Below are 72,089 nucleotides of genomic sequence, written 5' to 3'. Positions count from 1 at the left end.
GGATCCTGCTGGGAGTAGGATACCGGTATGAAGATTCAATCCCCAAGCGCCAGAGTGCATCCCCAAATACCCAAACATCTATCATTGAGCTTCAAGAGGTTCCTCAAAGAACAAGAGGTCACAGAGGGCTGATATTTGGACTGTGCACATTAAAAGCAAAAGTTGTGGTTTTATATCTTTTCTACAAAGTGCATCTTGCAGTGTGCAGTGCCAGGCAAGAGACATACTGTCTTTTTTGTGTAGTCTGCACTTCATATATTTTTGTTACTCACGGCTTGGACCATAGATAATTGTTGCAGCTGTTCTGGCACTTACTGTACCATGGCCTCGTGCTTTGCTTCTTATTCTTCTACTTTTTGGGAGGGGTAAAGGTAAGCTGTGGAAGTATGGAACACAAAAGTCTGAAATTATTTATACAGATGTCGAATATAAAATGTCCACTTTGTCCATATCCAATTCTTCTTCTTCTTCTTCTTCTTCTTCTTCTTCTTCTTCTTCTTCTTCTTCTTCTTCTTCTTCTTCTTCTTCTTCTTCTTCATTTGTTTGCCTTTACCTGTGACAAACATTTGAGGTCTCAACACATATTCTACCACCTGTCAACAACAATTTTATTGTCTCTGCCAGGCGATATAATGGCAAAGACTATGTTTTTGCCCCTGTCCGTCCATCAGTCCATGTGTCCGTCCTTCCATCGTGCTTATATCCAGCACCATTGGCCCGGTCGCTAGAAAACTGTGCACACACACTCCCTGCATGCCCCACATTATCCAGAACGGCCTGTTATAGCGCCACCATGAGGCAGATTTTTCCAAAACACAATTCTTTACATTACTCCTACAGATTCTATCCATACATCACGCAAAGCTCTATAGTCATGTGATCTCAATGGATCTGTCCGATTTTCTATATTCCATCCCATTTGGCTAAGATTGGCTAATGGCTTCCAAAGTTTGCAGGATAGAGGGTATGCGCGTGCCACGTGACATCATCATACCCAGAAGACTTTCTGGCCTTGACAGCTCATACATCCAGACAGAAAAGTGATTGCATCGATCTGATTGCATGAACAAACACTTTATGCACACCACTTTAACGTAGCGTGCAATTTATGTGAAGTTTGGCACACATTCCCACTAGGGCGAGGAATATAAATCCCACCCTTTTCACATTGGTCTGTTCTTAATTACAGATAAAAATTAGCCATATTGGATTTGGCCGCCAATGTCGGCATGGTAACCTCAGATGTCACCGGCTCGGGCGCAATCGATGAATCATTAGAGAATGTCCTGGGCTACATCTGAGCAGAATTTGGTGCTTTTAAAATGATGTTTACAAAAATATCCCTAAGGCCCTTCACTAGACAGCATTCCATCATACTGTCTGTATGTTTTTACAGAACACAATCCCTCACCGTTGGCCAAAGCTCTCTGTATCTCAATGTCCCATCCCTCCACCCTGCAGTTCCCAGCAGTCGTTTTGGACAGCATGTGTTATTGTTTGTGTGAAATCTTTGATGTAGTGATCGTACGTACAGTACTGAACATTACATTACACACGCGCGCACACACACACACACACACACACGCACACACACACGCGTGCACACAAACACGCACGCGCACACGCACGCACGCACGCACGCACGCACGCACACACACACACACACACACACACAAATAGATAAAACACCATAGAAGCACATATAAAATTAGCATTACAGAAAATGAACATGAAAACCGTACGAAAGTAAGGAGACAAATTAAAATGCTTACACAATTAATTAATTTATTAGTCACTATCCTTCACTTTCCCAAAATGACTAGCACCCACATAACTGTGCCTCAATCCCCACTTCCTCAAACAGAATTTGAACCCAAGTCAATTCTTCACAAGTTGTTTTCATGATGCGGAGAGGATCCAGGGGACCTTGTACTATGGCAGAACTTTGGGCATTTATTCCAAGGAAATTATTTTGTTATGGTATTTATGTTGGAAGTTGGAACTGAAAGAGCACTTTCAATTCTCAGAGATCTCCACAAGACAGATTTTTATATCCAATTGCATTTCCAGACCTACTTTACTTTTGTGTGCATGGGCACTAATGGAAAGATATATTTTCACACCAAGACCCAAATGTAAGTCATGTTGGAGACTGATGGACATTGGAGAAGTGTCCTAAGAGTATGTTCTATGTAAATGGTAAATGGTGCATTTATATATGCATGCATTTATCTCACACACATACGCACTGATGGCAGAAGAAACCATGCAAGGCACCAACCTGCACATTGCGAGCAATTAAGTGTTCAGAGTCTTAAGTGTCCTAAATGTATTTCCATTTGGCCAACATAGATGTAGATAGACATCACACTATGAATATGCCCACAAGCAGCCAGTTTGTCAATACGGGTACGATGCCATCTGGGTTTTTCCTGCATAGTGTGGCTTCACCAGTGAACAAACAACTCATTGTGATTTGTGACGTGGCCTCATTTACTGCACATCCGTCGTAACTTACTATCAACAGTTGAAGATAAGACAGGCAGGCCACAGCTTTATTACACTCTGACTTAAAAAAAGAATAAAAATGGCTCTGATTTACCCATACTAATGCAGTCAGCACCAAGTCAGCTATAGCAGAAGTTGTGATTGTGAAATATAGTGGCCATTATGAAAGTTACAGAGCTGTTGAGTAAACAAGAACAGTGTAGTCAGGCAGGCAGCTTGCCAGCCCAGTATTGACTCACAGTGAGCCAATAATTAAACAGGCATGAAAGATGAGGGTAGTTAATTTCAAGAGATCCAATAGGGAAACATAATGGTACAGTATCAGCAGTATACACAATGCTCATTATAATGTTATGGCAGACAGTAACTACAACCTTAAATCTAGTAGTGGTGAGATAGAGTATACCAGTAGGGAGGGCAATCTATAAAAAGCAACTAGAATGATGCAATTCTGGAAAAATTGCAATGTGTGGTTGCCTCAATCGCTAATATAGGCCCCTCTCACACATTTTGCTAGCCAATTACAATGTCACGTGACGTCACCCCTGTGATCATGTGTAAATAATTCGGAGGGGATCTATCCCCATTTTTCTGCCCATTTGCGATGCCCCATATGGATGAAAATGTAATTGCTTTTGGCACCGTGTTGATTAAACCACCCACGACATATGATTCAAATTTGGGATGGACATTCCGTTCGTGATTTGTTTTTAATTAATTTTTATCCCACGATTTTGCAACCCAATTTTTTCACCCAGTGTCAATTATCTAATGTAATCCTGGTCGCTACACTGACCTCATGCTTCCTTCTATGCATGAGGAGCGTCATGATGAAACTTTGGGGTTACTCTAGAAAGTAAGAAAAAGAAAGTGTGACAATTACTATAGTCTACACCAGGGGTGCCCACACTTTTTGACTTGAGAGCTACTTTCAAAATGACCAGCTCGGCAAGATCTACCCACCAAATCAATTATTATACCATTGCTGAAAATAGTTTAAATATGTACCTGAGGGGGCTTCGGAATAGTAGAGTTCGTGTTACATTCTGTACAGTATAAGACAAATGCATCGACAAATCTTTTTTGTTTCTTCAATATATTTAAATGAAATACTCTTTAGGGGCATGTCATGTGATCTACCTGCACAGGCTTTGTGATCTACTGATCTACCTTTTGGGCACCCCTGGTCTACACTAATTAAGCCATGTGTTCTCTCACAGGAAAGAATATACATTAAGTAGACACTGACGCAAGCTGGTCATTGAAACAACGACTGAAAGAGTCAATTTTAATGAAAGCCAGTGACATGACATGAAGCTAGCTCTGGTCCAAAACTATGGAATGCACTTCCCGTTGCATTCAGAGCTGATATTTTGAATGAGTTCACGTTACCTAATTGAATCACATCCTATTTCTGATGATTGACTATTCAATGTCACATTATTTTCTGTTATTGTCTCCGCCAGCCGAAGGCATGGGGAGAGAGTATGTTTTGCACTCCGTCCGTGTGTCCGTCCGTCCGTCCTTCCGTCCGTCCGTTACCAGCTAATCTCCAGCACCGTTAACCCGGTCGATGCCAAACTTTGCACACACACTCCCTGGATGCCAACGATGAACCTCTGCCCCACATTTTCCAGAACGGCCTGTTATAGAGCCACCATGAGGCAGCTGTTCACATTTTGTACCTAAAACTGCACCGATCTGCGTGAAACGTTGCATGCACACTCCCTAGAGGCCAAGGACAAACCTTTGACCGGCATTTTCCGCATCTGCCTTTTATAGCGCCACCAATAGGCCGACTTTTGTAAAACACATTTTTTTATATTACTCCTCCAGATTCTGTCCAGAAATCTCACAAATCGTTACACAGTATCTCTATGGTCATGTGCTCAAGTCGGATCTGTCCCATATTTCATATTCCATCCTAATTGGCTATAATTGGCTTTCACAGTTTGCAAGATTGCCCCATTTTGAACAAAAGCCTCAAATCATGAACACAGCGTGCAATTTCACACATTTTCTTACTAGGCTGAGGAATATATCCCACCCTTTTCACATTGGCCTGTTATAGCGCCACCAACAGGTTGATTTTTGCAAAACACATTTTTGGAACAAAATGCCTCAAATCATCCAATTGCCATCAAAGGCATTCTGCCAAACATCACACACACTCCTATCCTCCTGGTGGAGACCTGTGCCCAGAAGGGCACTTTTTCTAGTTCATATTGTACAGCCTACAATTTATTTTAAATATTAGCTATTAGATTATATCATATTGTGAGAGTTTAAAAAAAAAAGTCTGTCAGATGCACACATGCATGTACACACAGCAGTTGATGCTTCAGTGCATTTGTAATGTTGTATGTCACCACCACAGGTCCTTACTAAAGAATCTGAGACCCAATACTGCCTCCTGCCTCTTTATTATGACAACACCAGAACACAACACCAGAATCACCAACGAGACGTAACATGGTTTCATAGGCCACTTTGTTAAGAGCCTAAAAATCTTGCGTGATAATTGGGCCCTTTGATGAGGTGTAGCTCTGGGTTCTTAATCTGGCCCTGTGCGCACACAAACACACACACACACACACAACACACACGCGCGCACGCACGCACGCACGCACGCACGCTACTCCTCTTTCATTGTGCTGTTCTCTGAAGGAATCTTCTAATCTAATGCGTCCATCTGTTTTCTCCATCCATAAAGCTCCCGTAATGACAAGCGCAGACTGTCTGACTCTTCTCCCATTCCAAGCAAGCTAAACATACACTCTCTCTGTTCTCCCCTCTATCCACCATCCTACTGGCTGTCCACCCTAAGATACCTGCTTTTTTTTAAGTGTTGCCAAATACCCAGAATACCAGTGTCTGCAGAGTGCAGACTGAGTCGCACTGACTCTAGCATGGCCAATCTATTCCCAATACTTTTGGGACTTCTTTTTGGGACGTTTTCGCTTTTTTTTCCTCATTTGCTGTATTCTTTTGTTTTAACGATTTTAGCTATTTTTAACAAGGGGGGCAGGGGAATTCGAACAAGTGGCTAAATATCTTCTTATCTTCTTATCGTCTTTTGTTGAGTGGTGCAAACCACTCCAACAACTGGCTTTGTTAATACCCGCGTGTGTGTGTACCTGTCCCTCAAAAGAATGAGCATGGTTACTATGGTCACTGACATTACGTCAGACCACAGCTGATCAGGATAAGACCTTGCACCATTTTTTTAACAAACTTTTACGGTGATTTCTTTATTATTATTTACTGTAGTCCTATTAGACCCCAGGAAATTACATCTGGCCACAAAAGATCATGGGATCTACTGAATGTTAAGGGGGAGTTGACAAACTGACCTATTGAGCCTACGACACACAGGCATCTTCCTAGTTGTTCGTTCAGACACACGGAAAACAACTACTGTGGCCAGATGTAATTTCCTGGGGACTACAGTAAATAATAATATAGAAATCGCCGTAAAATTTTGTAAAAAAAAAAATACATATTTAGCCACTTGTTCGAATGCCCCTGTCCCCTGTCAAAAATAACTAAAATCATTAAAACTAAAGAAAGGAGCAAATGAAACAAAATTTACGTTCATCTTTTACTTTCTCTAATAACAACCTAAAACATGAATATTGGTTGAAAAAGTTGTCCGTTAAGAACTAGTGAAAATAGCCGATTTACAAGCTCACAACGTGGCGTGAAGCAATGCGTTTTGAGCTTGTAGATCTGCTATTTTCACTAGTTTTGGTCCTGGGGAGACATCAAATTTCTCTTTTGGGTTGCGGACTAAAAGGTTTGGGAACCACTACTCTAAATATAATGAAGCCTTCGTTCTGCCTACTGCATGTCTAAGTGTAAAAGCGGGGTTTGACTTCTGTTCCTCTTAACTTAAACGTGTGTTCAGACAGAGTGACAACTTGATAAAGGATAGTGACATTCACCCGTTGGTCTCAGAGATCCACAGTTACACTCATATCTTATGATCTGTTTAGACCTCACTCTGACCGTAAATAGGATGACTCAAATCTAATCACCCGATCTCTGCTGTGCAATAGACTGTTGAACAGGTCACATAAACTCTGTAAAATCTCACAAATGTACATAATGTAGACAGTGGAGTACTTGCTATCTGGCATATTTGGAGAAATCCCATGGTCTGCGACTCTGCGCTCTACCGCATCAGTGGGCCCATGGACTGTCCATCAAATAATCCATAAATGTTATAGGTCCAGCCCTGTTCGTCTCTTAGTAGCCCTGTAGGGCCTGTCATTCGCGATGTGCATGAGAGCCTGCGTATTTTTGGACTGGACTGGTCACACTACAGGAGTTTGGGACGATCGTTTAAACTTGTGCTTGCAGCATATGCTCTGCCGTAGCTTACTCCATCTCTGTATTGTTACTGTATTAATGATGTGTTGTGGTTATAAAACACTGTATACAACTATACATTGTTTTGAGCGGCACAACCCCCTCAAAATGACAGTGATGATTACAATCATTTCAGTCCAATAAGAGTTCAAAAGTATTTTCATTTTAAAACACACCAGCAGAACTATGTATATCCCTCCCTGAGAATTTGAGGAATAAACAAGCCATTAAGTCCAATGACCCCCCCCCCCCCCCCCCCCCTCCCCTTAGGTGTGAGTAGTGTTCCAGGCAGCAGGTTGTTTCCCTGGGGGCAAAAGGTTTGACCCAGGCTAAACTGTACCAAATCCAGAATTCGGTCACTACATCCTGGTGTAACCCGCCACAGAAGAATGTCAGAATGCCAGGACAGAATGTCAGCCATCCTGTTTGCTACAGTACAGCCAGGAAGTCTTGTGGACTGCCCTCAGAGAGGTCACAGGTCAGTCAGTTCATCTCTCAAGACAGATTACATTTTCGATCTGTGTTCAAATCTATTAGCATGCTCCAAGAACAACGCTCCTTTGAGGCAGGCCCTTGAGTTGGAAGCATACTGCGCTTTACCTAATCAAAATGGAGTGGCCGTGGCGAAGACATAAATGTCCAATGTGTGTGTGTGCGTGCGTGCGTGCGTGCGTACGTCTGTGCGTGCGTGCGTGCGTGCGTGCGTGCGTGCGTGCGTGCGTGCGCAAAGAAGGCCCAAAAACATAGACAAAGGATGGTCAATGTCAAAATATGATCTATTGCTCGGTTCCAATAAGCCCATTGAGCCAAATGACTCAGCATCTACTGTAATACCATGGATGAAAGGTATGGTCTGATACCCACTAATAAAAGATTCATATTCAGTGTCGGGAAGAGTGGGTAGCTGTCTGCCAAAACCCACATACAAGCGTCACAATCACATTTCCAACAGGAAAACACATCTGCTAACGTTAGGTCAACATCAACAACAGTTCGTGTTCATGTAAATTGCTTCGAAATTGTTCCAGTCTGTTTGTGCCAACACAGACATGTGGGTTTTTAATCTGTGCTGGAGGGAACCCCACTGCAGCAATGACTGCCTTTACAAAATTGTTTAGTTACAGTACTGGCTAATGTCAACTTCTGCTGAAGCTCCCTCTCTAAAGCCCTAACCACACCAAAGGGTCACCATGCAACTCCTTGGGTCCAAACGGTTGCAAGGAGTTAACGCTAAACCCTTTGGTGTGGTTAGGGCTTAATATTGACTGCTGTGGGCTTTTGGCAGGCAGTAATCTCTTGCAAAAAATCTCCCAAATAAAATGGCAGACTAAATAAATTGTGATGTTTTATTGTGTTGAGTATTCCTACAAAACAGACAGCATGTCAAACAAGATATGAGGTTGTTCTGTAACTCTGTCTTAATAATGTTGTGCATGTGCACATACTTTCTCAACACAGTGCTTGGATTTAATGCTCCTTTTGTTACGATACCATACTCCATATGGATGTATTAGTTGTTGTGTTGGAAAAGACTGACACGCACACACGTTTCAACGTCAAAACATACTCTGCCTTTACTCAAGTCTCACACAGTACAGATCATACTTCCTTGTTCTAGAGCGCACTCCGCGCGTAAACTCAACATCCCATAATAACCACACCTCTTAAGGGGACCTAACCTCTATATAGGAACATACAGCAAACCCCCTGTATACAGTGTGTTATTAGAACATAACATTTCTCCCCCCCTCAAAAGAACCAACAGCATACCCCCCCCCCAAACTGAAAGTATAATCAAAATGGCAGAACAACATGACAGCATGAATAAATGTACTAGGCAAGAGTCTGTGACGAAAACCGCTAAACTAAGCATGGTAACTTGTGACATAGTCCTGCAAGGTAACAGGCCGAGCCCTGGCCCGCACCGGCCTTGGGTCCGGCACCACAGCCTCCTGGTGTGGCGCTGCAGGGGGTGGGGCAGGGGCGGGGGGTGGAACCGGGGCTGGGGGTGGCCCCGGATCAGTGGCCATGGTGTAGGGGAATGGTAACGGGGCTTGTGTCTTGGCCGTGTGCTCAGAGAAGGGTGCTGGGACTTTCCTCAGCCTACTAGCGTGCCACCGCGAGCCGTCGTCGAGCAGGAATGTGGCGGGGCCGAGAAGGCGTCTGACCTGTCTGGGCTCGGACCAGAACGAGGCCATCTTGTTGTGTCGGTGTGGCCGTCGAGCCCTGACCCAGTCGGAGACCTGAAGGGATGGTGGCCTCGCCCTGCGCTTCTTGTCAACCTTGTCCTTTGTCTCCCGCTGCCGCGCGGTGTTATAGAAATTATGAGTTCCCACCATTGGCACTCAGCAGAGGGAGGTGAAGGCACGACACAGCACAAGGAGTATGGCATATATCAGCATCGTTCTTTATTCGTTCCAATCATCTCAGTACAGCAGAATCGTAGCATGGTTGCTCATCGTTGTACAGTCAAGAGTGAAGCATCACCCCGTTCCTCCCCAAGTTGTCCCTTTCCCTCCCCTTTATTTCCCAACCACACACCCCCAAATTGACAGTCAGTGACAGGTGTTTTATTCAAATACAACAGGACATGGACAGATAATAACAGGTGGTCATACAACATCTCCGTTTATGGTCGGAGTTAAGCGAGCAGGAAACATCCTATTCCAAGTGATCTAAGATGAGAGCACTATTAGTAAGTGGGCATGGGACCTCCAGCTGTCATTAGTGACAGCTCCTGCCAGGAAGCCATCGTTGCTATTCTGATTGGTGACCAATACCCACGAATAGGTAATAGTAACAGCTGTCAGATTGACAGCTGTTGGTTGGTTGTTTGGGAGAGGAGGTTAAGGTGTAATGGGCAGGAAACAAACTTATTCTAATCTGTTCTATTGCGAGGACAACACACTATGACACCTTAACTGACAGACAGGAAACTACTCTAAATGGGATATTTACACAAATACATGTATGACTCCAGCTTGTCGATAGTAACTTGGAGATGACAGCTGTCAGATTGACAGCTGCATTGGTAGTCTCCTTTTTGCTCTGACAGGACTAGTTACCCCAATGTGTATTTGCTGACATGGTGTTTTACAGTAGGATGGAAAAATGGGATGTATATATCTATTTGGCAATAGTAACACCTTGGCTGCCTGGCTTGGAAACTGATTCAGCTGTCAGGTGACAGCTGTCGGTCAGTCCGAATGCGTATTTGTGATAGTCCATCCTATTTGACTGAATGGAAGACAAGGTACTACTTATATATTTAATAGTTATAATTGACATTCTAAAACTGCCATTACAATCCACCGCTTTATATATGAAAATTGATACCTTATTAATTTACATGGCCCAGGAGATTTTTAGAATGACAAATATTGATGATTAAAACTGTATGGCTAGATTCATGTTTGATGACAGTGGTCAGATAAAGAAGGTTTCGCTATTAAGACATTTTAAAAATTACTGGACACATCTAGACTCAGAAAACACATCTATAGTTAAATTAGGAGATAGTGAACACATCTAGTTAAATTTAGGAAGATAGGCACATCTAGAATCAAGAAAAAACACACATCTAGAAGATCTTGTAGATCTGCTAATTTTCGAAAAGGTAGTTATTCTTTGCTCCGTTTCCAATACTATTTGTTGGTAAAGTGTAATTCCACACTACACGTACCTATAATAGTTTAGTAAGAACAAAATTAACTGAAATGATTAAACTTACAATTAGGGTAGGATTTACATTCAAATGGAAAGAATTAAAATGGATTCTATTAGGATAGAATGTAAACACTTCAACAATAAAATAATTGAATATGGCCACGTTTAGTTCACCTCTCAGGCTGTTTTCACACCCGAAAATAAATAAATAAATAAACTGACCGTGACCAAATCCTGCAGTTTAGGCTCTCTGCTACTTTTAACTCAGTTACCCACAAACACACAAATACCTTTCCTCCCCCCCCCCCATTCTGCTAGCTGGACAGAGAAAGAGAGAGAAAGGAAGCTGTAAATCAGACATTTGTTTTTTCCAATATCGAATTAATTCAAATTAAACTGCTAATGTGAACAAGGTGAGGTTTTCTCTGTCTAAATATTATCTCCATTCGTTCAACATTTTCTGTATTATATTACTTAAGTTAGCGTTCAACTAAAGAATATTTCATATTTATACCAGTGACTTTCTGATAAGGGACGTTCAACCCGAAACTGCTTTATATCATGTATTACTATACTGATAAAGGACGTTCAACCTTGAAGAGAAAGGAACTATTTAACTTTCGTAAGCTCACTAGATTCGATTTTTTGCAGATCTCACCCCGAAAATAAATCCTTTCTCTCTGTTTTCTATACTAAAGGCCTAGTGCTACCTAGTAAATACCAGAATGACAGGAGATAAAATAATATTAGACGTTTAACCTTGTTAAACCATCATAAATGATTGATTTCACACTATTGATTTAACACCTTGAAACACTCACTTTTGAATAATTACTTAGATCCATATTAATTTATTTGCAAAACTATAAATGTATCCCTTTTAACTAACCCACACATAGGCTGTACCAATGACCCCTCCCCCTCTTGCCATTTTGGGCACGGGGTGTTAAATGAGGAGTCCTTTTAGTACAGTATATGTGCGTGGAAATGAATTCCAATATCTTATCATCCTATTTTAGGATTTTCTAACATTGTTGTTCTTGCCTACACTTTTACAAATTTTAGATTGGAGTCTAGTTAGATTAAAATTTAGATTAGATTTTTAGTAGTTTATCAAAACTTTTGTAGTTCACTACTTGCACATGTAAGACTAAATAGATTAAATCACATAGGGTAAATTACAAACTAAAGATCTTAGTTATTCTCAATTGTATTTACCAATTACAAACTAAAGATCTAGTTATTTTCAATTGTATTTACCCTGTCGTAGTTTGTTTTCTTTAGCCAAAATTGATTTGCTGGCCCGTCGTTGCTGTGCGCCGTAATACAGCAGCATGGTTCAGTGGACACCAACGTTTCATATGACCTGTCTGGCCGCAGTAATAGCACAAGTCGTTGACAGGAATGGTGTTGGCTGCGCTGGCTTCATCCTCTCCCATGTGGCGTGCGTGGTCTAGTTGCCGTCTTCTTCTGTCCTTCCTTTCCTGGAGTACAGCATCAACCCTGGCTCGGGTTTGTACTTGTCCTCTCACTGGTCGGCTGTGGTATGGTCCTGGGTTGCCAGGCTGGTTACGCCAGGCTTCCCACGGCGGTGGGTGTTGTCTTGGTCTTGGGGTAAGCTTGCTGATGTGGTCTAGCTGGAAGCCGCTCAGTTGATTGGTCATTTCTTTTCCTCTGTGTTTGGTCATTTGAAAGTCTGGTTCTGGCTGGTCTCTGTTGTGGTTGCAGTCGGCATAATAGTTGTTGTTTGGTAGGGACACATGGAGTTGTGTGTCCCTTCCTTGGTCGTTGTAGTAGCTATCATCTTCATCGTTGACAGGAATGGTTGTTTCGGCGTAGTTGGCTTGGTCCGGGTGGTTGGTTGTGTTGGCGTGTAGTAGTAACGCCGCAGTTTGAAGTTCTTGTTCCAAGAGTGTCACTCGTGACTCTGCCTGGTCGATTAGCTTTTTCTGGTCCTCCAGTTGGAGTCGAAGTATCGCCTCCCTTTGCTGTGCGTCGCTCATTTCTTGTCGAAGTTTCTTTCGGCTCTGCCTTGCCCCCATCTTTAAAATCGTCGGGTTTTTTTTTCCAAGTACTCATCTATGGTGAAGACGAAATATCGGCCCTGCGTCACTGCGTCATTTGTTAATGACCCGTCTGGCCAACGCTGATGCCATTTGTCTGAAATACCCTGCTCACATAGCGTCATTTGTTATAGAAATTATGAGTTCCCACCATTGGCACTCAGCAGAGGGAGGTGAAGGCACGACACAGCACAAGGAGTATGGCATATATCAGCATCGTTCTTTATTCGTTCCAATCATCTCAGTACAGCAGAATCGTAGCATGGTTGCTCATCGTTGTACAGTCAAGAGTGAAGCATCACCCCGTTCCTCCCCAAGTTGTCCCTTTCCCTCCCCTTTATTTCCCAACCACACACCCCCAAATTGACAGTCAGTGACAGGTGTTTTATTCAAATACAACAGGACATGGACAGATAATAACAGGTGGTCATACAACATCTCCGTTTATGGTCGGAGTTAAGCGAGCAGGAAACATCCTATTCCAAGTGATCTAAGATGAGAGCACTATTAGTAAGTGGGCATGGGACCTCCAGCTGTCATTAGTGACAGCTCCTGCCAGGAAGCCATCGTTGCTATTCTGATTGGTGACCAATACCCACGAATAGGTAATAGTAACAGCTGTCAGATTGACAGCTGTTGGTTGGTTGTTTGGGAGAGGAGGTTAAGGTGTAATGGGCAGGAAACAAACTTATTCTAATCTGTTCTATTGCGAGGACAACACACTATGACACCTTAACTGACAGACAGGAAACTACTCTAAATGGGATATTTACACAAATACATGTATGACTCCAGCTTGTCGATAGTAACTTGGAGATGACAGCTGTCAGATTGACAGCTGCATTGGTAGTCTCCTTTTTGCTCTGACAGGACTAGTTACCCCAATGTGTATTTGCTGACATGGTGTTTTACAGTAGGATGGAAAAATGGGATGTATATATCTATTTGGCAATAGTAACACCTTGGCTGCCTGGCTTGGAAACTGATTCAGCTGTCAGGTGACAGCTGTCGGTCAGTCCGAATGCGTATTTGTGATAGTCCATCCTATTTGACTGAATGGAAGACAAGGTACTACTTATATATTTAATAGTTATAATTGACATTCTAAAACTGCCATTACAGCGGCAACAGTATCTCGGATTTGGGTCAGGGAGGGTCTGGGAAAGTTTCCATTTGGTGCTCGGAGCCTGTGCAATGGCAGTTCCAATTCTCGGCCGAGCATCAGAAACGCTGGTGACACCAGAGTGGTGGAGTGTTGGCTCGCTCTGTAGTGCAGCAAGGTCTGGTTGAGTGCCTCTTCGAATGCACAGCCTTGAGCCAGGTGTGCACGGATTCCGTTCTTCAGCGTTGCGTTGAAACGCTCCACTCCACCATTGGCCTGTGGGTGGTAGAAAGCAGTTCGGATGTGTTTGACACCCCTGCTGGCAAGAAAGTCAGAGAACTCTGCAGACGTCATCTGAGGTCCATTATCTGTCGTCACGGCCCGAGGCACCCCCCAGCGTGAAAAGAGGCCATCCAGTATCCGGATTAAGACGTGCGACGTCACTGTCGCCACCGGCACCACCTCCGGCCACTTGGAGTGGAGATCATACACGACCACCAGGAAGCGCTGGTGGTGGGGAACACCACGGCCATGGATCTCCCCACAGATGTCCAGTTGTACATGTTCCCAGGGGCGGGAAGGCCAGGGGAGCGGCTGTAGGGGAGGGGTTGACGGGGGTCCGGTTTTCCCACTGAGGAGGCATGGTGAGCAGTCCTGGACCAGATGCTCTATATCGCGGTCGATGGCTGGCCACCACACCAGCTCACGGCACCGCTGCTTGAGTTTCACGATTCCCAAGTGGCCTTCATGCGCCATTGATAGAACACGTGCACGCAGAGTGTTTGGGATAACGGTGCAGAGCCCCCTCGAGACACAAGTGTCTGCCCAGCAGGAGAGCTCGTCTTTTATCCTAGCAAACGGCTTCAACTCCTCAGGGATGCAGGACGGCCAGCCGTTTCTGATGTACGTGCACAGCTTGGATAGCATTGGGTCTCTTTCCGATTCAGTTTTCAGTTCCTCCAGTGTGACTACTGGCTGTAACGGTGTATAGAGCGCTTGGATGAGAGCCGGTTCCTCATCGTATGACGGGACAGAAGGGGTTGGGGCTGTGATGGAGCGAGAAAGGAGGTCTGCCACCACATTTTCCCTGCCTGGCGTGAAGATGAGGTCATAATGGTACTGGCGGAGCCGTTCCGCCCAACGATGGAGTCGGAGTGGCTTGTGACCCGAGCCCGACGTCGAGAGCACTGTTGTGAGGGCCTGGTGGTCTGTCCTGATGGCGAAATGACGGCCATAGACATACATGTGCCATCGTTCACATGCCCACACACAGGCCAATGCCTCACGTTCACCCACGGAGTACCTCTGCTCTGTGGGTGTCAGGGCCCGAGATGCGAAGGCGATCGGTCTCTCCGTGCCGTCATGAAGCTGCGACAGGACAGCTCCAACTGCAGCAGCGGAGGCGTCGCAGGTGATGAAGGTTGGGCTGGAGAGGCTGAAATGGGCGAGGACAGGAGGTGAGGTTAATTGTGTCTTCAGCATGGAAAAGGACTCAGCGCACTGTGGTGACCAGTCCCAGGGCTCCTCCTTCTTCAGGAGCTGGCGGAGGGGTGCTGTCGTGTGAGAGTAGTTGGGCAGGAAACGCAAATAATAAGCGGTCATTCCCAGGAATGAGGCGACCTGTGTGGCGGAGGTCGGTTCTGGGATGCGCTGTATTGCCTCGACGTTGGAAGAGAGAGGTGCAATGCCATCTGCTGAGAGGCGGAAGCCGATGAAGTCCACAGTCTGCACTGAGAAGAGACATTTCTCGCTGTTCAGGGTCAGGTGATGTTTGGTGAGAGCCTCAAACACTCTGTGTAACCGGGCATCGTGGGTGGCTTGGTCTGGCCCATGCACCACGATGTCATCCAGGTAAACTGCTGTCCCTGGGACCCCAGCCATAATCGTGGACATGACCTTTTGGAAGCAGCTGGGGGCAGAGCTAAGACCAAACGGCATGCGTGTGTACCTGAAGACCCCAGCGTGTGTCACAAATGCTGTCAGGTCCCGGCTGGCTGGGTGAAGGGGAACTTGCAGGTAGCCCTGGCGCAAATCCAATTTTGAGAAGACTGTTGAGCCATGGAAGAGAGTGGTGAGCTCCTCAGCTGTAGGTAGAGGGTATTTGTCTGGGATGACAGCTTTGTTGACCTGTCGCAGATCCACGCAGACTCTGAGACCCCCTGACTTTTTCTGTGCGACCACCAGGTTTGAGATCCAAGGTGCTGCATTTATTGGCTCGATGATGCCCTCTTCTAGCAGGGAGGTGAGCTCAGCCGTGACGCCCTCCCGGAAGGCGAGTGGGAGGCGCCTGAGGGGCTGCATAACCGGTCTCACGGCAGGGTCAACCAGGGGTCGATGAGTGAATGCTGTCAAGCAGCCCAGGCCGTCGAACAGCGCTGGCCACTGCTGTTGTATATTCGGGGAAACCTGCATTATAGCCCTTCCACTATTGTCCATTAGAGAGAAGCCCAGCTCGATGAAGAGATCCAGGCCAAGGAGGTTGGTTCCCCGCTGTGCCACATGAAAAGGGAATGAGGGAAGGTGCGTCGTACCGTAGCGGACAGGCAGGTCAAGGGTGCCCACTATCTCAATGGCAGAATTTGCATACCCCCGCAAGCTTGTGGATGGGGGTCCTAGTGGCTTGTGGGAAAAGAATTTCCTGTATGTGGTCAGATTGAGGAGCGACGCTGCAGCCGCAGTATCTAGGATGAGTGGCACACTAACCTCCCCCAGCTGCACTGTGCAGGTTTTGAATGATACTTGTGTAGAACGTATATTACTAATTTCTGTGTATCCAGAACCAGACTGGGGAAACCTGTGCTGCTGTGCCACATTGGTTGGAGCTGAACGACAGACTTTAGCAAAATGATTTAGTTTAGAACACTTTCTGCAAGCCTGTCCACGAGCAGGGCACTGTGATGCCCTTGTGTCATGGGAATTAGATCCACAGTTGCTGCAATTGCGTCTGGGGCCCACAGTGGGGCGCTGTCTACTCATTTGCTGCACAGCCAGGCTGTCGTCAGTGGGCGGGGCAAATTGTGATGACGCGTCCGTGTGCTGCAGCTGTTGTGCCAGTGTTAGCGTTGTGTGTTGTCGTGCTGCAGGGCTGGCTAGCAGAGCAGAGCATTCTAGGGCAGATTCCACTTGTAAAGCTACTTTGATTGCATCGGTCAATGTCAAATCGTCAGGTTCCATTAATAGTTTTTCTCGTGTCTTGTCACATGACGTGCCTTCTATCAGTTGGTCTCTGATCATTTGGTCATGCAACGCTCCATATTCGCAGGCTCGTGTTAGCTCACGTAGATCAGCCACAAAACTCTGTATTGACTCACCGGGTCGTTGGTGACGCCTCCTGAGTCTGTATCGCCGTATGAGGACTCGTTGTTTTCCAGAGAAATGATCCGTCAGCAGCTTGACTGTATCAGCGAAAGTTGTAGCTGTCCCGAGCGCTCCAAGGACTCGCTGGCCCTCGGTACCGAGACAGTGGACGAGGAGAGCCGTCTTCCTTTTGTCTGGAAGCTGCTCGTCGGAGAATCCCAACGCATCAATATAGGCATTAAAACCTGTAAGCCAACGTGTCCATGGCACTGTGGGTTCCCCGGGCACCGCGAGAAACACTTCGGGTGGGGGAAGACTAAATCCAGCCATCCTTGTCGCCAAATGTTGTGTTGGAAAAGACTGACACGCACACACGTTTCAACGTCAAAACATACTCTGCCTTTTACTCAAGTCTCACACAGTACAGATCATACTTCCTTGTTCTAGAGCGCACTCCGCGCGTAAACTCAACATCCCATAATAACCACACCTCTTAAGGGGACCTAACCTCTATATAGGAACATACAGCAAACCCCCTGTATACAGTGTGTTATTAGAACATAACATTAGTATTCCTTTTTTTTTTTTTACTTTGATGGAAAATAATGCGTAAGACGTTATATCGTCTTTTTTAATATGCACATTCTAAGAGACATCCTACATTTATGTGCCAAATGTTCAGAAAATGTTATTCTTTGGCTCTTATCTAATTAAAATTTGCAATTCATGATGCAATGATGTTGATGTTGCTGAAATATTCCTAATTTCTACTCCATGTCATGTTCTGCCGTAGTCTGAATTAAAACCCACCTCTTCAGACTCCATCATGGCCCGTAGCACTTACCCTAGCCCCTTAGATAGAACTTTATGTAGACTTAGATAGCATTTTATACAGATTTATACAGACTTGCATTTTATGTAGTCATAGCACTTTATAGTATATATGTATAGTATAGTATGTATATAGTTTATATGTATAGTTTTCATTATATAGATATTCCACTGTTACGCTTAGTAACGCATATTTCATGATAACTACTTTTTATGTATGTGATGGATTGCCATGCTTTTAGTTTTCGCTTACTGTAAATCGCTCTGGATTAAGAGCGTCTGCTAAATGCCTAAATTGTAAATTGTAATGTTCAAGGATGCTGCATGAAGGTGGAGACAGGAGAACAATATGACGCAAAGCAATAGTAATACCAAGAACTTTCTACTTCCGTCATCTACACACATATTCCATCACACTACAGAAAAGGAAAGGTGGTTGTCAAAGGGAGTAAGAAACCTGGGATTAAAAAAAAGTGTTTTGAAGCAGATAATGAGCTGGGAGCCCGAGCGTTCTGGTTATTCAGGTATTGAAAAGAGTTTGACATTGAATCTGTTATTCCCAAGAGGTTACATTTATTTTATTTTATTTCATTGAGTGTGTGGCACTTTGATCATAAACCAAGACACAGAGACAGCGCTACGGGGTATTTGTATAGCCTTCCTTTTATTTAGAAGTGAGTTGACAAATGAAAAGGTGAACTAAGGCAGGTATTCACACACAAGCACTCGGCCAACACAATGTCTATCCTCTTCCTCTCCTCCTAGGTTCCCGTGGTTCCTGGAAGGCCTGAGGTGGGTATTTAATGTAACGGTTGCTTTCCCTCCTTTTCTCTCCCGGGAGATCCAGGATTCCAGGCTCGTGACGTCACGTAGCCATGGCAACCATGTCAACACAGGGTATTCGCCTCCTGTTAACGGTACTATCACTACTCCCTGGCTATTATGAGGGGGCTGGGGTTCCTCGTATCCTCCCGACCCCTTCCGTGGGTTTTATTCTGAGGTTTCCGATGACTCGTCAGAGCCGTAGTTTGCCTGCGGATAAGAGACATGAGGTTATTACAGTGTTCGCATTATGCGGCATATTTAGTGAGGGAACGAGGTGCGCGTGTCTTACCGCCAGGCGCTCGATAGCGTGTGCACACCAGAGAGACCAGACCTTGACTGAGAGGGAGGCTGTGATATTTGTAGGCTGTAGGTGAGAGACGCAGGTGGGAAGCAATCGCTCTGATAGAGGATGACAGCCGGTACATACCGCCCCTCGATGATGCGTCCGAGAGGTTGACGCGGCGTCCCGCCTCCCTCTGCCTGTCTCTCTCCGGCGTGTGGGCGCCTACCTGGTCGGCGGTCCCTTAGCGAGACACCACACATCCCCCCACTAAGTTCAATGCCAAGGCGGGGAACTTCACTCTTATCCCCCTCCTCCCCTTCGTGCAGGCGGGAGAGGGCGTCCGCATGCGGGATCTGTTTCCCAGGTCGATGCTCGACCGTGAAGTTGTAGTCCTGTAGGTTCAAGAACCAGCGGGTGACCCTAGCGTTCCGGTCCTTATTCGTCGCCATCCACTTCAGTGGCGCGTGATCCGTTATTAACGTGAACCTCCGCCCCAACAGATAGTAACGGAGGTGGTGGATCGCCCACTTGATCGCTAGACATTCTTTCTCCACGGTGGCATAATTTCTCTCATGCTTCTGTAGCTTCCTGCTAATATAGGTGATCGGGTGCTCCTCTCCATCGATCACCTGGGCGAGGACGGCTCCGACTCCCGTGGAGGAGGCGTCGGTATGTAGCAGGAAGGGTTTTTTGAAGTCCTCCCGTCTATTTCTGCCAGCTTCCGCATCATTTTTTTTTAGAGTCTGGTTAAACCTCTCAACGAGTCCGTCCGTTTGGGGGTGATAAGCAGAGGTACGAATGCGTTTAATTTTGAGCCACTCGTAGAGCTGGGCCAGGAGTCGGGACATAAAGTTTGTGGCCTGATCAGTCAGTATTTCCTTGGCTATGCCGACTCGGGTAAACATCATGAACAGTTCGTGGGCCACGGCTTTAGCCGAGGCCACCCGAAGTGGAATGGCCTCGGGGTATCGGGTTGCGTAATCAACGATCACTATAGTATGTAGCGGTGGCCGCGGGCCGACTTGGGCAGCGGTCCGACTATATCCATGGCCAGGCGGCTAAAGGGGACATCTATGAGGGGAAGCGGTATCAGAGGGTTACGCTGTATGGGTCGGGGGGCGTTTATTTGGCACTCGGGGCAAGCGCGGCAGAAGTCCGCAATGGCGCGCTTTATGCCGGGCCAATAGAATCTCGCCACAATTCTGTCGTATGTTTTTTTCTCTCCCAGGTGCGCTCCCAGTTGGTGGGTATGGGCCAGATATAACACCCGTGACACATATGACTTTGGTACGAGCAATTGTTCAATCTTTTCCCCCGTCCTGTCTATGACCCCTCTATATAACAAGCCCTTGTTCACTATGAAGTATGGAGTAGCCAGTGCACTCACCCCGTCACAGAGCTGGCCGTCCACCGCTGACAGCTGTCCCCTAGCCGCGGCCAGGTTGGGATCGTCCCATTGAAGGGTGGCGAATTCGCCAAGGCGTGGTTCGCGGGCCTCCTCGGGTCGGGGAAACTCGGCGAAGGGGTCGGAGCCGTTCTCCGGCTCGGGGGGGTCTCCCGTGCCTTCGTCGCTGCGGCCTTCCTCCTCTTCCTCCTCCTCGTCTCTAGGATCCTCTCGAGGGTTCTCTCCCGACGAGCGCTCGTCGCTGGGCCCTCTCAAGGCGGGGAAAGCGTGGCGTGGTTTGGTGCTGTCACTCTTGGCTTTCCGAGTCCTTCTCCGGCGAGAGGGTGGTCTGTTTCCTCCCGCACCCCAGTAACGGTTAAACAGAACGCAGTCGGAACCTAGTAGGAGCGGGACAGGCAAGTTGGGCACCACGCCGGCGGCGACCACGGCGGTTCCGCGGGGGGTCTGAATTCGAATTTTGCTGACGGGGTAAGTCTTTACATCCCCGTGAACGCAGGTCACGGGTATGGTGTCTCTCGTGAGGGCGGCGGCCAAATCCTCTCTCACCAGCGTTACTGCGCTGCCCGAGTCGAGAAGCGCCTCCGTGTCGACTTCCCCGACCCTAACGGGGAGGCGGGAGGTGTGGCTGCCGCCGCTGGCGTAGAGGCAGGGGCGGGTGCCGTCGGACGTGGCGGCGGTTGCCATGGAGACGTCCCTGTTCTTCTCGGGGCACGTCCAGGAGATATGGTCTGACTTGCCGCATAGATAGCACCGCCTGTCGCCAGCGTTACGGTCCCCCTTCTCTGCGTTAGCGTTGCGGTTGCGCCCCGGGGAGCGGCGGCCTCGTCCCCGGTCTCGTCCGGACCGTTCCTCGGTCCGGGGTCGGCCTGCGTCGGTTCGGGTGGTCTTCATCATGTCTCTGTGCACCTGCCAGTTTTCGAGGAGGGCTGTCAGTGCGTCCATTGAGTTGGGGCTCACCTGGGAAGCGTATTCTCGGGCGTCTGGCGGCAAAGCTCGAATACATTTATCAATAGCAATTCTCTCTGTGAGGGGCGTGTCCCCGGGTGCCAGCAGCCAGCCGTTGATGAGGCGGGTGAGGGCGGCAAGCTGGGGACGGGGGGGGTGGTTTGGCTGGAAACTCCAGCCGTGGAAGCGTTGCGCTCTGGCGGGGAGGCTGTGGCCTTGGCTTGCTAGTATTGCCTCTTTTAGTCTCCTAAAGTCTGCTAACGGTAGGTCGCTGCACACCTGTTGTGCTTCGCCCGATAGAAAGGGTGCCAAAATCGAGCCCCATTCGACCACCGGCCATCGCTCTCGGGCTGCAGTGCGCTCGAAGAGCTCGAGATATGATTCTATGCTATCATTGGGTGTCAGCTTCGTGAGCACGTCGCCTGGGGCCCGCGTAGCATTTCTGTCTCTTACGACTGCTTGGGCCAAGTCTTGTACTACAGCTTGGAGGTCGGTGTGGCTTCTAACTAGAGCGGCAAGTGCCTGGGTGAGCTCCATGTCTAATTTTGGTAGGGTATTGGTTTAGGATCAGTGCAGTGCCCGCATTCTCCACCATGTGTGGCACTTTGATCATAAACCAAGACACAGAGACAGCGCTACGGGGTATTTGTATAGCCTTCCTTTTATTTAGAAGTGAGTTGACAAATGAAAAGGTGAACTAAGGCAGGTATTCACACACAAGCACTCGGCCAACACAATGTCTATCCTCTTCCTCTCCTCCTAGGTTCCCGTGGTTCCTGGAAGGCCTGAGGTGGGTATTTAATGTAACGGTTGCTTTCCCTCCTTTTCTCTCCCGGGAGATCCAGGATTCCAGGCTCGTGACGTCACGTAGCCATGGCAACCATGTCAACACAGGGTATTCGCCTCCTGTTAACGGTACTATCACTACTCCCTGGCTATTATGAGGGGGCTGGGGTTCCTCGTATCCTCCCGACCCCTTCCGTGGGTTTTATTCTGAGGTTTCCGATGACTCGTCAGAGCCGTAGTTTGCCTGCGGATAAGAGACATGAGGTTATTACAGTGTTCGCATTATGCGGCATATTTAGTGAGGGAACGAGGTGCGCGTGTCTTACCGCCAGGCGCTCGATAGCGTGTGCACACCAGAGAGACCAGACCTTGACTGAGAGGGAGGCTGTGATATTTGTAGGCTGTAGGTGAGAGACGCAGGTGGGAAGCAATCGCTCTGATAGAGGATGACAGCCGGTACATACCGCCCCTCGATGATGCGTCCGAGAGGTTGACGCGGCGTCCCGCCTCCCTCTGCCTGTCTCTCTCCGGCGTGTGGGCGCCTACCTGGTCGGCGGTCCCTTAGCGAGACACCACAAGTGGTACATTATTTTCAAATAGTTAAAGGCTCTATACTGTAGATCTAGATTATTTTTTCGGGCAGCGGTGGCTCAGGGTTAGAGTGGCTGGATGGTAACCGCAAGGTTGCCACTTTGAACCCGGGCTCCCCCAGAGTTAGTGTTGAAGTGACCCCTGCTCCTGATGTGCTGGTTAGTGCCTTGCATGGTTTCCGTTGCCATCAGTGTATGAATGTGTGTGTGAATGGGTGAATGTAATGCACAATCTATGTAAAGCACCTTGGATAAAGGCGCTATATAAATTTACCATTTAGCAAAATTATGTGATTCTTTATTGCAATACAGATCACACCAAAAAATATAAACGTTTTCACAGTTTCATTTAGCTCTAGTGTGCGATAGATATAGGGTAAAACCAAAACTATTAAATGTTCGCTGTTACTGTAATAGTAACACATTATACACAACATTATTTGTAGTATATTATGAATAAGTAATAGACACAATGAGGTATATCAATAAGAGTCAGACTAGACATTAAAATATTATGCTGTCTGTGTGATGCAGATCAGTTGAGTTGATGTTTCAAACTATAGGAACCACTTTAACCTGTCATCACTATGTTTGACATGTCAGACTCATTAAGTAAGAAATGTTAAAAAGTTAAATAGCAGCGTAAAGTGACGATGTGAGAATGTCTATAGGTTATTTTTGCCAGCTATTTGAACTCCACCTACTGTACTGCATATAGGGACAATGGGAATGTAAAAAACCCCAATTCTTTTTTTCCAAGCGATGCGGTCGTAAGACAAAATATAAGTTAGCCTTTACAATGTCTATTAATTACATCAGGCTTTTCTTTTGCTTTGCCTGGAAAGGGCTGATATATCAGAGTCTCATTGGCCGCCTTTGTATGGTTAAGACCTACTGCATATGATACCCCTTCAAAAGACTGTTTTCCTTTCCATATACAGTTTGACCCACACATTTTTCTTGACTGTAGTCTGTTCTATTTGCTGAGAGGCAACGGGACACAGAGTTATTCAGAGGTGTGTGTGTGTGTGTGTGTGTGTGTGTGTGTGTGTGTGTGTGTGTGTGTGTGTGTGTGTGTGTGTGTGTGTGTGTGTGTGTGTGTGTGTGTGTGGTGTGTGTCTGTGCGTCTGTGCGTGTGTGTCCGTGCGCGTGTGTGTGGTGTGCGTCTGTGCGTCCGTGCGCGCGTGCGTGCGTGAGTATGCCGTGTGCGTGTGCCCGCACGTGTGTGTTCAAATTAATTTTCACTAGGGGTCTACAATCCATAATTCCCTGAAGGTCTGTGTATCCTTCAGTCAGATCAGACATGAAAGGGGATTCTATTTCTAGTCCCTGTGTGTGTGCGTGCGTGCAGTGACTGTGTGTATGCTATAGCCAACAGCAAGGCTGCTATCCAACTATTATCTTGATCATGATGAATATGTTTTATTTTGGGTCTATATCACATTAAAGTGAAAACAGATCTACATTGCTGCTCTTTCTGACAGCCATCTTATCACATGTAGGTCGCACATTTTTCCCTCTAAAGGCCTCCTAACCACTCTATTGCTGAGCTAACCAGAGGAACAGGGTCAAACAAAAGTTCTCTGAAAACATCCTGCTTACATAAAATAATTTTTAAAAAAAAGAAGAAAAAACATCACATCAAAAGTCTCAACTAACTTGCCGGAAAGGTTTTGTATAAAAAAGTAAAGTAAAATAACGAGAAGAGAACATTCCCATTCTCTTATTATATTGGTGTAAACCTGATACATCTAAATATGAATCCCATGTCTAACGTGGACAGACACCATATGTTTTTTGGATTGAAATGATTCAAGCAGAACAGAAAAACATCCAGAAGGCAGACATAATTTATGTCTTTCAGGGCACATGCACAAGCGAATGAATGATCCCTTTTTCTCTCTCTTCTAAGCCTGTTGTGTTACTTCGGTGCAAGCTCAATATTGAGAGTAAAAGGACATCTGTAGTTTTATTTGTTATCATTTCATATTATCATTCATTGTCTGATTAATAATGCCTTCTCCCACTCTATTTGGCTTGGCATGACAGTTTAGGATGGTGCAGCTCTGATCAGTTGTGATGCCTAGAATGAATGGGCATAGAAGCTGAAGAGGTGGTCTGTGGTTTACTCATGACAGAAGGAAATTGATTAGGCATCTTATGAAATGGAAATCGTCAGGCTTTCTGTAAGGAGGATGACGATAGAAAGCTGGCCGAGAGATTTTTCTTGTTAGGATCATAGAAAGGAATAGACTATAATGGAACATAATTTATTGTCTGGTCTTTCAAGAAGGTAAAAGTTGACATCTTTTCTTTTCCACGATGACAAAAAATCGCATCTCCTCAGCCTTTTTCTTTAAAAAGATTGAATTATATGGTGAAGTAACTATATTTGATTCGAATTAAAGCTCTCTGCCTTGAGTTTGGTTAGTGTGTCAGCGTTGTCAGATGAGAAGCCAAGTTTTGCATCAGAAGTCGTTTCAGGAAACAGTGAGTCCATCGTAGACGAGCGAGCTGTCTTAGATACTGTGTAACCATCCAGTCCATCGTAGACAAGCAAGCTGTCTTAGATACTGTGTAACCATCCAGGAAACAGTGAGTCCAGTCCATCGTAGACGAGCAAGCTGTCTTAGATACTGTGTAACCATCCAGTCCATCGTAGACGAGCAAGCTGTCTTAGATACTGTGTAACCATCCAGTCCATCGTAGACGAGCAAGCTGTCTTAGATACTGTGTAACCATCCAGTGTAGATGATATATTTGCCCATACTCAGAGTCCTTTATATATATACACGCAAGCGCACGCACGCACGCACGCACGCACGCACGCACGCACGCACACACACACACACACACACACACACACACACACACACACACACCTGTTCAGTCTGAAAATCTGTACACGTGATAATGTTCCTGGCAAATACATTTAATATCAAATTTTTCAAACGTCCCAAGGATGTTTTTTTCCAATGTTTCTGTCTCAGAGCAGTTTGCAGTGCTGTGAAGAGAGAATAAACATGGTGAAGTAATTACAGGTAGCCTTTAGGTGTTGAAATTCAATTCAACCAGTGAAAGCTGCACTTTTTGACTGGAGACACCAGAATGTACTGTATCAACTAACAGTAAGTCCAGTCATCGCAGCTTCTGTAGGAATACAAATACATTTCTCCTGTTCTAATCTCTGTTATTTGACTGCATCTAACAAAGAAGCTGTCAAACCTCTCAGTCCAATGTAAAATAAAGAGAGAGAATTCCACACACAGCTCATCTCCACAGTGTTTTATTTAGTTAAAAACACTGACATTCATAGTCTCCCAATCCACTCAGGACATATCAATACGTAACACATACATGAACATAAAGCTCAGCATTACTAGCAGATCAAAGTTGGTGGTGAGCAGTTGAGACAAATAACCATATACGTCCATAATTTATTCTGACCCCTCCCCGAATCTGCCCGATCCCTTATCTATGATTTATACGTCATTATGGATAATTAGCATGGACTTATATGGTTATTCGTCTCAACTGCTCAATGCTTATAAATGCACATGTGAGTTAACTTTAAAAAGGGGTTCTCTCAAAGTGTGGCAGATGACAATTGTGAAGCAGGGTTCATTTTAAAGTTCAGTATCAGCAAGGAATGAATTAGTCACAGGAAACAAAATGTTTTTATCAGGTGAAAGGAAATGATCAGATAATTGAAAACGTGTCTTGCATGGTCTGAAGTTTCCATTACAGATGCTGTATATTTTAGATTAAAGTCCACATCTAGATAATAGAGGGATTAACTTGTTTTGCTGTTTTGAGACCAGATCTCTGGTCAACAATTTTGTTGCCAAATAGTTGAACATAGATGTCAATCACTTTAATGTGTTGTGGTCTCTGATGTCATTGAACAACTACTGAATGTTTGGTTTATTAAATCATGTCCAAACAGCAGTCTGCCAAGTAGCTTCAGGCTGTCCACAGCTAAATCTGTATATATTTATTTGAATGATTACTGGTTTTACTGTGTATCCATTGGAAGAAGAATTCACTGAAGGAGCAATGAAAAATACAGACTACACCAGTGGACCACTGGGGGTCTTGCAAGTGGGCCCCCAAATGATTGGCAAAACAATAAGATTTTAATGATAATATAACTTTGTTTTTATTTTTTTAAGACAAAAACAAAATAGTTTTGTTTGTCAAACAACTTTTTTTCTATCGATTACTCACGCCTATGTAGACACAAGTCTCCTCAAATTATTGGTTTATAAGGAATGCGACAAACAAAATCATGAATTCAAGTCTCCAAAGGGGTGAGATAGAAAGAAAGAAAGTCATTTTGTAGGTGAACTATCCCTTTAAGTGGTCAGATGGGTGGAACTTTCATGATTTTCAAGTGTGCCCTGATCCAGAAAAGGTTCAGAACCACTGGACTAGACAACAAAGCGAGATTAGCAAGGCACATTCTTATTATGAGACTAGAGATTCATCAGATGCAGATGAAATGTTCTACAAAGTGTGTGTGTGCATGCTCTTTCTTTGTAAAGCTTAGCAATTCTGCAAATATCCACCTCCAGATTCTGAACAGTGTTTGAGGTGGGGTCGTGTTACGTGTTCCATTTAGTTTAGTTTAGTTTGATCATCTTTACCCGTATCAATGAAATCACATACATTATACAGGAACGAAAAGTCAACAGTGGCCAAGCCGAACAAAAAAAACAAATTCCAGATCTAAATACATACATCTAAAAATGAAACAATCCCACACCCATCAATATATATTATATAGATCTATGTGGATCCATATATGCTATTATTATATGTATTACACTACATAACCATTATTATTAAAGAGATATGGTCACTGAGTCTTGTTGGCCTGTAAATCACAGGATAAAGATAGTTGCATGCATGGTATTTAAGAAATCAGCAGTTGATGCATCTTTTTATTTATAAGTCAACATAATAACCCCCCTAGTATGAAACACAACTTGTTTTCTTTATTAATTGAGTCTAGTGTTGTTAATGTAAGAATATCTGTATCAGGGGGTTGATAGATACATCCCACAATAACGTTCTTATTAAGCATGTAAATAGCATCAGAAGGTGGTGTTGTTACCCCAGGAGCAGGACCTGAAAGAGGCCGCAGCGTCTATAGAGGGCATGCGCATGACATCATCATCATACCCAGAAGTTATGCAGGAACGCCTACTGAGTGGCAAAAAACTACTTTTCTGGCCTTGATAGCCATCCAAACAGAAAAGTCCTAACTGATTGCATTAAACGACGTTAAACAACATTAAACTCACTTTGCCAAGTCACTTTGCCACTCGATTTACCATTCACTTTATGCATGCGCATTCCCTCTATAATAGGCCATTAAGATGATGTGGTCATTGAGTTAACTAAATACAATGCAATTCCAACCATTATTTTTTTGATCAAATAGACTAGAGCTTGTAAGGCTGTATTTATACTTGTGTACCAGTGTCATGCATCGAACATAGCAGATCTACATCAAGTGTAAGCAGAGCACAGGAAAGAGTCACCTACTACTGATGATTACTGTTGAACACAGACGATGACACATCAATGTGGCGTTGGGGCTATTAAGCATCTGTTTCCATATGTGATTTTGGTCAGATCTGTCATGACTACTCCTGGAATGTCCGTTTCTCTCTCTCCGTTGGCTTGTTATCATTTTATTGTTATCATTTTCCTTTTGCCCATAATAAACATGCATTTTGTGCGGTGATTGATGGTCATTTTATGACCACTATTGCTTTCCTTCTTTCTGCTGTGTTAAATGACTAAAGCAGCCAGTGTCCTCAGCCCTCATAGTCACCATAAAGCTGATGGGTTAACGGTAAGGGCCCTGTCCTACCTCGCCAGTTCCTCCCCACCTCTGCTCCCGGAATTTCCATTACTGCCCTGAGCTCCAGAAACTCCCATCATGGAACCTGTTCACTCTTTTTCTACTTTATGTTCTCCTCTTCGCCCTTGCTCCTCATCCTCCAATACTACCAGCTCCCTTTTGCTTTCTCTTCACTGTTTTGAATGCAACATTAACTCATTTTCCTGGGGAGGCCCTGGATCCCCCTCAAGGACCCCTGGGGGTCCCTTAACCCCATTTTGAGAACCACTGATGACCAATGAGATAGCAATTTGCATGATGAGAAACATGTCCCCTGAGGGGAAACAGAAGGGACGACAAAGGCCGTCAGGCCTCGTATGAGGTCTGTTCGGGCATGTCCATTGGTCATGGCGCTATCCCTCCGCGGATGCAGAGGGATCTCCGTTGCGGTTATTGGGTATTCGAGCACCCAGACCCGTCAAAATCGGTAGATGCTGCCCTACGGGGATGCTACCGGGTCACATACCTGCCATGACTAGTGCCTTGCCTAGGGCCCGCCAAGTTGGCGAGGAAACGGCTGGACAGGATGCACGCGACCAGGTGTCACCCTTTTCGTAGGATCAGGTTCCAGGGATTTCCTTACGGGGGTCTGTGCTGGAACCTGCTAAGTGACCTATCCTCTGGGCAGCCCAGTGTGGGCTACAATAGGGCATCATACCCTATCGATTCTCAGGGAACTCCAGGTTTGGGCTTCAGTGATTCAACGGGAGTGTATGAACACTTACAATAAGCATATTGTGAAGTGTAATGTAGTTTAACATAACTAAAGGTTATAACATAACCAGGGTTATGTAAACAAACATTAGCGAACAATACGCAGGTGGCCCTTCTCGCTTAATACAGCAGAATAAAAATGTCACCAAATGGCGCTCAGTGACCGAGTGTGTGCACTAGTACCCCGGAGGGGAGGAGTCACACACTACGTCATGACGCAAAAAGCCCAGACTCTTGGAGAGTATGTGAGTTTATGGAAAGTTCTGTCTAATATGTCTTAAGAAGCCATATTACAATAAGCGTATTGTTCGCTAATGTTTGTTTACATAACCCTGGTTATGTTATAACCTTTACCTTGATTTGTACTTTTAACGCAGGGAGAAATGTCTATAATTATTTTTGGTATAGCTCCATATGTACAATCTGATCCAGTCTCTGGCCAGACAGATCAATTTAAATCCAGTCGCTTTTCAGTATTTCTGTAATATAAAGCATTAAAACAGACGGTAGCCTACCTTTCGTCAATTTCTCCTTTATGCTCGCCAAACCAAAGATGTGTACCAAATCAAATTTGTTCTTATAAAATGTTTAAAAGAACAGGTTGATAAGATGCAGACAATAAAAAAACCACAACATGAACTTGATAACTGGTATAGCGGAGTCTGTGATCTGTTATATGGGGAGTTGGGCAATGGTCAAATGAATAAGGGTCAGTCTAACTTCACAAATAAGATTCACAGACCAAATAAACCATTTTGGAACGAGGAGTTGAATGATCTGTGGAAGGCAATGCGAAATGCCGAACATACCTATTTGAAATACAAAGGAGATAAGATTCAGAGAGAACATTATAGAGTTAATTATAAGTTAAGTCAAAATATGTTTGATAAAAGGTTACGTTATTTTAAAAGGCAGTATAATAAAGGATATATTTTGCATTTGGAAGAAACGCATGCAGCCAATCCACAACGTTTTTGGGATCAGATCAACAAACTCGGACCAAAAAGGCAGAAGAAAATACCAATGATGATAAAGGACAACTCATTTCTGACATTCCACAGGTGTTAAATGAATGGGAAAGATGCTTTAGGGATTTGTTTTCAGGGAAACAAGAGGGAGAGAATTTTGATGCAGCTTTTGCTGAAAATATTTGTTTACTTAAATCCCAGCTGGAAAAACAGTCACATCACCCCACTCTTAATCAGGGAAATGTTCTAAATGAGATAATAAATATTGAAGAGGTGAAAACTGCTATCACGGCCCTGAAGTTGGGCAAAGCATCAGGTTTTGATGAAATAACAAATTAAATACTTAAAAGTACCTGGTTCACATGCAGAGGCACTTTATGTTCTATTTGATTTTTGTTTTGAAACCGGTACTATTCCTTCAGTTTGGTATAAATCTATTGTAACCCCAATACCGAAATCCCCCAAAAATGATCCTAGAATACCCTTAAACTACAGAGGCATTAGTCTTTTGAGCACAGTATATAAAGTGTATACCTCAATTAGCCCTTCACTAAGTTCCTCCCCAACCCATCCTTGTCAAATAGGCAGGTTAGCAGCGAAGAAAGCTTGACCTGCATAGCAACCGTTGCTAAACTATTTGGATTGCCATTGGACAATCGCTTTTTAGGGTGGGATTTAGACAGTGAAGGGCTAATTCTTAACTCCAGATTTACGAACTACCTAGAACAAAATAACCGTCTTGTTGAAGAACAGAATGATTTTAGAAAGGCTAGAGCCTGTATTGATCATGTATTTTCCATTACTACAGTAGTTAATAATAGAATAATGCAAAAAAAGTCCTCCTTTGCTTGTTATATCGATTTTCAGAAGGCCTTTGATTTTGTCAATCACGATTTACTAGCTTAGTCTACTGGGGTATACATATAAGGATTTACTGGGCAATACAGTCCTTGTATAAAGATCCTCAGGCTTGTGTTAGAGTAAATGAATACTGCTCAGGGTGGTTTCCAACGCCATCTGGTGTCAAGCAGGGGGATTATCTCTCCCCTACCCTTTTTGCAATATTCATTAATAATCTAGCAAGTGAAATCTGGACAACTGGAATTGCGTTTAAACTATGATGGCAGTAATAAACTAGATATCTTGATGTACGCAGATGACATAATTCTAGTAGCGGAAAATGAAAATGAATTGCAGACAATGTTGATGAAAAGTGGTGAAAAAGGTGGTTAATCATAGTAAAACTCAGATCATGCATTTTAGACAAGTCAGAACGAAGAGGAGTGATTTCCAGTTCCAGCTGGAAATCATTTGGGTCTTAACTTGGATGAACATTTACTTTATGAATATGGTACATTGGTATTGGCAGGATCTGCAGGTAGGGCCCTAGGTGGTATAATAGCCAAAACTAAACAGCTGGGTGATTTGGGATATGCTGCCTACTCCAAACTGTTTCACACATGTGTCTGCCCTGTCATGGACTATATGGCGGGAATATGGGGCTCAAACATAAATATGAAGAGACAAATGGTTCAGAATAGAGCCATACAGTATTTTCTGTGTGCATACATTTGCGCCTGTATTGGCAATAACAGGAGACATGGGATGGGAGCCGTGTGAGATAAGGTGGAGAGGCAGCATGGTGGCTTTATAGAATCGACTACTCAGAATGCCAGAGAACAGGAGTTGCTAGGAAGATTTTCAACTGGGATGTATCAGTAAAAAGGTGCAGGGGCGAGTGCAATAGAGGACACTCTTGTAAGAACTGGGTTAATGACAGTTTTCTAAATAACAGTATTGTAAACATCTCCATGGTTAAAGACACACTTTATAGTTTATATCAGATGGTCACAAATGGTCTGTGTGCCCAACTTCGTTCGGTGATCTTGCCCTTGCACCTTGAGACTCGTAGGTATAGAGGAGTTACAGAAGAAGAACGTATTTGCACCTATTTGTGATATAAATGATATTGAGAATGAGTTCCATTTTCTTTTCTATTTCCCGTTGTATCATGAGCTACGTTAAAAGTTATTTAACAGAAAAATATAGATCTGATGTGGTTAAGCGATGCAGAGCGACTGAGATGGATTTTCGAACATAAGATATTTGCATTAGCAGAATATAGAGAGAAAGCTTGGGACATACGGACAAAGAAAACTTATATGTGATGTATTTTTTTTAATGTTTTTGTTTCTTTCTGTTCTGTTTTTGTTTTCATCAAATACTTTGTGTAGCTTCTGTGTGGGAAGTGAATGTGATATTGTTTATTTATGTTTTTGGTGTCTTATAATCCCATAAGGGATGGGTCGACAAGACACGAAAATAAAGATTCATTCATTAATTCACACACACACACACACACACACACACACACACACACACACACACACACACACACACACACACACACACACACACACACACACACACACACACACACACACACACACACACATTCATTCAGACACTTTTCAAAGTGGCATGTCACTTTTCAAAGTGGCATATACCACTTGTTACTCCTTAACCCCCCTGCTGTGTATGTGGAACAGCAGTCCAATTTTAGTGTTTTGTCCTGTCTACAGGACAATACTATATGGTTAGTTTGACTTTGAATGCAGTAACCAGTTAGAAAACATGTTTTCTTTTACCTTGGACTTGTGACTTCTAAGTGTACCTTTCGACAATGTTTCTTTTCAATCTTTTTCAACAGCTCCTGCCGTGAACATCTATGGGGGCCAAGAGGCAGTCCCACATAGTAGGCCCTACATGGGCCTACTATGGTCATTCCCAAGACCAATCTAAACCAAGACATTGTGATGGCTTTGTGCTGAATGAAGACATAGTGATGACTGCAGCTCACTGTCAAGCAAGGTCAGTTAAGATTCTGCTTACCTACTGACAGGACGGCAAGGCGTTCCTTTTTCTATTACTTATTTTATTAAAGATTTTCACACTTTCATGGGTTATGCTTATGGACCATATTGCAGTGATAAGACGGCATGGCATTCCTAATAATAAGATGTGACTAGGGATGTAATCGTTAATCGATTAATCGCCGTTAAGAAATTAGTCGGTTAATAACTAATTGAATTAATCGAAACGTCTCTGCTTTTGCATGTGATGTGACAGACAAGACAGTGCACTTTTCATTTGATTCCATTTCTGATACAAAGATACCATTGCCGTGCCCTGTATCGCAAATGGTCAAATAACTATTTGATTAAGGAATATAATATGCCTTGTGTATTCTTTCTGTATATCAGCAAAGTGTAGATTTTTATGTTAGACATTGAGGGAAATTAAAAGAAATTAAATGCTGCTTATCACAAACCGGTTAATCAATCCATAAGCTTATCAAAACGTATCTATTAACTATTGATGCATTAATCGATAATTCCTATCCCTAGTTGTGACACATGGACCCCTAACTGCATCTGCCTTAAGAGGTATGAGCTTCCCTTTCTGAAGCCCCCAACTTTTGGGTAGAAATGGCAGCAATATGCCAAGTGGGCTAGAATTTTGCACTGTAGCAGATGTCACCAAGACATGGGAGGGAATGGTACTTTGCGTATGCTTTTGTTTTGTGAGTGAAATGGTAAATGAGTATGTATGTTATTTTAATTTGTGTAATTAGTTAACCACCCTGCATGGCTGTTTACAAAATAACTGAACAAATATTTGTCGTTAAGTGGTTTAGAGATTAAGTGATTAATCATTTAAACTCCTGCATTTATATGGAGGGGAAAAGCTTTTAAGGAAATAGCTATTTTCTCTCCAAGATATTTAATCTAGTGACAGAAACGTTACTATAGTATAGAGCCATGAGGGACTCCACTCAATGGGGTCTAAGTGGTTAAAACATCTCACTCAACATGTTTGTGATTAGAATACATGGGTGGATGGGAGCCAAAAGACTGCCTGAGTTTAGCGAGCCTTTTCCCTTGAAGCCAGGTTTCCGGTAACATCAGCTTTATTGACAGCTGTACCTATTTCATGATGTCAATTTGTATCGTTTCAGCGCTTAGAGTTTGGCTGGGGGTTCACAACGTTCAAAAGATTGAGCAGTACAGATCTGTACAGCAATCATTTCCACATTGGGACAAATTATAAAGTAGAGAATCACATAATGCTACTCAAGGTATAAATAAATAAATAATTCCTTTCGCCATATTATTTGTGCTCAATGCATTTGTTTAGTAAAAGAATACTAAAGCTGAGATATTATTGATGAACTAAGGTAACATAGTACACGAGTACTCGTAAGAACACTCAGAACACGCCTGAACCCTCTAGTTACTAGAGGGTTCAGGCATGTTTTGAATTTAATCAACTATCTTTCTGTCCTTTCCCTAAGTTGACCAAGACAGCCGTTCTCAACAATCATGTGGGCCCCATTGGATTTCTGGGCCCAGGAGATCACACTCAGCTTCGTGTGTGTCTGGTATCTGGCTGGGGTAGACCAGACAAGGTGAAAAGAAACATGTCTCCCAAGCTCATGGTGTTGACACTCTGACTCACTATGGCTGAGAAACATCTGTACTGCTCTGAAGGAGAAAAGGGACCAAGCCATGTAAGTACTTAAGTAAAGGAAGTGGTTCAATTAGGTTCAAACTGGACACAGAACTGTTGTTCTCAGTCACTGTATAATAATTGTGTGTGTGTGTGTGTGTGCTTGCCTTCCAGGGAGACTCAGGCAGTCCTCTGGTATGCAAAGATGGCCTGGTACACGGGATAGTGTCCTTGACCTTCACCCGGGAAGTACCACACCAGCCGAAAAAACAATCAATCCATGCCTTCATCAAGGTCGCTGACTACAATGACTGGATTGATGGAAATCATTTGAGATACAATTCTGAAATAAAGAAACACTTCAAATGAAATTGAAGGTTTTGCTTGAGGCCACTTCACAAAGTTACAGTATGCGCAGTCATCTTTTTTTAAATACTCTTTGTAGCAATTTAATTGTGTGTTACGTTTTTGGAGGACTCTAGTGTAGGAGCACTGTCTTTGCACTTTGACTGCTCATAATGCTGACACAGATAATACCTACTGCAACTATACTATACTTCATGATACGATGGTGTCGCATGCCAGAAATAGCAGATCGGATCTACAAGCTTGCAGTGCAGTGATTGTAGATCCACAATTTTCATTTTTAAACTAATGCGGTCATACAAAAAAAACACTGAAAGCATGTACACGCCCAGCCGTGTTAAATACTAATTTGATGCTGGAAAGAAAAACTAGCTGATTTAACTAATGGTTTCATTGTCAAGAGACCAATACATATGTACCCAGTTTTAAAAAGGAAAATTAAGTCTTGATTTCCTGATTTTCTATTATTCTTATGCATTGGAATATTAATACTTAATAATTTGATACTTTAATGTTGCTGCCATTGCTTTACTTTGTATAATAAAATATAATTGGAGTTTCGGAAGTCTCCTCAAATGACCACTGATGTCTTTCAGAGTGGAATTACAATCATACATAAGGTATAGCAGTTGCGGTACAAGTTTCTCAAAAAGAAAAAGGTCAAGTGAAAACCTAAGTCCACACTGCCACCTTGTGGGGAAAATGCAAAACTGTTCAAAGATCCACTCGAAAGATTCAGTAAAAACTGAATCCAATTCTGTGTACATCAGTCATGTAATTCTTTGCATGACTGGAAATAAAAACGTCTGGGTTTCCGAGGCTACAAAAAGAGATGCACAATTGCCAATGTGGATACAAATAAACATTATACTTTGACTTGGAATCAGTTAGTATATTGCCGTAGAGGATTTTCATGAGGGTTAAGATCTGTTGTTTTGTAAACCTCCTGTTTTGGTCCAGGACAAGATAGCCAAATACTATCTAGTATTTATTTTGACAAAAATGATCAAAATTATAGTGTGGTTGAAATGCTCAAACAGACAGCTATGAAATTAAGGCAGGGGCAGACATATGTAAAGTCTTTTTTTATTTTTGAAAAATACAAACATGAAATCATACGTTTTGAAAAAAATAATAAAATCAGATGAGAATAATACCAGTCAACTCTTATTGTCAGAATACCTTAAAAACGTAAGGCAGTTTGCTTTTCGTAACTCAGTGTTTAAAAACATTTGTTTCACCTGATTTAAAAAAAGACAACAACTTCCTTTGTCCATAAAGTCACTGAAATCAGACGAGGAAGCCGAGAATAGTCAATTGAGCAAATGACCTATGACCTGAATCATTGTGGATACTGAATACTAGAATATGTCATACAGTATTTGTTTGTCTTCATATTCTGTTTTTCCTTAGACAGAATGTGCAAACAAGGACGGCAATGAAATCCCTTTTCTGCAGGCTCACCATCATAGAGTGAACAGCAGCAGCAAACTACAGAACACAACAATTCTCAAGTGAAGATACATTCTCTGCCTTCTAGACTGTCTCTGTATGCATATGTGCCTGCAGATCTGAAAGTGAGGCAAAGCACACTTAGCGTAGCATAAAATCAAACGTTACCTTCAGCTCAGTTACAAAATAAGAAGGCTTGATGGAAAAAACAAAACCCCAAAAAACAAGTTATCAAAATCAAAAACTTGGAAAAGGACCAGTAAGGATGGCTCACAGTGCAAGCTATCCCTCCCCTGAACTTATCCAGGACTGCTCTTACTAATTGGTTCAATTTTTTTGTTTGGGTACAGCAGGCTCTGCACTAGAGTAAGACTCCGTTTAGGTCCACTGTCATCAGAAAACTGGCCCTCGACGAGGTGTGATATGGGCGTTACCTACATAACAGACATCTGCTATGGCAGTCTACCAACCGCCATCATCACCTAAAGAGAGGGAAAGGGGGAGCAAGAAAAACAGATTACAAGGACTCCATTAGCAAGAACATTGGGCATTCTCTTGTAGATGACCTAATTAATACACACCTTCGTATGTTGAGCAAATGTCTGGATCATGCCTCATCTATATTGAGTAAAGTAACTTAAATTAACCACTAGCAGTTTCATGTTTAAATTGTTGCATTCATTTGTATAGGTTGCACATATATGAATACTTTTGCATTTGGTCATCATTTCATCGCTGTCACTTGGTGCTAAAACTTTAATCAGGGACACTTCTGACACAGACCAGGGCTTGAAGGAAAACAGCTTCAGATTACTAGTAAACTAGTCCTTACGTTCAAAGAAAGGTCCTTTGATTATTAATGAGGTCGTCCAGGGAATTGGATCCCCAGCCAGTGTGGAGGAAGGACCTACATGATATAATCTATGCTGACAACTTGAGGCACTCATTTTTACTTTACCTTTTAATGAAAGTCCAATATATGTTTTAAATAACCATTTGTTAAATAGGACTATGCAAGCCTTATGATGAAGCTATTCCAGCTAAGAGAAATGAAGACTATCTCTTAACAGAAGCCCAATTAATGGTCTGAATCCTGTCACTAGCTGAATGGCACTGGATTGCCGCCTACTTGCTCACTATCAAGCTACATTAAGAAGCCTAAACATAGCCATCATAGCAGTCTCTGTACGAACCTCCTGAGCGGTCTCCATATCCTCCTCCTTGCGCTCTGTACAGATAAATACAAACGGAGAAAGATGTTAATTTAAAGAAAGGAACTGAAGATTGAGCCAGTCAAACCACATGTGACTGAGAACCTGCCATCGCGCAAATTCCAGCTTTTCACCAGAGGCGAAAAACTTTTTGTTTTTAGTTAATAGCACAGGCACTCTTCACATACTAGAGCATGTCTGAAATAAGTGTCAGAGCTGAAATCGACATGTAAATATGAAATAAATGCTTAAACATGTAGCTAGGCGTTAGAGACCACAGAAGTGGACCTTTCAAGCCTGTTTTCTCAACTCGCTGTTTTCTGCAAGACATTGCAGACACACTCTATAAGCCTCTCCAAAACTGGTGGGTCAAACTGAACAACCAATATGTCAATCTGAAGCTATGATTCCCTGCTTTCATGACACATGAAAAAACGAAAATTCAAAAAATCCAATGGCAGTCCCTCAGTCAAATTTGGTCACACATTTTGTTATGGCTCTGCTTTACAGCCATTGGGAATTGCCATCAAAGTCATTATTTCTTTCAAAGCACTGAAAACTTCTCAACTGCCTGCATAGCATTCTATGGCTGTGTCCAAGCTAGGAAAAAAGTGCAGTGGTTCAATTCTCGATGACTAATGTGTGTTGTTGTCATGCACAAGTTTACTGAAATAAAGACATGAGGCTGATATTTGTTGTTTTTGTCTATCAGACTATCACCAAAAGAAAAGTTGTTTTACATAGGCACCAATGGAAACATCTGACACGTTGATCAATACAAATAACCTATAAGCTCTAAATGTCAGAATAGTTACTCATTTGGAAATGGGTGGCGGTTTAGTTTTGCCAATATTTGTCTTTCTAAACAGTGTGGAATTACAAACGGAACAGAAATATTGTAATGTATACTACTGTCGGCTCAGTGTACTAGCTTTGTACCAGTAGGCTTTTTTACGACACGTCATGAGACCAGACATGCTTCCTGCGGAGCAGGTTGAACGTGAGATTGACACAAAGCTGACAGTACTGGTAATACATGTTTTTTTTTTAACCCATTCAAATCGGGAAAGCAGCCGTGTCCTTTTCGATTTTAGCGTTGGCGATTCAAAAATAGCAGATATACACGCTCACAGCTCATCACTTTGTGCCATGCTGCGAGCTTGTACATCTGTTTTTTTTTTTAATGTTGAAAGTGTGAGAACTAGTGATTTAGAAGGCATTTGTACAATCACTAGAATCAGGTCTTAATGTGTTAAGGCATGTTCACCTGTCTCTGTTGTAGTAGCCTCGCTCCTGGTAGCTACCTCCACTTCTGTTGTCGTACCTTCCACCGCCTCCACCACCACCACCACCACCACCACCACCACCACCACCATAGCTACGGTCCCCACCTAAAAAATGAGAATGAGAGACATTACACGTTTGCATGTAATAACACTGTATTACCCTGTCTAAAGCTAAATAAACTGGTGCAATACTTAGTTCGACACTATTATTGGTCCGACAGTCATTAGACTGACAACCTACCTCTATCCCTAACCTAACCCTAACCGCAAGCACGGGAGCAGTGCATGTTCGAGCAGTAGTCAAACCGTTGTTCCCACATTACGGACTAATGCTCTGTGTAATCCCAGCTCTGCTCTCAAATAAACAGTTACATCAGATTCAGTATTCAGATTACATGGTTTAATGCAAAAATAAAATCTGAAACTGAAAATGTTTGCATGACCATGTACGATTTGTGAAAGAGTATGAAATGAGCCCTGCACACCAGAACCGTTTCCTAAAGAATGAATTAACGTAATATGTAAAATTATGATGTTAACGCTTGTTTTGATTAGAATCGTAATCTTGGATTAGATTCAGAGATAAAAGGTGGGAAGATGATTTTGGTGATTTGAAAAGACGGAGATCTTAGCCATTGGCAGTAAATGTGTTAAGAGCAATGGCAGGCCCACAGAACAGATTCAGCAGTCAAGTAAGCGAGCCATTTATTCACTGCACATACACTGGACTGGACAGTGAAGGGGTATTTGGAATTAATTCGGGACCTTGACAGAGCAGATGAGCAACTTGCCTTGTGAGAAGCCACGTCCACCACGTCCTCCGCCGCCTCGGCCCCTGCCACCGAACCCACCCCCACCCCCACCACTGTACCCTCCTCCACCTCCTCTGCCCCCGCCAGCGCCTCCACGGAAGCCTCCACCCGAGCGACCACCGCCGCCAGATTTGCCAGCCTGGTCCACGCGGATCTGCCTGCCGTCCAGAGACTAGGGCAGACCAGAGTGGAAAATGTGTGTGTTAAAGAATGAAATCAGTGGATAAACAAAATACATATTAGTCATAATATTCAAGGAATCCTGTTTCAAACTTTACTTGAGCAATGAGTATGCAACATGAACTGAATCTGTAAGAAAATCAGGGAGCAGGAACTTCTGTATTGTTAATGCAACCTGTGATTGATTTGGATTTTTTTTACCTTGCCATTCATAGCCATCATAGCATCCTTGGCATCATCTGGATTATCAAACGTGACAAAACCAAAGCCTCGGGACCGATGAGTTTCCCTGTCTTTGATGACGACGACTGAAAATGCAAAAATCGAACGAATTTGTCTTTCAGCTTACTGCACAATTAATTCAACACAAACCCCGTTAATTTACAGGCTTATATCACCAATTGGTGGAGATGTATTTTTAACTTGCCTTCAGCTATTTGCCCATATTTGGCGAACACATCCTCCAGAGATTGTTCCGTGGTGTCAAAGCTGAGTCCTCCCACAAAGAGCTTCCCTTCGTCAGAAGACATGATTTCTGGTCACCTGCCGCAAAAAGAAAACACATTTCAAAATTGTAGCCCATGTATACATAAATACAGCGTATTGGCGCTCAGCGAGCTGAGGACGGGTCTCTGCCCGCCTGACGCCACAGTGCAGCCCCCCAACATGCGCTAGGCCTAAATTCAATCCTATTGTTCTGTCAAACGTTTACATTCAACCAGGACCAATTCAGACTCGAGTCTTATCGATTACGTCGCATCAAAACATTACAAAATACCCGAGTTACGGGTAAATGTTTAGCTAGGCGGCGTTATCAACGGTAAATATTTACAGGAGGTATAATGGTGGCCGAGAGCCGTTCCCATTAGCATTGTAGCTAAATGCATTACACAACTCTAGGATGCTAACGCTCGTGCGTGGCCTCCGTCTCGTCGGGCATTATGACCTGCGGTTAGATTCCTCAAAATGGTATTCGGTCTCGGTTCGGTCTCTTGGCCTGGGTTTACTCGAGTATAATTGCAAGTATTGCACTTACCAGAGATAATTATGAAGACAGATTTCCAGAGGAAAAACCCCGTCGATCCAGCATGCAACCTGCAGCAGAGACGAAAAGACGGAGGGGGGGAAGCGTACAGTTTAGACCCGCCCACCTAATTGGATTATGACGCTCCGAGTCAGTATTAATTATCATAAATATTATTTACGTCTTGTAGCCTACTTATGTCAGCGCCGTTGTGCAACCGACATTCAACCACCCATCAGTCCATGTCTTACTTAATCCCGGATTTGTTTTACTGTAAACAATACCGACATACATTTTATAAACGTATACAAAAAAAATGTCTTCTTTTTTGCATAGAAGTGTACATGTGTACCATACGTCTTTAAATGTTTTTGATTAATTGAAAATGGAGGACCCTTATGTTAACAAGTCTGCTTTTTTTCTGGTTTTATCCTCATTTTGTATTGACCTGTACTTTCCTTGAAATGTACCCATTCTGCAAACTGTACAATTTTCAATCAATCTTTCTACCTGGCTATACACAGCATTATTTATTACACTCAGGCAGGGAGTGAAAACAAAGTTATTCACCTCAAGCTTTTCCCAGCACAGCAGTGTGGGAATTGAACTGGTGAGGTGACCTTCCAGTTACAGCAACAAACTGACTTCTCCAATTCTGCATTCAAACCACAAGATTGCTTTTGATGAGGAGATCATCTGGCTCCCTGGATAATAATAGCATCATAATCTGGTCAACCGCCCTCCCCTCAAACTATTATAGCATCATAATCTGGTCAACCCCCCTCCCCTCAAATTATATTATAGCATCATAATCTGGTCAACCCCCTTCCCCTCAAACTATTATATTATAGCATCATAATCTGGTCAACCCCCCCTCCCCTCAAACTATTATATTATAGCATCATAATCTGGTCAACGCCCCTCCCCTCAAACTATTATACTACACAAGCGGCACTAGAGACATCCTTTTTTATTTCAAAATTTTGTTTATTTTGTTTTTCAATTGATAGGGAAAGTGAACAGATGAGTGGTTGCAGATCGGTGATGGCACAAACACACATCCATAGGTGCGTTTGTGTTGCATTTGTGTTGTTCGTTAACATAATTCCTGGCACAATGAATTTTCTCAGACATTCATAACAGCTAATATCGGACACTCAGTCATGAACATTAAATTACCATAATTTGATGATATTTAATAATTGTTGGTTTTGCGTTTATATTGTTCATGGGGCCTATCATTTAAATGGTGCTGGGCATTATGGCCAAAACATATTTTTCTTATTGGGGTTTTCAAATAGTAGTTTGATAGAGGCCCTACCCCCCTCCCAAACTAGGGTCCTATGAAATCCCCCAAATTTCATTTATTTCACATATGTTTTCCCTTATCTTTTTTGCGGTTAGGTTTAATGTAAGAATGTTAACTACAATAATACCAGATAACAAAATTGCATTTTGATATAACGTATCAAACTCGATTCATAAACACAATCGATACCGTACGGCGTACGACCTACATTTAGCCGTTAATGCTGTTCATTTCTTAGTAGCCTGGGAAGCATTCCTTTTCGGGTTTATGATCCGGTCGGGAGCGAATGGAAATTTACGTCATGTTGTAATCATCAGGCAGGAAACCACAAGCCGGAATCAGAAGTACCCCAAATAATTCCCGTGATCATAACTTTAGGGCCTACCCAATAAAATCCTTGATGCAGCGTAGTTTTGCTGATTTTTAAAATATAAATGTGACTGAGTGTACTTTCCAGAGACTATTTATCATCTGTATAAATTTGTTATCCCATGGGGAAATTCGATTTGTTTTGGGTAGGCCCTAAAATTATGATCGTGGGCAATTTTGGGTAATTATTCCGGATGACTACAAATCAGTGACTACAACATGACGTAAATTACCATCTTGCTCCAGACCAGTTCACTGCGATTTAGTAACAGACCCGGCTTTCCACCTAAGGTTAATTTCTTAGAGGTTATCTTATTTGTTGCTGTCCCATCCCTGCATGTTTAAGCCCGATTTATACTAGTTGTGCACTGGTGTCACAGAGAGTGATGGATGGCTAAAGTGAACAATAATGCTCACTAATTAAATTACAATTTCCTCCCAATCTCAAAATTCCATTAACATCATTTTAATGTACCTTTTTTGCCTTGGTGGTTAAGTGTTGCAAGGCTTGGACATACCTTTGTCGTTTTATAAGTTTAGAGCAGTAGCATGGTTTCAATGTAATTGTGAGTGTATGGCTTTTCTGTAATTATAGATTATATAACTCACCAGCACTCACTTGCTCCTTTTAGGAGTTCTTGTTTATTTAGTCAAATGTCCCAGCACAGAAAATCATAAACGACAGACTTTCGGCCCACAGGCCAGTGTGAAAATTCACACTGAGGAAGGCCTGCAGGCCAAAACGTACGGGCATCTGACTAAATAAACAAGAAATCCTAAAACGACCAAGTGACTGTTGGTACTTTCTAAAGGTACTCTTTCTGCCAGATCCGTGCACCCGATACCCGTGAACTATTCTTCTGACGAGTGCTCACCTCTTTTTCAAGTTAGCCTACATAACACCACTGTGTTTATCTCTGCACAATTTATGTAGGCTACTAAAAAATTACCTTACCTTACTACTAGTTCCAAAATGGAGCAAGATAAGTAGTTGTGCGAGTTCATAGCTCCAAAATAAGGACTAGTAGTGGCCAGCCCCAATTCCTCCTTCACAGGAATTTGGTTTACTGTCACATGAAGCCTAAGGTAATTAAGTATACCCATACCCAAAAAAGACACCAACACAGCTGGTCTTCTCAAGTGCTCATCTTTATGTCTTCAGCTTTTCAAGCCTTGATTGGTGGACTTCAGAGCAGTTTCATGTCATCCTATGTGGAATCTGTAATGAAGAGATATATTCAGGCAGTTATTTAACAGTCCTGCAAATAAAGATGCAGGTAAGCATACATTTTCCACATGCATTTTTATAATCAAATTCAGCCTCTTCCAGTCTCCCTACTAACAGAAACATCTCTCAATTTTGGGAGAGCAGTTAAACAAATCAAATATATGTTACATTTTAGCAGAACTTATTGATCAGCGACATGATCTATATTTTAAGTGGAATAAGTAAATGCTACTTAACCATAAACTACAGTTTAATTATGCATACAGTAGATGTTAACAGGAAAACCTACCGTGTGCAAGGATGTACAAGGACAAAGGCATTGCAGGCATTGCAGTAAGACGAAGGAAGAGTCATCCAAGACTTAACCTGATTAAATGACAAGAAAGAGTAGTTAGTTTTAAGGACGCCCCTATTCAAGTGAACGTATTAGAACACACAGCATGCAGTTTAAATGTAATTATTAATCTACATTCAGTAAAAGTAAAAACTATTATTCAAGAGTTAATTTAACATTTAACAGGAATAAAACTATCGTTTCAAGACTCTGAAACAAGACAAACTACAGTCCGCTGAGGTGATACATTTGGCAATACACGCGAGTGCAATCTACACTTTATGAAGACAACTTTTCAATCAAAATGAAAACCATAAAAAAAAAGTTTTAGGTGAGTTTCAGAGGTCAGAAGTTGTGGAAATCTGGATTTTACACCAGTGGTATTTGGGCAAATAGTAATGGAATGTTCCAAAGCTCCTTGTTGAATTTAGAGGCTCTATAGAGGCTCCAACGGGCCCAAAAAGACAGGATAGGCTACTGGACGATGTCATGTATTTAGGAATTGGGCAGTACCACCAAGGCCTGAGGAGAACAACGCTGTTTGGACAAAGTGGAGCGAGGTAGATAGGAGACAGGATGGGACATCAAAATGAGAACTGTTTTGAGGGATGCGAACAGGAGAGCAAAATGGTTACCTCACATTACTGGCCTATCTCCAATTATGAACTAGCCAAGAGAGCAGCTTTCGCCAGAGACCAGAGGATTCACGTGTCGTTAGGGCCAACACTTCATTCTCCAAGGACTTTGATGATTTCCAAAACGATAGCGGCCAGAGCTCTTGGGTGTAATGAAGCATTATAACAAAACCAGCAACAGTAGCACCACAAGGACATTTCAGTCTGTCTGTCTGTCTGTCTGTGTAACATACCTGCAACCCACCCTCTATACCTCCCTACAACCTACCATTTATACCCAACCCAATCTAAACTTAGTAGACCTCATCTTGGAAGACCATCTAAGAGCCTTTAAAAAACAAAAAGTTACAGTACCTTATTTTGTAACAGCAACTATATACACCCTTAACACAAAACATACTCCTGTACATTAGCCACATGTCCTGTTCTTGCTAAATTTAAGAAGCTTTTCTTTTCTTTATCCCTCTATATCCTGATAGAGCATTAGGCACAAGAAATCAGAACATTTTCATCTGGTAGTTTTAATAGGGCTACATGAAGCCAGTATAAAGAAAACAAAAATATCAGTATTCAGTACATAGAAATCACATTTCTTGATGAAACACTTTTAAGACGGCAGTCCTAAGATCTGCTCAAATGTTGCCATCTGCAGCAATTTGTATTTAGTCCTTTTGAAGGGGCTAGAAAGTACCGTTTGATTTACTAAATTTTTAATATACATGTATTTTTAAGATGAGCTAGGACACATGTTAGACATCTCCTTGTTTCATATAATAAGGGAAAATTAGTTAAATGTGTGGCAAATCTGCAAAAAAATGCTTACCACTAGCTTTCTTCACAAATGTGTTCATAAAGGAGTCTACTATAACATATACATTTGTTCCAACCCAACTCCCTTGGGAGACTTTGTGACAGCTGCTGAAAGTTGGGGTACCATTAACAAACAATATAAAGCAAGTCTTTCCAAATGTCATTATACCTTAAGTAGCATGTGACGTGGCAAACTAGGGAGTTTATGATTCTGAATCCATTGCATTAGTTTTGCACCAAAAAAAACACTCCTTCGCCTAAAGATAGCCATAGCCGTCATCACGAATGTGATGAGGTCAGCACAAGTGGCTATGGCCAAATTTAGCCCAAGGAGTGTTTTTCGTGCAAAACTAATGCTTGGAATGGATCCAGCATCATGGAAACCCCTAAGTTTGACATGTCACATCTGTAACTTACTGGTTAAACATTCTTGAAATGCTTGTATGCCAAAAATCATAAACAGATGTTTTTTAAAAAAAAAGAAAAGACAAGGCTATGTTTTTTCTGGCTGCGAGTACGCACACAATACAGCAATATACAGTCTAACTACTTGTCATATATTTTATAATGTAGTATCCTTAGACATTGTGTACCTCATACACTGCCAGATCTATCCCAGCATATGGAATAATGCCTATAATATTTGGAATGTAGCCTTTGTAGAATGCCTTCACGCCTTCTTTCTTGAGGATAGTCTTTTTTTATTACTTAAAGCATAATGAAATCTTGCCTTATATTGGTTGTTAATGGTAATGGTAAACTTTCAGCAGCTGTCAAAGTTTACCAAGGGAGTTGGGTTGGAGCAAACACCTTTATGAACACATTTGTGAAGAAAGCTAGTGGTAAGCATTTTTTTGGCAGATTTGCCACACATTTCGCAAACTTTCTCGAACTAATAACCAGAACACTGTCCATCGCATTTCCGCTTTGGCTGGCAAAAGACAAACAACGGCTCTGTCCAAAGCATTCCATATATACAGTTGTAACAGCTTTAAGCACCTAAATGATTCAGACGCATTATTGATAAATAATATTACCCAGAACTCTTTAGTGTCTAGAATGTTTAACAGTAGAATGTGCCGACAGATACTGCAACACTTGCTTTCTCAAATTGCATCAGGAAGCAATTTAAACATGGGGGATTTCATCTGCACAAGCACAACTCTACATGGAGAGATCTGACTCACGTTTCTCTGAAGCCAACTGTAAATAGAGTTGGGGTGTCTAAAATGTAAATAAAATAAAATAAAAACTGTTTTGGACAGGATAAGTGAACTTATATTACATACAGAAGTAAAATCATTCTTACAGCTGACAATAATCCACAAGCGAGCCATGATGTTGGAACAACCAAACAACTTAATTCTTAAAGTAGGTAGAACAACCGAATATGAACCTTACTCATTGAATAGGTAGATTTATCTCTTAATATACCACCCAGTAACCTTTATCACAAGGTGGCTTTAGATAGTTTGGTGAGAAAGCTTTCAGCACAGCTGCATCTCAAAAATCATGTTACTACAAAGAATTAATGGTAATGTATGTATCAACTCTTCGAGTTGTTAAAATGTGTTTATGAGCTGTAATTAATTTCACTTCACGATCTAGCCCCTTTAACAAGTTAGTCATTTGACTATATAATGGGTGTTCACACATTTGCTGAAAATCATTACTTCCATTCCATTTAGCATTCCATCCTTGCTACGCTTGCATTGAATTGCAAAGCTGAAAGAACATTGGCATAGACCTTGATGGTAGGATCACAGCAGGTCAAGGTTACACAGAAGGGTTTGCAGTATTTTGAACACAGTATTATTTTGGTTCAATTCCAGGTTCACACAAACCATGTTGTTATTGATATGACTTTGATTTGTCATAATTCTGGCTTAATTTGATATAAAAGATAGCAGGCCATGTTGAGCAGCACCAGAGATCTCACCAAGTGATTCAGCAAAACAGTTTCCATTGCAAAAAAAGGCATCTCCATTTTAAATCAATTTCAGATTGTTGCCCAGTGTATAGTCATATTTAAACCAGGAAGAAAATATTAAACAAATATAATTACGAATTAGGACCCTACACAAAAACAAACTCCTAGTACTTGAAAACACTTATGGACAAATTCCAGGGTAAGAAAAAAGAAAAGAAAATCCCAAACGTTTGCAAGGGACTAGTCACTCAAGTCTGCATAATAACATATCGTACCATAAATCAGAGGGGGGGGGGGGGGGGGGGGGGAAATACGAGGGGGGGAAAATGTCTTCGAAGAAATCTTTACAAAAACAGCCAGTGGTAGTGCCGATCTTGCAATCAGGATGTTTTTTGTTTTTACTCGTGTGAGCCGGCTGAGGACAAGAAGTAGGCACAATCGTAAAGACACTGAAGCAGCATTTGGACATTTTTCCACAGAACACTCAAATCTTATGACCTACATGTTTTGCACTGATGCTGAAAAAATGATCTCAAAGCAATACGGAAGCTTCGAATTGAGTGTTTTCAATTGTCCAAAAAGGGGGAAACTTGTGAGGGAAATGACCACAGGAAATTTTCATTTTCTAATAGATGGAAGACTTAGAAGAGTAGGTTGAGTATATGAGTTATAACATGTTACCCAAGAAGACAACATTTCTGTAACTGTTTTACTCAGCGTTGGTGAGGACCTTTCATAGTTTTACTGACGTCCAGAGGTTAAATTGGTCTAGAGATGAACTGGGTTCCACCTCCTTCAATCCAAATTCTTCAACGTTACATATAAATGAAAAGGGTTAACCGTCCAATAAGTTCATCAATACGAGAAATATTAGTAATTTTATACAAAAGCAAAGAGTCATCAACTTCGGGTCAGCATCGGTTTCCCCGAGCAACAGGCTATAGGATCTTCGCTTCATAATTTAGAACTCCAGTCGGTCCTGTGTGGTCAAGTTAAGCAGTCTGTCTCTGAACGCCAAATGCCGGTGTGAAAGTAACCGTGTTCACAAAACAACTAAAGTTATGGTACAGCAGTGTCCATAGAAGAATTTAGATCTACCGCAAATAAAATATGCAGTAGTTAATCAAACTCCTCAGCCCAGTGTAAATAGTAACAGGATCCATTGCTCCTTTCAGCACGAAATAGCCTGTATACTTTCTGCTAGTTGGCCATCAGGAAAAAAAAAAGGACAACGCCCACCTATGGATGAATGTGCATCCAAGTATACTACAGCGAGTAGCTAGAACACCATCAGCTGGGTGAAGACAATTCAGCTTTTTATGCATGAGTGCCATCTACAACGACCTTGATTCTTAAAATGTTGACCTTTTTTATGAGCGTCACTTAGGTCCTCTGTATTGCTTGACAATCTGCTAGTTGGACTTTAAAGCTGAAAAGGTTGATGTAATTTGAAAGAAAGATGGGATTCTGACAATATGAACAGGGCTGTATATATTTTTTTTTATACAAGCTTAACCTCCAAGATCTTTGGATGAGGGTTCCCCTCCATACAAATACCCAATTTAACCCCTGCACGGTCCAGTGGGTGAAATTTATATAAGAACCTACTGCATGAGATTGTTCCGATACTCACCATAGCTGTCATAGCTGTCTCTGTATGATCCTCCCGAGCGCTCACCATATCCTCCCCGACTCCTGTGACACAGAACATTTGTATAATTAGACCGCAAGAGTGGATTTATAAATGCCAATATATTCATTACTCATATTCGAGGGGAATTGTCCATTGCATGAATCAGATTGAATACTTGCTGGAGTTTCACTGCTACAAAAGATGACCAATTGAGTGCACCACATTTTCAGCTGAATCAATTACCAACAGATACATGATTAGCCGCACACAGCTATAGATGCTCTCACACTCAGTGCTACTTTATTTAAGCTACAACGTTGCCATCTGGTCATCGTCACATTTTTGTGCGTGCTTTACTTTGTAGTGTATCCCCATGGTTCTCACCTACTATCCTTGTATCCACCACCTCCTCCACTGCCGCCTCTCCTGTATCCTCCTCCAGAACTATAACTTCTCTCTTCACCACCTCCGTAGCTTCTGCTGCCACCACTATAGCCTCTGTCTCCACCAAATCCTCTATCTCCGCTATAACTGCGGTCTCCATAACTCCGGTCACTATATCCACCACCACCTAGAGTGACATGAAAAGAAAAAGGGTAAGGTTTGAGGTTGGTGAAGCTGTGTGGTATTGTGTGTGAAGTTACCGTTTCTGGCACCATCCATTACACAAATGCATACAAAAATAACATGACAAGAGGCAGTAACCTAATGTTGCAGCTCTAACAGAGTGTTAAGTTTCTGTTTGGTACAGTGGCCATTCTGAAGAGACCACATGGACAGTACATCATTTTGGAAACGTGCTGCAAATTGGCAAAGTAAAAGCAAATTGAGGGAACATGTGCACCAATCTGACAGAACATACACACTACACAGTATTTCACAAATGCAAGGCAAATTCAGAAAGCAGATGCAAATACAACATGGCAAGAGACACACAATAGAACAAAATGTACATGATTGATGTTTCTAGAGCACCGTCAATATGCTGCACAGACATCGTTTTGGGGAGTTGCAGTTTCGTTGCTTTTAGCGGGAAAATACAAGCAAATCCTGTTCTAGGCAACTTTGCCTAAGGCTGTAACAAAAGGTTGAGCAGCTGCATTTTTGTGAAACCACAAGAGTACACATTACACAGTAGTTGAATCTTCAGTGTTCTGTTGATCCATTGGTTGACTTATTTTTTTGTTAAATTCATTAATACTCAGGATTTTACAGTGTATCACAGGCTGAACCATTTAGGGGGTTATCTAAATTACAAAAGTGGGGATGGCTTCTAGATATTTCACTTTCAAACATGTTTGGGGTCACTTTAACATCTACTCTGGTGTTTATGAGCACTCCAGACAGTTTTTGACTTTTGTAGATACTAATTTTATCAGACACGCCCACTGCCCTGCCCCTTCCTATACTAAACCATTGTAATATTCTTACTACTTGGTTCTGGTGACAGACATTGTATAATGAATAAATAAATAATAATTAAATAATATAAGTGAAATTATCCTTTTCAGAGCAGACAGCGGAATGATCCACCTTGCAAAGGCCAGTCCTAACCTGCCAAAAAACCACACCCACCTCTTGATCCGCCCCCTCTGGAGAATCCTCTTCCTCCACCACCACCACGGCCGAAAGAAGAACCACCTCGGAAACCGCCTCTCCCTCCAGACTTCCCGGCCTCATCGACGCGGATTGGCTTTCCATCAACAGTCTGAGATGACAAGATAACCCAAACAAAAGAGTCGTAATTTTGAACACAGAACATGTCCAAGACAATTCCTGGTTTTACCCCAATACGCCTGAAATCTAATTATGAATTGTACCACTGTGAGTTTCTTTCGATTCGTTTTGGGCTCGCCTTAATTAAATAAAGCCACATTTTCCATGAAGTATAACATCCACCACAACAATAACCACCACTCACTTTTCCATTCATGCCAAGCAATGCGTCTTTGGCATCTTCAGGGTTTTCAAATGTCACAAAACCAAATCCCCTGGACCTGTTTGACTCGCGATCTCTCACGACATCAACTAAAAAGACACAAGTTATTCCAAGCATTATTCAAGAATTATTGTCACATATACCGTCAACAATAGACCACATAAGTCCTGACATCACTGCTGCTAGATGGCGCTATTCTCCCCTGGTTCATGTTTCTTTGTGTTGCAATTCCCATAGGTAGGGGGATCTTAGATAGCCTCATAGGACTGTTAAAAAAATACACAAATCACCCTGACGATTTTACTCATTATGAAGCATCGACTGAAGGTGGAAATATACCCAAAGAGTAACACAATAAATTAGTCTTGAGTCTAGAAACGAGTCAAACAACCCAAAGACTACATTTCCGGGCTGCGCCCGTCGCACACAACATACATCACACCCAACGCTTATTGTCTTGACAGAGCATGACGTATTTTAGTAATGACATTGATTTCGGACCCGGAAGTGTAGTTTCAACATTTTTACGGCAGAATGAATTCCATTTTCTCCTGAAACAGGCTGTATCAAATATAAATGATCATAATAAATGATGCAGTGCCACCCCCCGACAGAAAAGCCTGGATGATTTGTTTATTTTTGGAACATAGTTCTTATATTAGGCGATCTAAATCACTCTATGGAGATTACAACACAAATAAATAAATAAATCACACCCGTGTGAAGTGAGGGGCGCTCACTCCATTAGTGTTTACACAAACACTCAAAGCTGGCCATTCATTGTCAATGGCATTCAATGTTTGTGTTAAGACAATATTTGTGTTTACACAAACCCTCAAAGCTGGGCATAGGAGGGGCTAGCGCCCATCAAAAACACAAACTAGGGGAATCGCGCCATCTAGCGGCAGTGTTAAGTGGTCTATGGAAAGGTAGGCCAGCCACCAGCATACCTTTGGTAATGCTTCCATACTTGGAAAACGCCTCCTCGAGAGAGGTTTCATCTGTTCCAAAACTCAGTCCACCAACGAACAGCTTTCCTTCGTCAGACATCTTGGATGATAAATCTAAAAATGAACCAATCAATCAATTAGATTTGCTTTCCAAACAAATATCTTTATAGTTGTTGGCTGGGCAATGTAAAGCTATGACTGCAAAACAGTCATCATAATTCACAACACAACAGTTGAAGATTAGGCGCACAACGACATAAAAGGCAATATAAGATGACAGGCTAGGCTCAACTAGGCTACATAAAATGTGTAATCTCTAGTCCAGCTTTCTCTTGCTAATTTAATTCCCATGACATATACTCAGTTTACTTTTTTTATGGGGAAAAACAAAAACAGTATTTGATTCAGGGCTTCATGTGTGTAAGGCTTTCTGTTCCATCCAACAAGGTTAGACTTTCACTTGTAAATGTACATGCTGTCAGACTAGCTAGCTATGGAGGAGATGCTAACGTCCATCATAATGTTCTCACGTCTTTCACTACTACAATGACGCCAGTGTTCTTGACAAAAAAAACAGTGTCGAACAGGCGCACAGTAACCTTAAATCTCGATTATGTGTCTGTCAGAGTGTCGTGTTATAACGTTGGCTTTAAAACTGTAATGGTACCGATACTGCTACGTGGCTAAAATTAGCGTAGCAGCGAATAGTTTTGTTGGTTTTACAACATTGCGTGTGTCGCCGGCGGCTGCGAATAGCAATGAAGCAGCAACACAGATTGATATCTAATTTCAAAGGTTAATAAACATCACATTAGTTTACGTTACCAAAGGTTTGGCTCGTCAGTGTCTGTCAGACGGTCGGTCAGATGCAAAATAAACACTTCTAAAATGGCGTCTCTGTCTGCTTTGATTGGCGTCCCCCGGGGTCCCCTCCCTCCCTGTGTTTCCTTCATAGGGGTTCCTTTGATTGGCACGAGGAGGATGCAGCCGTGGATACAGCTCGCGTCACCGGGGCAGGCTTTTCGCAGCACCCGTGGGTTCCAATTTACTGCAGTGCTCAGTGCGCCTCGTATCCGGTCCAGAGCCCGCCTATTGTAATCGGTAAACATCAACTCTATGGGCGCGTTCGGAAATAGCGCACTGAGCGCACTGTGCAATGCAAACTAATAGGCGAGTGCGCTCCCGGTGCGCATTTCCTATCGCACCCTATGGTAAAAATATGGGTAAACATCTTAGAGTATATACTCTAAGGTAAACATGCACAAGAAGAGACCATTTTCCGTATCCGCTCTAGATTGTCTTCTTCTTCTTCTTTTAGGGTTTCCGGCAGTTTAGACGCTACTAGGCGTATTACTGCCCTCACTGGTTTGTTTGTTCACCTACTCAGATCCTCTTATATACAGTACACCAGTACTATGCAGGAACTGCAGTACTGCCTTTGTAATCAGCTGGTGATTCTCACTGTGGCCAAATAAAGAGCAAATAGAAAGAGCCTCTATTCCTACCTCTGTCATCCTCGAGAAGAGCACCTGTCTTTCTGTTCTGCTCTAGATTGGACGAATCGCTACCATTAAAAAAATATATCCTGGCGATTCAGAATAATGAAGTGAAACGAAATGAAAATTCAGACTGAGTGTCAGGCTACCAGCCTTCTGCCCCTTTCTAAACATTTTAGCCCCTTTTAATTTTTCTAGTTTTGTGGTGGATAGTAACTGACAGGAGCCTCGGACCCAAGCTGTTCCTTAGCAACGCAATTGTTGCTGTCATGTTCTATTCGTCACTGGTCCACTTGGTGGCAGCACTGCCAAGTTTCCCAGTCATGGATGCAAGTCATGGATGTTCTAATCTAATAGTAGGCTATAGTTTTCCTAATTACGTCATATTTTCTCTTTATTGTTAATGACATTTAATGTTGTGTTGGCACCGTTTGTTTTACATCACCATTACCACCTAATCAACATGAGTTAGACTTTAATATATTAGCGCCCCTCACTTCACACAGGTGTGATTTTTATATAGCATTCGGAGATTGTGGAATACTTAAAAGCTGGATGAAGGAGCCCCTCAAAAATTGGTAGGCTATAGGCCTAATTAGGTAGTATCACTGAGGTATATCGCTAATCTTAGGCAACATGATAAAAGAAGATGTCAATAGAAGAAATAACTAGGCATAGGCCTAAAGCCCAAATTTAAGGTGATGATGATAGACTGTAGAGGTCCTCCAAAATCAAGAAAAAGCGCATCATCATCACCTTTATTTATACTCAGGAGTACAATTGAGGGCAAGCCCTCATAGCCGAGGTTACAATAGGCCTACAACACAACATAATCCAATTAAATTACATCTATTGCATTACATTTTAAAATGAGGGTAAACTAGAAAAAGTGCCCTTCTGGGCACAGGTCTCCACCAGGAGGATAGGAGTGCGTGTGTGATGTTTGGCAAAATGTTTAGGAGCAATATAAACGTGTGTGTGTGTGTGTGTGTGTGTGTGTGTGTGTGTGTGTGTGTGTGTGTGTGTGTGTGTGTGTGTGTGTGTGTGTTTGTGTGTGTGTGTGTGTGTGTGTGTGTGTGTGTGTGTGAGAGATGCGGCTTGGCCTGTTGTAGCGCCACCATGAGGCTGATTTGAAAACTGTCAAGTGGCATTTCTTCCAAAGCCTAGTGGGAATATGCATGCACGGTTTCACCACAATCGGACGCTGCGTTTAGTAGTTGTGTCGATTTGTACAAAGCGGGCTACTGTAGTGTCTTGCCATTATTTGTCGTATATTGAGTGTCCAGGAAGCACTTTTTACCCTGTTGCATAAATGATTGGAGAGGCCAGGCATGTCCTTATTTCTGTATCATTTTATTAAGGACAAAGCTTAGTTACCAAATTCATGATCAGTCCATTCCAGAGCCATCCTAGAGCAGTCCCATCATAGCTGTCCCTGCTCTCATCTGGAACCTGGCTATAGATCTCACTCTGACTGACTGACTCCTCGACTGACCTCTCTGACTGGATTCTGTGGATTCTCACTGGATTCTCCCTGGATTCTGGATCTCCGCACATTTGAGACCCTCTTTATAATTATCCCCAAATAGTGCATGTGGGGTGTGCACCACAAAGCCCTTGTATGTGTGTACGCACGTGCATGTGCGTCCCCAAATGTCTGCTAGACCACCGCATACTAAGTAGATGGTCACTTCTATAGATTATTAACACAATGGTATCCACGGTTCAATTCAATAGCCTTTACAATTTCATAGCAGACCTTTTCAACTGATCACATAGGCCCTTCTTGGAATGTGGCTGTGGGCCAGCTAATATCAAGCCTCTCAGAGCTCACATGCAGAAACTCAGCTAGTGAAGGTTTGTCCTACACAAACAGTATATGACATTATACAACATTATATGGATATTTCATCGTAATGTTGCTCTGTAATATACGACAGGTCCTCCCTTGACACATGAGCCAACATGTGTCACAAAACTCATAGGAAGGAGCCACATTAGAGTCCTCCCTCTGGCCGATACATGACTTACTTACTGGAACATCAGCAATTCAAAGAAATCACACAATAACAATAGAATCCAAAAATACCCTCAAAAGTTTCCAGCATTCAAATTACATAAAATCATCACCAGTGATCTTCATTACATTTACATCCTCATCATCAGTATGCTTGACTCTCTCTGTGTTTACTTCATTACATTTCATTTCATCTCATTTCATTTCATACACTTTAACACAAAAACACAGTAAAAATCGTTTTACACCCCAATAACTTCTCTGTAGTATAATCCATATCACTTTCAACAATCACATAACTCAAACATGAATAATGGCATAAATGATTAGTACACATATCTGACACTTAACACCATACATTGTCGCTTCTCCAACCCCTTTTGCTTTTACTCAAAAGCACTCCAATTATAGATCAATGTGTGTTATAACCTTTCAATCGTGACATCTAAAAGACCTAGCTTCAGTTAATGTCATGACTAAATTATAGCTATAATCATCCAATACTATTGACCCTCAAAAGTTTAGTTTTCCTTTAGGACATGCAGAAATTATCCATACATTATTTCAACCCTCCATATTTCCAAGGCCGGGGGAAAACATCAGATAACATCAGATACAACCCCACTATTTTCAACCCAATGAACGATAACGGTACAAATCACATCTGAGTATCAGCATTAATCCCTCACAACATGCAGCTGATTCACAGATCAACTTCCAACACATATACGTCAAAAAACAGAGTAATCTATGTAACAATAGATAATTCCACAGTCTTGGCCAAATACCTTCATTGACTTTTCCCCATTCACAAATTTAGTTGAATAACAATACGCCCTTTATCTAATCTTAGGACGGATTACACTTAAGCGTACGGCAGGGCCACTACCTCTCGTCTAACAAAGAGACATCTACTAATATTATTCCGGTACACATTATTATTCATTTTCCCAAATCTAGGCATATTCATCCCCATCAAGTCAATTTCTCTAATTCAAATGCCCTACGACAAAACCATCAACATACATGCCTATTATGTTGAATTAGACAAACACAGACACACATTTGAAATCAGATGTAACGATATTCATCTGATATAAAGATTCTTCTGTAACCGTTGCCCCTCTCGTTATCTCACGTCGACTGTTCCTTCAGCCAGCATGGCCAAATGAGGCTGTCCATGTCAACAGGTTGTATGCATGATGCAGTGCCCTGATGCACCGCACAGTTGTTGTCGAGCTGTCCTCTCTCCCAAACTGAACTGACTTCTCCATCTCCCCCCTTTCAGTCATGACAAAATGACTGAAAATGAGAAGTTGACGCACGTAAAAGCCACTGCAACTCTTTACAGACTAGGCCACTGCAAGGCAGAAACTCATGCTGCAAAGTGATGCGTTGCTGGGAGCCTGTAGATCTGTTGAATTGAGCCGAGCCTCCTCCTCTCGGTATCCGCCGCTGATGAACGCCTCCCTTTGAACACTGAATCGCCGAGCCGAGCAGAGTAGAATGGACCCCCCTCACGATCGCTGCTGAAGAGGCGACGCTGGTGGTGATGCTCGCTGACCCCTGACTGCAGCCCCTCTCTCCGGCCGTCTGCTGCCGTGGTGACGAAAACCATGGTGATGACGACGCACACCACTGCTGAAAGCCGCTGGTTGACCGTAGCCGTAGCAGAGACGATGACGGTCCCCGCCGAGCAGACTGAACTAAACTTAAATCCTCAATTCCAATAATCTGAATCCCTACAAGTTGTCATGGCCTTCCAACCACCTAAACAACAAGGTCAAGCACTCCCAGACACACTCCGTGACAAAACAAAGTTCTCTTCCTCAATCCGTCCCAGAGGAGCACTGCCCCCCCGAGCGCGAACAATGAGGCCATGATCTAGCTCGCCATCATTTGTAACGTCTTGCCATTATTTGTCGTATATTGAGTGTCCAGGAAGCACTTTTTACCCTGTTGCATAAATGATTGGAGAGGCCAGGCATGTCCTTATTTCTGTATAATTTTATTAAGGACAAAGCTTAGTTACCAAATTCATGATCAGTCCATTCCAGAGCCATCCTAGAGCAGTCCCATCATAGCTGTCCCTGCTCTCATCTGGAACCTGGCTATAGATCTCACTCTGACTGACTGACTCCTCGACTGACCTCTCTGACTGGATTCTGTGGATTCTCACTGGATTCTCCCTGGATTCTGGATCTCCGCACATTTGAGACCCTCTTTATAATTATCCCCAAATAGTGCATGTGGGGTGTGCACCACAAAGCCCTTGTATGTGTGTACGCACGTGCATGTGCGTCCCCAAATGTCTGCTAGACCACCGCATACTAAGTAGATGGTCACTTCTATAGATTATTAACACAATGGTATCCACGGTTCAATTCAATAGCCTTTACAATTTCATAGCAGACCTTTTCAACTGATCACATAGGCCCTTCTTGGAATGTGGCTGTGGGCCAGCTAATATCAAGCCTCTCAGAGCTCACATGCAGAAACTCAGCTAGTGAAGGTTTGTCCTACACAAACAGTATATGACATTATACAACATTATATGGATATTTCATCGTAATGTGGCTCTGTAATATACGACACTACTCCTGAAAAGTTTAGAAGCCAATCGTAGCCAATGAGGGTGGATTATGATAAATCAAACAAACCCGTCTTGATCACATGACTAAAATGCAATTATGCAATTAAATTGAAGATCCAACATTAATTATTCAACCTGTTGAAGACAGAAGTGTAGGCCCTATACTTACATTTCTCGGTGTTCTTACTGTTAGCCTCCCAGCACACAGCAGCCAGCACTGAAACACTAAAACACTAAACACACACACACACACACACACACACACACACACACACACACACACACACACACACACACACACACACACACACACACACACACACACACACACACACACACATCTCGTCAAAACAAAACACATCATACACATCAATTCCGAATATAAAATATGGTCCTTGTTGTTATGTTATTGAAATACAAGCTTGGATACTGACCAATGAGGACACACAGGAGTCGGAGGTTGGCGGCCATGTCGTCGTCAGATGATCAAAGCTGATCGACTCGATGTATACGTCCTGCTTCAAACCATGCTCTTTATATACTGTAGTCATGCTTATTTTGGATGTATTTGTAGACACAGGTCTTAACTACCAATCTTGAGAAGGTTTTTCGCATAACATTTCTTTCTAAAATGGGACATTCATTTAGTATGTATATTTATGTGATTGTGACAGTATTAGACACTTTTTTGGCAGTTTGAAATTGTGACCACTTGCTGAGGACAGACTTGGGTACAGAGCCTGCTTTTAACTAATTATAATAATATATAATGAAATTAATGTCATAAGAATACACAACTGTATTACCGATGTAATGTACATAATGTATCATTTAAAGTTTTCAATCTTTTGAAAACAGCAGATCTACATTTCCACAACTGTATATATATATATATATATATATATATATATATATGAGATACTACGGTAAATTAAAATTAAAAGGTTGAGTATGGGTATATTGTTTCACTCCTTGACAGCAGCAATGACAATCCCTAAAACTGCAGTGCAAATTACTTAGCTGGAATGTATAGTTGCTGTGGCCTCTGTCCTACTGCCACCTACTGTCCATTTATTATATTACACAGTGGGTGAAAAAAACACACCCCTTAAGGCTAAACCCCACCCATCAGAGGTGTGGCTACCAGAGGTACTTTTGGCCTGAACGACATTGATGGGTACCTCTAGGTGTCAGCCCGGACGAGACCAAGGGTATGGGACTGTATGCAATAACTGACTGCACTACAGCCAGCGCCGTCTAGTTCAGTGCATCTCAAAGTGGGCTCCGTCCGTGGCAACGAAGGGTGCCGTGGCATCCGAATCGGGTGGCTGTGATGCAAGTCCAAAGAATCAAGGATGGTTTAGATCAGCGGTGCTCATGTTTTTTTTTAGTTTAGAACTACTTTTAAAATGACCAGCTCAACAAGAGCTACTCAACCAAAAAAATGTATAATCCCATTGCTGAAAATACTTTGAAAATGTACCTGAGGGGGCTTTGGAATATAGCAGCGCTGGCGTTACATATATAGGACAGACACACACTTGGAATGGGAAATAGAGGGGATTTATTTTAATGTAACTTCGTAATGCTACTCACGTTTGCGCCTAACACTCATGAAAACAAAGTATTACATTGTGGGTTTGCCTACTATAGAAGCCGTGAACTGAGTGGACAGGCACAGATGTCAATCACTCAAGGGACCTTAATTCAAATGGCAGATGGCAACAATAGTTTTTTGAGGGACGCGAGCCCCTCCTATAAACAGCTATAGTGTAGATTCTGTCTGAACGCAAACATTAAATGCCATTGACAATGAATGGAGAATTTACGTCATATGTGCCTGAGCAAATCGGCTGTCGGTATGTCTGTCGGTATGTCGGTGAAGACCCTTGGCCAATAAGGGACCACTATTATTGGTGACGTAACTACGGTATGTTTCAAGGTCGGTATAAGGTCAATAATGGGTTTAGTAGCTCTCTGTTGTCTGGGTACGACTGCTGCTCCTACAAGCTACTTTTTTGTCCAAAAAGTGCATGATGTATGATGATAAGAGCGCCCCTCACTTCAGACAGGTGTGATTTATTATAATATTTGATTTATTTATTTTTAGGGGGATGTCATGTGGTCTACCATGTGTGATCTGATTCAGATCGCGATCTACCTTCAGGGCACCCTTGGTTTAGAATAGATGCATGGTCCTTTCCTATGGATGTCACAAAACGTCCTCCATCTGAATTCAGATAAGACTGAGATTGTTCTCTTTTGGTCCCCAAAACCTCACAACAACCTTTCAAAAGACGACCTGGGCAGCTTGTACAGTGCTGTAACCAGTGTTGAAACCATGCAGTCGTCAAAAACCTATACTGTACGTATGGACGAACCTTAGAGTATATATTAATAGAGACGGCACCCGGAGGAAACCCTGAGGCCAAATGGACATAGTGGTATTGCTGCGCTGGGCCAGCGCTGGTCCGTTGACAATCATTGCGCGCGTTCATGATGACACGTGAGCGCTGTTTCATTCATGAACGCGTGCAATGATAGTCAACGGCCAGCGCGTTCACGATTTGGCCCAATCCATCCCAGAATGCACTCTGTTCATACCCGGAAGGAGGAGTGAAATCGCCTCATGCGCCTTTGGGCAACTTAATGCAAGTGGATGGGAGGAGAAATCCGGTGCCGTCTCTATTAATATATACTCTAAGGCCAAATTCCAATACCGAAAATCTCGGCCACTCGCTCACTCCCACTCGATCACTCGGGGTCATTCCAGCTTGACCCGGAAATGGTTAACGTTCCGATTGTTAAAGTGCTCCATCGAGGAGGAGAGTGGAGTCGAGTGGAGGAGCCGAGTGGGCTCTCCGAGACCGCATAGAGCGAGTGTACATCAGGTGCAGGCTCGGTGGGGTATGTTGTCTCCTCGCTGCGGATTTCCGCATCACGTGTACATGTTTTTTTCCTTCTCCAGTGACATAAGTCCGCCTCCTCCACATGTGGCACAGAAAACACTGCTTGAAACCCGATACTATGCACCCCCCCATCCACTAGCTGCCGGCCGCTGCGGCTGATGAGACGCTGTCGCTGACCCAACACACACATGCACAACACACACGTTAAACTAAAAAGCTTTGCTGTTTGTTGAAGAGACACATTTTCGCTGAATTAATAGAGCTTCAGAATGATACAGTATAGCCTATAGCCTATGTGAAAGTGAAAGGACCACAACAAGCCACTGGCTTTATTGCGTTGTGTGATATAAGCATAATAAAAGTAGGCTATATTGTGCGCACCTCAAAAGCTATAGTTAATTTCTCTCTGTGCATGCCTGAATGCACAGACTGCTATGAATGACGGTGACAAAAATGTATTTATTTATATGTGGACTGAACTGAACTGAATATGTAAGTCAGAGAGACTACCTATAATTCCTGTTATAGTGTCCGTTATTTGCAAAGACCGTCGGAGGAGGGACTGTCCGAGGAGGGGGGTTATTTATACGAGCAAAAAGGAACGCGGGCTGCGGGCAGGTCAGGAATTTCCTTCACATTCACAATCATATAATATAAAAGTGTGCGCATCCTGGCGCTTATTCACTATTTCAGGAATAAATAGCCTTGTTGCACATGTATGTTACCAGTACATACACATTGGCCTCGGTTACATGCACAAAAATGAATTGTCTATAGTGTAGACTGTACGGCTCTGGGTTCAGAGTTCCAGTGATCCAGCTGTGTGACACTGTATTGTTCCACCACTTTTGCGTTGGCAATGTAAACGTATGTTTTCCCATGCCAATAAAGCCCTTTGAATTGAATTGAATTGATTCACGTCATAAGTGATCGCGGAATGTGCCGTCGCTTTGAAATGACAGTGGAGTACATTCCGATTCTAGAGGCAAATCCACTCCACCACTCTGTCCTCGCATCGAATCCTCTCCTCCTCCACTCCTCCTCGCTGGGGGCGGAGCCGAGGAGCGAGTGGAGGACGCGAGGGGAGTGAGCGAGTGTGAAAGTTGCGGTATTGGAATTTGGCTTAAGGGACAAACCTTAAACGACCATTTCCCTCCTCAGCTTCCTCGCGTCCTGCTGGCTGCAACACAACACTGACACATGCAGCCCCATGGTAGGCCACCCGGCCTGCTGGGGAAGATCTGCCCTTTTCTGGTCAACCTATGCCATTAATGCAGTGGTGTAAATTGTAAAGCAAGGGTTCTCAACGTTTTTGGCCATGTCTCGCGACCCCTGCCCTGCCCCCCTCCGCACCCCCAATATAAATTGACCATTACAATGATCTTAATAATAGCGAAAATACATCATAAATAAATACTGAAACCAGATATAATCATTAAGGAAAGTTTATGCATGAACTATGTGTACTATGTAAACTCTTAATTTCCATTTTCCAGCCATTCAGTTGCAAAACAAAAATAAAAATAAAAAAATATTTGTTTTTCTTTTGGGACCCCCCAAAATAATTTCTCTTATGGGGGTCAAATCACTCAAATGGGGATCTGCGGGCAATTATTGTCAATTTGGGGGTCCTTGACATGAAAAAGTTTAAGAACCACTGCCTTAATGCACTCTTTCATTCACCGTGTGACCACAATACCTTTAAATAAACAGTCTTATTATCTCTTCACATTAATATGGCTCCGTCGCCTCAGGTGTATGTGGTTATGTCAAGTATGTACAATATACATACAGTACGTCTCTGTATCAATTTGATTATTGACTCTATTCGTGTTCCCTCAGGACGTCATAAACACATCATCCAGTGTTAATTTTGAATTTAGTCTAGACTATACTAATTTTACAATTTACAATTTAGGCATTTAGCAGACGCTCTTAATCCAGAGCGACTTACATTAAGCAATAACAAAAGCATGGCATACATCACATATATAAAAAGTAGTTATCATGAATCATGCGTAAACTAAGAACGTAACAGTGGAGTATCTATGTAAACTATACATACTATACTATATAATATATTATACATGTGTACTATAAAGTGCTATGACTACATAAAGTGCAGTTCTAGAGCTGTCTACGTAACAAGCTATAAGTCTGTTTAAAATACTATCTAAGTCTACATAGTGTGCTATCTAAGGGGCTAGGCTAGGGCAAGTGCTACGGGCCATGGTGGAGTCTGAAGATGTGGGTTTTCAGACTACGGCGGAAGATTGGGAGTGAGTGAATAAAATGTGATTTAGTTTTAGTCTTGCCTTGCATCCGCTATCGGTGTATGAATGAATATATGCATGCACGAATGGTAATCTTTGTCAAGTGCATTGGATATCTATCTATCTATTGGATATCTATCTATCTATCAATAAATAGATTACTACCGGAGAACATACAGAACATGCGCCCGCACGCGCGCGCACGCACGCACACGCACACGCGCACACACACACACACACACACACACACACACACACACACACACACACACACACACACACACACCATCACCTCAGGTGTGTGTTTATGTCAAGGAGCTGCAACTTGTGATGTCAAATATGTACATTCCTCTGTTAATACTAATACTAATACTCGTCCTATAAATTAATTATGCAGGCGCTCATGACGAGTAGACTCGTCTTAAAGGGCCACTTCACCCCTTTTGCAACCAGATCTTATTTTAATGATGTTTGGGAGACAAGAAACACTTTCCTGGTGTTTTTATGTGGGTAATGCGTTTTCATATATTTTAGTATTTCAAAGTGTCCATGGGCTCCATGATGTCCACGTAAAACCCCCAGGAAAGTGTTTCTTGTCTCCGAAACATCATTAACATAAGATCTGGTTATTATCATCAATTAGCTCTGCTGACTTTAAATAAAACTAGAAATGCATTCTGTCGAGGTACCAACTTGCACGTGGCACACAAGTAGACCATACATGGTAGGCCACAATAGGCCATACATGGCCTATATGGCCTATAAGTAATAACATATTCTACAGTATGATGAAATCACAACCACAGCCTAGTGGGAATATGCATGCACGGTTTCACCACAATCGGACGCTGCGTTTAGTAGTTGTGGCGATTTGTACAAAGCGGGCTACTCCTGAAAAGTTTAGAAGCCAATCGTAGCCAATGAGGGTGAATTATGATAAATCAAACAAACCCGTCTTGATCACATGACTATGGAGAGCATGTGTACCGATTTGCGTGAAATTTGGATAAAATCTGAAGGAGTAATATTAGAAAATGTGTTTTACATATGTCGGCCTCCTGGTGGCGCTATAAAGAGCAGATGTGAAAAATTCCAGTCAAAGGTTTTCCCTTGGCCTCTAGGGAGTTGGCATACAAAGTTATCCACAGATCCGTGCAGTTGGAGGTAAAAACACTTTTCGGCCAGTTATAGCGCCACCATGAGGCTGAGTTGAAAATGTTCATGTGGCATTTCTTCCTCGGCCTAGTGGGAATGTGCCTGCGCAATTTCATGGAAATGACACGATGTGTTCATGATTTGCAGCATTTTGTTTGAAACTGAGCACTCCTGCGAACTTTGGAGGCCAATCTTAGCCAATCAGGATGGAGTCTGAGAAATCTGAAAGACCCGTTTCGTTGAATGGCTCTAGAGAGACTGTGTACCAATTTGCGTGATGTTTGGACAAAATCTGTAGGTGTACTGTCCAAAAACTTGTTTTGCACAAAGCGGCCTCCTGGTGGCGCTATAACTGGCCGTTCTGGAATTTTTGGGGCAGAGGTTCATCGTTGGCATCCAGGGAGTGTGTGTGCAAAATTTGGCATCGACCGGGTTAACGGTGCCGGAGATTAGCTGATCACAGACGGACGGACGGACACACGGACACGCGGACGGACGGACGGAGTGCAAAACATACTCTCTCCCCATGCCTTCGGCCTGGTGGAGACAATTACAAAAGAACTTAAGCAGAACAACAAGTCAATCAAAACAAAAATATCTCAATTAAAACAGGTGCGATCACGGTTAAAAAATGTTTTGGAGCATTCCTTTGAACTGACTAAATGATGGCATTGAGCTGCAGTTTTAAAGTGTTTTGGGGTTCATTCCAAGATGTTGGGTCTGATAAGTGATATCGTTCAGTTCCATGGAGCATCCCAATAAAAATAGGTAGCAGTGATTGTACTGTTTTTCTAGAGAGGATAAACCTGAGTTCTTATGGGCACAATGGTGGCACAAATGCTCCACTACTTCAAATCCCAGATGATTTTATATATTTAATTGTAAACCTCATAGAGGTCAATGTGCTTGCTGTAGACAAGGCTAGGAAGCTGAGATCAGGGTCAAGTTAGAAATAGTTCTATATAATGCTGAAGTAAGCATTGCTTCTGAGCTGCCTGATTTTGTACCTTAGCAGCACATCCTACACACTAGCACACCCGGTCGCTTCCTGCATACGACCACAGTTTTCCAATCTGGCCTAGACTCAAAACATCTAGGTTTTATTGATGGTAGCTCTGAGTATGTACAGCTCGGCAGATATTTTAATGTAAACATTAAAGAAAAGGGTCAGTGCTTCTGGACTTTGGAAAGATATATACATATTCATTATGTGCAATATCATACCTGTAATGTTTTAGTTTAAGTAATTGATTGTCATGATGGACAGTCTTTATTTAAGGTCTGTTTGGCATGTACTGTAGGTGGGTTCCAGACGTCAGGGGAAGGGTGGCAACACCACCTGAGGCTGCTCTCTATGTCTGTAATAGTCTAGTAGCCAGAATGTGAACCCGGACATGTTGAGTACACAAACGTTTTATGTTAGAAATGTTTAGTATGGGTCCCCAGCATGTAGAAACTGCCGGATGCTAACTTGCATAATGAAACTTGATCAAATGAAAAAAGCTTGGACTATAACACAATGACTGTAGCGTCAGTCCTGAACTGACACCACGGGCTGGTTACTGAAAGCGAGATCTAGTTTAGACGTGTATATAATAAAAACCAAAAACTGATGACCAAATAAACGTTGACTTCGTTTTGAATTCAATGGTATTTATTTACCGTCACTTCAGCAGGTTAAACAATGAGATTATCAACAGCCTTTGTTCTCATGATACAGTCAACAAACTGTTGCCTCTTTCTCTTCAGTAGCACTTGTGCTTTGTAAGCCACTCCCTCATATAGCCTAGACAAGGCCAACACCTTGGCCTTGACCGTGACGTCAATTATAGAAATAAAATGCATAGAAAATAAATGGATAGAAAGTAAATGGCTCTTACACGCCAGCCCCTAATTGCTACTGGCATGCAAGACAGAGCAATTCTAAACCAAAAAAAACAAAGAGCCAGAAAAAACAAAAACCCTTTTAGGCATTTAACTCAGCAATATTCAATATTGCGCTATTCCAAACTCAAAGTGGTTAATCTGCACCTTCACATAAAAGGCAGATTTTTGTGACAGGTCTTTCAATCACACAAGGTTTGCAGTATTCTTCCAAGCATCCAAGAGCCTCTTGGTGCTGAAGAATCCGCCACAACGACAATGTCTCCAGGCATGAAACATCGTTTTTCCTTTATCCACTTTTGACGCTCCTGTAATAACGGTAGGTATTCGTGGATCCATCTTTTCCAGAAGAGGTCAGCAATGTATTGGCTCTGTCTCCATCTTCTTTTTGCATACAGATCCTCCTTTCCAAACAGTCCTGGTGGCAGAACTGGTTTGCCTTTCATTAGGAGTAGGTGATTTGGTGTCAAATCCTCTAGGTCATTTGGGTCATCCGATGGTCGGGTTATGGGGCGGTCATTCAGCATAGCTTCAACCTCGCACAACACAGTTTGAAAGCCTTCATCATCTAGTGTTTGTTGGCGAAGCACTGAACTTAAGATCTTTCTGATCATTCTGATGATACGCTCCCATACGCCACCGTAATGAGATGCAGCCGGTGGGTTGAAACTCCATTTGATTCCCCTTTGTGCTAGAGACCTTTCAATACGGGTTTGATCGAATGAAGCCAAGGCCTCTCTTAGCTCTCTTTCAGTTCCCACAAAGTTGGTACCATTGTCTGATCTTAGGTGAGAAACTTGACCCCTCCTACAGATGAATCTGCGGATAGCATTGATACAAGAGCTTGTATCGAGTGAGTAAGCCACCTCCAGATGAACAGCTCTACTTGCCATGCAAGTGAAGATTACTCCATAACGCTTTACGATGCTACGTCCTCTTTTCACGCTGATGGGTCCAAAGTAATCCACACCAACGTTTGTGAATGGAGGGAGATCTGGAACCACTCTCTCTGTGGGCAGGTCTGCCATTTTTTGTTCGCCAGTTTTCCCTCTGTACTGTCTGCAGAATCTGCACTTGGTGGTGATTTTCCTCACTGCAGAATTGGCGTTCGTGATCCAATATCTTTTCCTTACAGTGGAAAGTACATGGTTTCTTCCTCCATGACCCAGCTGTTCGTGATAATGCCGGAGGATAAGGCTTGCGATGTGTTGGTCCTTAGATAAGAGGAGGGGATGCTTTAGCTCTTCCGGCAAAGCTGCTTTATTCAGTCGACCCCCAACTCTCAGCAGATTCCCATCTACTATTGGATCCAACTTGTAGATGGAGCTGCTCTTTTGTACCGGTTTTCCAGAGGTTATGGCTGTGATTTCATTGTGGAATCTCTCTTGCTGACAGAATGAAATGATAGATTTCTCCGCTTCTGAGAGATCGTCAAGCGACAATGTCTGGCTTCCCAGTGAAGCTCTCACAGTTTGCATTTCCTTATGCACGTCCAATATAGGTGATCCAATACCACCAGTACTTGTAAGCTGCTTTCTTTTTTCTTTCAAGTGCAGCAGGACCTTTTTTAGTTTGAGGACCAATGCAACTGAAACCTTTAGCCTCTGCCAGTCAGAGAAATAGGCTATCAGCTGGTGAGTAGCATTCACAGCATCAACAACAGTTGCATTCATCAACAGATTTCGCTTAACTTCTGGATCGTCAGCAGTGATGTTCACATCTATAGGAGGTTTTGGCCACTTTTCCTCAGTCTCCCATAGAAATATTGGGCTTTCGATCCATCTCTGTTTGACCAGGTCTTCTGCCTTCAGTCCTCTAGAAGCATCATCGGCAGGGTTTTGTGATGTAGGGATGTATCGCCATTGTGACACATCTGAGTGGTCCCTTATGGTTGTTACCCTATTTGCAACAAATGTTTGGAACCTCTTGTCTTCATTTTTTATGTACTTTAGCACTGACGTGCTGTCTGTCCAAAAGACAAATTTCTTCAGTGGAAGCTGCAGCTCAGCCTGCAGCATTTTGTCGACTAACAGCGACAACGGCGGCTGTGAGTTCTAGGCGGGGTATGGTAACAGGCTTCAGTGGTGCAACTCTGGCTTTGCCGAACAGGAAAGCAACATGAACAACTTTATCTGTGTTCTCCATTCTGAGGTGGGTGACTGTGCCATAAGCATTTTCACTAGCATCTGAAAAGTGATGCAACTGAGCAGTTGCAATACCTCTGAAACCCTTGGGCTGAACACAACGACAGATCTTGAAATCTGCCACCTTCTCAAGGTCTGCCAGCCATTTGTTCCACTTCTGCAGGAAGGCTTCAGGTATTGAGTCGTCCCAATCACATTTCTGTCTGCATAACTCCTGCAACAACAGCCTAGCAGGGAGTATGAGTGGTGCTAGGAATCCTAATGGATCATAGACGGAACTGATTATGGACAGCATGCCACGCTTGGTGTGGGGCTTCTCTTTCACCTTCAGCTTGAATGTAAAAGTGTCAGTTTCAATGCACCACTGCAGACCTAAAGCCCTCTCCATAGGCAGCTTATCTCTGTCCAGGTCTAGTTCATGCAGGTTTTTGGATTGGTGGTTTTCTGGAATGCTTTGAAGTACCTTCCTGCTGTTACTGATCCACTTTGTAAGGTTAAACCCTCCTTTCTGGCAGACAGACATGAGCTCTGCTATCAAGAGGACTGCATCCTCGTCAGAAGGTAGGCTCTTCAGTAGGTCATCCATGTAGAAGTTTCGGTTGATGGTGTCGATGACTTCTACTGGATAGCTGTGCTTGTTGTCTGCAGCGGTCTTTCTGAGAGCAAAGCATGCACAACTGGGTGACGATACTGCTCCAAACAAATGAACAGTCATGCGATGCTCTACAAGATCCTGCCTTAGGTCCCCTTCAGGCCACCACAATAATCTCAAGAAATCCCTGTGCTCCTCTGCCACCTTGACTTGGTGGAACATGGCCTCTATGTCTGCCATTACTGCCACAAACTCCTGTCTGAACCGTAGGAGAACTCCGACCAAGGAGTTGGTTAGGTTTGGGCCTTGCAGAAGTTGACTGTTGAGTGAGGCCCCTTTAAACTCTGCTCCACAATCAAACACCACTCGCAGCTTGCCCTTCCTAGGGTGGTACACACCATGATGGGGTATATACCACACCCTTCCCTCACTTGGTTCCAACTGATGTTGTGGCACCCGCTCAGCATAGCCTTTGTTGATGACATCAGTGAGAAAGCTTGTGTACTCACTGCGAAAGCCTTAATTTTTCTGAAGTTTCCTTTCCAGGCCACGGATCCGTTGCTTAGCAACACAGAAGTTATTAGGCAGAGCCTTGGCTTCTGCTTTGAAGGGCAGCTTCATTTTGTAATGCCCATCCTGCAGCTCAACAGAGCTCTCCACAAGTTCCATATACTTCTTTTCTTCTCTTGACATTTCCTCTTGGTCATTAAAGTCATGATTGTACTGGTTAATAAGCAGTTCCTCCAACCTGTTCACAACTGTGTGATTAACAGTAACGGTGGGGCAGCCACTTCCACTCAAAGTGTCTTTGCCTTGTAGTGGTCCATTAATAACCCACCCCAGTAGGGTTCTAACGGCATAGGGACCATCCCCATGACTGTTAATCACCTCCCACGGTTCCATTAGCTTGGATGCGTTGGTACCGATTAACAAGTCCACATTAGACGTTATACGAGGGATGTGGATACCTTGGAGGTACGGCCATTTAATCAGTTCCTCCTCACTGATGAGGTTGTCAGTAGTCACGGGCATTTTCCTTTGTGTGAACACATCAGGGAGTTCAAAGAACTGATTGCCAGTCAATTCTGAGATTTCCAGGCCGTTAACAATGCAGCTAGGTGTCACCTTACTATGGCCCATGGTGCGCAGATGGATCTTTGTTCTCCGACCTTCTGTGTTCAACCTATTGACCAGCTGTTCTGAACAGAACGTGCCTGTGCTTCCTGGATCTAGAAAAGCGTAAGCCTGGATTATTTTATTTCCCTTTGAGCACTTAACTTGTACCGGCAAGATTGGAAGTATGCCATTGCCAGCCCCTGTATGGCCACAAGTTGATGTTGTATGTCTCTCCGGTTCTCTTTTTGGCAGATCAGTGCTACCTCCAAAGCTCCCCGTCTCTCTGTGTATGTGTAAAACACTGGGATGTGTTTGGCTGCAGTGGGAGCACTTCATACGCTTGACACAACGTTTAGACAAGTGCCCTGTGCGCAAGCACCCGAAACACAGGCCTTTCTCCTTCAGAAAGTCCAACTTTTCCCTGTGTGTCTTTTTTCCCAGCTGCCAACATTGCTCAAAAGTATGCCCACGTAAATTGCAATACAGACAGGATGTAGGGCCTTCCTTGGGGTAATTCTTAGACCTATTCTGGAGAGGATCTGATCTTACTTCATCATCAAGCTCAACGTGGGTTGCAAAACTGTTTTTGAATTGTGACTTCATGGTTTGCTGTTGAGGTTTGGGTTTAATTGTCGTTTTACCCAAAGGACTGTCCTGGATATCACCGAAGACAGGATCAGAAGCAACTCTGACTTGATGTTCAAGAAATTTCACAATGTCTATGAAACAGGCTCTTCGATTGAACTTGTCAACAATGTCACATGCTTTTCCTCTCCACTGATCTCTGAGTCTGTATGGGAGCTTCTGTATGAGGGCCTTCATGTTAGCAGGCATGTTAAGCTCCTCCAGGTACTGTAACTCCCCCATAGCATTTGCACACTCTCTCAAATAAAGTGCATAGGATTTGAGACCTTTAAGATCCTCCGTTTTGACATTGGGCCATGTCCTGATTTTTTCCATGTACTTCTGTTATTTTTAATGGGTGCCCAAAATGTTCCCTCAGAAGTGCTTTGGCAGAAGGATAACCCTCTTCAGGTGGCATATGAAGGCAACTGCGCACTAGGTCCCTTGGCTGCCCCCTAGTGAACTGCTCAAGATAGTACAAACAATCACCAAAATCACCAGTTTTAGCCATAGACATATATACATAGACGCCTCATTTGCCGCTGCAGTTCATTGGAGCGACGTGTATCCCAATGAAGGCGGAAGTGCAGTGCTGAAGGCTTTTTCTTTTTTTTTTAACAAATCTTTATAACAGTCATGACAATATACATTACAAAACAAGACAAACAAACAAACACAAACAACAAAGTTATTAACAATACAACATCAGAGCCAGGGGGGATTAGATTACTAACAGAAAACATTAAAGAGTGAACACAAAGCAACAGTTCTCCGCAGCTTTCTTATTTAGAAGTGCTGAAGGCATTTGCTGAAGGCGACTGCGTCGCTTCCCAAGTGACGTAACTCATTTGACTCCTCCATGTCTCTCGCTGTCACTCAAGTGACTACTGGCCAATCACAGCACGTCTTTTCCGGGACTTATGTTACGCACGCGGAAGCTTGACAAGCTTCCGCTTTGCTTCCGCTATTCTTCGCAAGGAATGTCGGGAAAATAGTGCCTTCAATTTTGACACACGCCTCAGAGCCGGAAGGGGCGTCTATGTA

General features: G+C 42.9%; 2 protein-coding genes across 5 annotated transcripts; both read right to left on the bottom strand.

Annotated features, from left to right (window-relative positions):
* Positions 1-36,210: 36,210 nt before the first annotated feature.
* Positions 36,211-41,273, bottom strand: LOC306926150 (uncharacterized protein). Its single transcript, XM_079505410.1, has 7 exons — positions 41,118-41,273; positions 40,509-40,624; positions 40,283-40,389; positions 39,881-40,073; positions 39,071-39,389; positions 37,786-37,820; positions 36,211-37,074 (listed from the first exon to the last, which is right to left on the bottom strand). The coding sequence occupies exons 2-7, from the start codon at positions 40,609-40,611 to the stop codon at positions 37,055-37,057; spliced, it is 777 nt and encodes a 258-aa protein (XP_079361536.1). The 5' UTR covers positions 40,612-40,624; positions 41,118-41,273; the 3' UTR covers positions 36,211-37,054.
* A 2,641-nt stretch (positions 41,274-43,914) lies between these two features.
* LOC306926947 (cold-inducible RNA-binding protein B-like) lies at positions 43,915-58,862 on the bottom strand. 4 transcript variants are annotated; one of them, XR_013790460.1, is made up of 9 exons: positions 58,783-58,862; positions 58,518-58,565; positions 52,243-52,356; positions 51,275-51,381; positions 50,929-51,061; positions 49,738-49,924; positions 49,354-49,415; positions 44,301-44,377; positions 43,915-44,002 (listed from the first exon to the last, which is right to left on the bottom strand). XR_013790460.1 is itself a non-coding variant. In XM_079506474.1 (8 exons), exons 1-8 carry the CDS (start codon positions 58,817-58,819, stop codon positions 48,119-48,121), a joined length of 705 nt encoding a protein of 234 aa, XP_079362600.1. In that variant the 5' UTR covers positions 58,820-58,862; the 3' UTR covers positions 45,258-48,118. The 4 variants fall into 4 exon arrangements, 3 of the variants coding, with proteins under 3 accessions (XP_079362602.1, XP_079362600.1, XP_079362601.1); XM_079506474.1 differs by lacking the exons at positions 43,915-44,002; positions 44,301-44,377 and adding an exon at positions 45,258-48,135; XM_079506476.1 differs by lacking the exons at positions 58,518-58,565; positions 58,783-58,862 and having other exon boundaries at positions 52,243-52,277.
* Between the last annotated feature and the right edge of the window lie 13,227 nt (positions 58,863-72,089).

The sequence above is a fragment of the Electrona antarctica genome, assembly GCF_951216825.1.
Source record: "Electrona antarctica genome assembly, chromosome: 7".
Taxonomy (NCBI): domain Eukaryota; kingdom Metazoa; phylum Chordata; class Actinopteri; order Myctophiformes; family Myctophidae; genus Electrona; species Electrona antarctica.
This window is presented reverse-complemented; position numbering and strand designations above follow the sequence as displayed.

Excerpts from the sequence above, each read along its gene's own strand:
- LOC306926150 (XM_079505410.1), bottom strand. The coding sequence starts at position 40,611 with ATGTCTTCTGACGAAGGGAAGCTCTTTGTGGGAGGACTCAGCTTTGAC. Across the intron at positions 40,074-40,282 it reads TGATGGCTATGAATGGCAAG|TCTCTGGACGGCAGGCAGAT; the intron begins GTAAAAAAAATC and ends GGTCTGCCCTAG. Across the intron at positions 37,075-37,785 it reads ATATGGAGACCGCTCAGGAG|GTGATGATGGCGGTTGGTAG; the intron begins GTTCGTACAGAG and ends CCCTCTCTTTAG.
- LOC306926947 (XM_079506474.1), bottom strand. The coding sequence starts at position 58,819 with ATGGCCGCCAACCTCCGACTCCTGTGTGTCCTCATTG. Across the intron at positions 51,382-52,242 it reads GTATGGAAGCATTACCAAAG|TTGATGTCGTGAGAGATCGC; the intron begins GTATGCTGGTGG and ends GTGTCTTTTTAG. Across the intron at positions 49,925-50,928 it reads CAGAGGGGGCGGATCAAGAG|GTGGTGGTGGATATAGTGAC; the intron begins GTGGGTGTGGTT and ends ATGTCACTCTAG.